At 36.2% G+C, this 72,089-nt stretch overlaps 2 protein-coding genes and 1 non-coding gene across 3 annotated transcripts; 2 read left to right on the forward strand and 1 right to left on the reverse strand.

The window, feature by feature from the left end:
* Positions 1-44,741: 44,741 nt before the first annotated feature.
* LOC111885678 (small nucleolar RNA U3) lies at positions 44,742-44,957 on the reverse strand. The gene has a single exon (XR_002848178.1). It is a non-coding gene; the product is annotated as a small nucleolar RNA U3 (small nucleolar RNA).
* A 158-nt stretch (positions 44,958-45,115) lies between these two features.
* On the forward strand, positions 45,116-53,745 carry LOC111885644 (uncharacterized). The gene is made up of 4 exons (XM_023881879.1): positions 45,116-45,367; positions 45,483-45,493; positions 53,378-53,474; positions 53,725-53,745. Exons 1-4 carry the CDS (start codon positions 45,116-45,118, stop codon positions 53,743-53,745), a joined length of 381 nt encoding a protein of 126 aa, XP_023737647.1.
* A 2,467-nt stretch (positions 53,746-56,212) lies between these two features.
* Positions 56,213-57,313, forward strand: LOC111885639 (ethylene-responsive transcription factor 6). Its single transcript, XM_023881876.3, has one exon. It carries the CDS (start codon positions 56,397-56,399, stop codon positions 57,198-57,200), a length of 804 nt encoding a protein of 267 aa, XP_023737644.1. The 5' UTR covers positions 56,213-56,396; the 3' UTR covers positions 57,201-57,313.
* Positions 57,314-72,089: the final 14,776 nt, after the last annotated feature.

The raw sequence follows: 72,089 nt of genomic DNA on the forward strand, positions 1-72,089 counted from the left end.
AAGTCACAGTCTCGATTGCTAATCTATTCGAGAAATTTATGGAGCTCTTTGACGAACCAGAGAAAGCTACTCTCTCAGAAGCAGGAGCAACAGACAACAAGGTAGACCACTTGAAGCAAATTGTCGAGGAAGTTGCCAGGAGAATGAACGAAGGAGGATCGACTTCTGATGAACCTCCATCCAACAATGCTTCAGTCGAGGGGGAGCCAAGCTCACATGTTGAGGGGGAGCCAAGCTCTACAACTGCAACCGAAAGTGCTTCTCCAACCGAAGGTGCATCAACGCCTGCAAGTCCAACATCACAAGAAACCCCTGAACCTCAAGAGCATGATGATATGACGCTTGACTACGATAGCCAATCCGAGCCAGAAGAAATGATCAATGCTGAACTAGACCCAACCTTTGATCCAAATTATCCTCCTCTCACCAAATGGACCAGAGATCATCCTATCTCTCAAGTGGTTGGTGATGTCTCTGAAAAGGTTCTGACCCGATCCCAACTGAAGGCAAAACAAACATCCTTATTTTCAAAGGTTGAGTTTTGTATGTTTAACTCATTCGTATCAAAAGTTGAACCGAAGACAGTTAACACTGCCCTCGATCACTCTGATTGGGTTCAAGCAATGCAAGACGCACTGAACGAATTTGAAAGGAACAAAGTCTGGCGCCTCATTCCAACTCCTCCAGATGCTTCGGTTGTTGGTCTCAAATGGGTTTTTAGGAACAAAATGGACAAGGAAGGGAATGTTATAAGGAACAAAGCTCGTCTGGTAGTAAAGGGATACTGTCAGGAGGAAGGGATTGATTATGAAGAGACCTTCGCTCCCGTAGCTAGGCTAGAATCTGTTAGAATATTTCTTGCTTACGCTGCCCACAAAACCTTTGAAGTTTTCCAAATGGACGTCAAGTGCGCATTTCTCAATGGAGAACTCGAAGAAACCGTGTATGTGGAGCAACCTCCTGGGTTCGTGAACGAAAAATATCCAAATCATTGCTACATTCTGGATAAAGCTGTGTATGGCCTCAAACAAGCTCCGAGCGCCTGGTATGAAACGCTAACTAAATTTTTAAAGATGTCTAAATTCAAACAAGGTTCGGTTGACCCAACCTTCTTTCGCAAAAAGGAAGGTAACCACCTTATGATAGTTCAAATTTATGTCGATGACATCATCTTTGGCTCAACGAATCCCAGCCTAACAGCTGAATTCAGAAAGCTGATGGAGACTAAATTTGAAATGAGCTGAATGGGTCCTATTAACTTTTTCCTTAGATTAAATACTAGACAGGGACCCGAAGGCATCTTTATCAATCAGGAAGCTTACACGAAGAATCTCCTAGCAAAGTTTGGTATGATGGGAGACTCCAAAGTCAAAGTCCCAATGGCATTCGGCACCAAGCTAACTCCATCCCTAGACAAACCGGCCGTTGATATCACGCTCTATTGTCAAATGATAGGCTCACTTATGTATCTCACTGCTAGCAGGCCTGACATCATGTTCTCTGTATGTTATTGTGCTCGATTTCAGGCAAACCCACGCGAACCACACATGCTTGCAGTGAAGAACATTCTACGCTATCTGAAGCGAATTGCCTCCTTAGGTCTATGGTATCCTTCCAACTCAGGCTTTTTCGTTCAAGCCTATTCAGATGCAGACCTTGGAGGATGTGGACTCGACAGAAAAAGCACCACTGGCGGCTGTCAATTCCTTGACGGGAAGTTGGTTAGCTGGCAATCCAAGAAACAAACATGCGTGTCGTTGTCTACTGCCGAAGCGGAATACATAGCCGCTGCATCATGTACCTCTCAAGTGATTTGGATCCAGAGTCAACTTCGAGACTATGGACTCAATATGAAGAAGATCCCACTATATTGTGACTCTGAAAGTGCAATTAGGATATGTCATAACCCAGTGCAACACTCTAAAACCAAACATATAGCACTGAGGTATCACTTTATCAAAGATCACGTGGAAGATGGAAACGTCGAAGTTCACTTCGTAAGGACCACTGATCAACTGGCTGACGTCTTTACCAAAGCTCTTCCTGAAGCATCATTCAACAGAATATTTCAAGGGCTAGGTATGATGGAATCAGAGTCAGTACCTCAATCTACCTCTCAACCTCACACGTAAGAAGCAAAACCAACCGAATGTTCGGGTTCGGTTAAACCATCTGACTTGCTTATCACTTCAAAGGTAGTTTTTCTTGGTTGTATATTTTTTGTACAAAGTTGTTTATCTTATTGTTAAAAAGTAATTTTTGATTGCATGTCTAAATTCCTTGGTTTCTTAAAATTTTCCAAAACCGAAACCTACCGAAGGTTCAGGTTCGATTTCTTAAAATTTTCCAAAACCGAAACCTACCGAAGGTTCGGGTTCGGTTTTTCAAAATTTTGTTGAACCGAAACCAACCGAACGCTCGGGTTCGGTTTTTCAAAATTTTCTAGAACCGAAACCAACCGAACGCTCGGGTTCGGTTTTTCAAAATTTTCTTCAACCGAAACCAACCGAACGCTCGGGTTCGGTTTTTCAAAATTTTCTGGAACCGAAACCAACCGAACGCTCGGGTTCGGTTTTTCAAAATTTTCTTCAACCGAAACCAACCGAACGCTCGGGTTCGGTTTTCCAAACTTTTTCCAACCAACACCAACCGAACGTTCGGGTTCGGTTACCATATTTTTCCAAAGTTTTTTTTAAGTCTATTTTTTCTTGCTTATTTTTTATTTTTTTTCATTTTTTCTATTTCAAAAACTCCAAAAATAATTTTTTTCTTTCTTTTAATTTTGTTTGTGTGATTGTTCGTTTATGAGGGTATAAATATTTGACTAATTAAGTGTCCCTAGAAGCATGCTGCTGTATGTGTCTCAAGCCTCATAAGATTCTGAATAAAAGCCTTCATGACCTGGTATAAACAAACCTTGTCTTCCCAATAAGGCTACTACATTTATTCTAATCGTGAGCTACCTCACTCTCTTCTCACATGAGTTAAGAGTTTTTCTGCTTGGTCTTTATTTTCACAGCAGAGGTACTTTAATTTCTTACACCATCTCCATTACATTTCTCCATTATATTCGTTTCATCAACGTAACCCTTGAGACTCTCAGACATTACCACTGAGGTTTATGGTTACACAACATCTATGTTTGTGATCTTAGTTTCGTGTCACTACGAGCTGAGTGAAACCCAAAATTCAACACCTAACGAATTGACGGTGAACAATTAATTTGCTCAAGTTTTCACCAACGAATTGACGGATGTATCCTACTAAAATCTCAATTCTTTTTTGTGTGTGATTCCTATGAAATTGTTAAAAACCATAACATTTCTTCCCTTAGGATCCAGTTTTTAACTTTTTTTGAGATTTTATCTTTTCCAAGCTATTTAGAATTAATTCCTACCTACTTGTTCAACAGACTACACCGGTCTCACAAGTACTTTGTTCACTTTCTTTCTTATGTCAAGATTAGAATTGCTGAATCAAAGCGAAAGCCACCTTTACTTAGCCTAATTAAAAGAAGCCTTTCAACATTTCTCAATAAATGTTTGATCGTAATTCAACGGGAATCCACATAAACACTTTAAGGTCTCTCTTGATCTTGAAGGAAGAGATTCGTACCCGGGATCACTTGTTTCGTGTCATTATTGACATCACATTTATTCCTTAAAAGAGTTGCTTTATTCCTTTTTTTTACACTCTTAGCACGAAAATCTTTGATTTTCCAAAATTCCGTTACTAATTATTACAGGCTGTATTGTTGCTTTGGTGGTTAATTATGAAGCTGTGGTTGCAAATCATCCACGTGGGCAGTTTATTCAAAAGATCCGATTTACAAGATAAGACGAAAGGTTGCTGACTCGGCGGGAGTTAAAAGGATTAAATTTCAAACGACGGTAAAAATGGGGCGCGTGTGAATTTGAAACGCCCATACTTTTACTGACATCATGGACGCGTGTGCGAATTTCAAGCGCCATCTCTCTCGCACTTAAAGGCGCGTGAGGATTTGAACCGGTTTTCTTCTGAAACGGCGCTTGTTGGGTGGCGTGATCCTAGGAATCTGACACTCTCTCTCCTACGTGATCATCGCATAGAAGATTTGAAACGATTTTTCGCTCTCCATTCCCTCACTATAAAAGGCAGTCTAAACTCTCATTTACCTTTTTACTGCTTCCGGATTTTCTAGAGAGCAAAAACTCCCAAATGCCTCATTGTTCATCTTCTTCTTCTACTACCTTCAACAATGGCAGAATCATCCTCAGTCCATGCTACCTCACAAATCCTTCCCATTCGTCCTCAACAATGCTTGGTGATTGACCTTACACCGCAGGCGTATGATTCTTACATGTTTCCAATCATCGAGTGCTTGAAGTACTCGCAAATCGCTCCTGCATTATCACGGGTTGAGTCTGTGCCCATGACGATGCTCTCGCAGGTGTATGCGACTGCCTATTACGACAAAGCAGTCGAGCGGGTATTCTTTGAGGTTGCTGATCACAAGACATCGATTTCAAGGCATAGATTCTGCACTCTGCTTGGGTTTGCTGCTAATTCTTCAAGGATCAATCCGGAGACGATTCCGGTGGGGCATATTTACAGTATGTTTTACAATACGGGGTACACGGAGGTGCTCGTCTCCGTCGCCAAGTTCAAAAAGTCCTGCTTGCCGCCGCAGTGGAACGGCATGTTCACAGTCCTCTTCAAGGGCTTGTCGGAACGGAGCTCAGGATCCGACGGTGCCAGTCGACTTTTCTTGTCGATCATGTATGCAGTTTACAACGGAGTCAACTTAGATTTTGGGTTGGTCCTCTGGCAACAGCTCATCCAGAGCCTTTCTTCTTCATCACGACATTCTGAGGTGTCGTATGCCCGGTTCTGGACTCTCATTACAAAGTGGGCAATGGATAAGTTCGACGTCCCCACTCCTGAAGGTGCATCGATGTCTTCAATCGGTACGTTTCATACCAAGAAGATCATCATTTCTGATGCGTCCAGGTTCTCTTTCATTGGCTCTATTCCTGACACAATGTACGGTGCTGTTCCTTCTGACAGCAGGATCATCAGGACGATCAAGGAGTTCAAACAGTCAGGGCCACGGGAACTCACACCGGATATGCTCAAGTCCATCGACGATGCTGACAAACCGGTGAACAGGGGCAAAAAGGAGGAAAAAGGGAAGAATGTGACCAAAGCTCCTGAAGGTCCTTCTCCCAAAAAGAGGAAACAGTCAAAAGCTGCACAGTCCCCACAACCGAAGAGGAGGAAGACTCAACCGAAGCGAAAGCTTGTTATCCCTTCTTCTTCGAGTGACTCTGAAGGCGAGAGTTCGGGTTCAGATGGCTCTCAAGGAGGCGAAACCCCTCAAAGAGGGAACACACCACCCCGCTCTCCTACCCCGGATATGGAAATCCACAACTCACCCATTCCTTCACCTCCTCAAACCATCCCTACTTCCATTCCGACCATAACCCCCACTACCACTATTCCACCAACCTCTTTCCCTATACCACCACCCATTTTCACAACCGCAACCGATACACCACCTGTAACCGAAACCCCACCCGTAACCGAACCACCTCAAACCGAAACCCAGCATACAACCGAACCTACCCATACTCAACCACCACCCGAAACTACCCCACCCCACACTCAACCTGACCCTACCCAAACAACCACACCCCCAGCTTCACCACCCCCACCATCTCCAGATCATGCCTCTGATGGAGATAACCCGTTTCTTGGCGGTGAAAACGTGAACTTCGATTTGGTCTACTATAGTCCGTTTCAGGTTCAAAGTGACGAAGAGGATGATGCTCCAGTGACAAAGAAGCATCTTAAGGAGCTCAACGAGAAGGTTGACCTACTTCTCGCCTCATCTTCCAACCAACAGTCCTCTCTATCTGAAGCTGCACTTCAGAAGATTGTTGATGCCTTCTCCAGGGCTCAGCATGATTCGGTAGCCTCAGCCACTGCCGCCATAGACGCCTCTACCAAAGCCTGTGAGGCAGCGACCGCAAAAGTCGATAAACTATTCTCAGACGCCTCTTCTCTGCTGAAGTCATTACAGGAGAGTGCGGATTCTACCAAGACAACTTTGGAACCAATTGTTCAGCAATTGGCAAAGTTCGTCTCAACGGAGTTGACCTCGTTCGCCAACCTTCGCCAATCAATAAGCGACGACAACTCGGCCCTTCGTGCCTCCATCGATGAGCGCCTCGCTAAGCTTCAGGAGGATCTCGCAGCTGAAAATTCATTGATGGACGTTCTAGCTAGCAAAACCACCGCCCTAAAGGTCAAGAGCACTCAGCTATTAAACTCTCAACAACAACTGGAAACTCTTCGATCCGAAAGGGAGGTCATCAAGACATGTGTTTCGGATGTACACGCTGCCTTATCAAACATCCTAGAAGCACACGATCCGATTCTAAACCATTCGGTGAGGTGTACCCTTGCTAAAAAACTTTCTCCGGCCATGGACCTTCTCAGCAAAATCGAAGGCTTACCCAGTTTCGTGTCCAATCCGAAACAAGGGGGAGAAGAGTTGATGTCCGGATCGAAACCACCTCCTTCCTCCAAAGCTACTCACACAACCGAACCACCTCAGACTGGTCATGCTTCGGGTTCGGGTGTGAAGGATAAAGGGAAAAACATAGCTGAGGAAGAAGATGAAGATGAAGATGATGAAACCATTGCGGACATGTTGAAACGTAAAAACAGTCGCAATGTGGATGATGATGTAAATCGTGTGGCGCGAGAGGCTGAAGAAGCCGAACGCAAGCAGAAGGAAACACACGATCTCCTCGAGAGCAGGAAGACTCTCTTCCCTGCCTGGACTCGGGAGCGCATGATTAAAGAGGCCATAGACACTCCCAGCATCTTATGGCTCGAGCCGGTGATCTCGTTCGACTGCTACAACTCTGTCGATTCGTAGTTCGACATGCCGCTGACTCGAAAGGCATTTATCTTCCATGCCTTCTCTAACATTTTTGAAGTCCCTCATCCGAACCCTGAGGTGGATAGGGAGCTCATCGACTTCTATCTGAAGGCTGCTCGTCCTCAGTATTTAACTTGGAGCGCCCAGAAGATAGTGAACGTTCGGGTACTGAAGCCTTACACCGAAGGAAGATTCATCAATGTTCGGTTCAAGGTGATTCGAGGATCTGCAAGAACTGCACATCATATTTCCCTGGCAGATCTACCGAACTTAAATCCTCATGATTGGATCGTCTTGCATAATATCCTTTTGACTGATGAAGCCGAATATGGTCCCATTATAGACCATATCAAAAGGATGTTAGTCTGCTACATCATGGAGGTTGCCCTTATGGATCAGGAGGTTGCCACTGTCTTCAAGAAGAAACCAAAGATAGCTCCTGTGGGATCGGCCAGTGATCTAAATCAAATGCAAATGGGCAAGATTGATCCGAGACGTAATTCGGTTATGTTCACTAGAGCAGAAGGACATAAATGTCTCTTTGCTTTAGCTGACAAACATCTTTACACCACTGCTTGTCTAGAGCACGTGTTGTCGATCATCAAAAGGTGTAAAGATAATGCAGCGGATGATGTTAAGTACTTCAATGACATGATCCAGTGGTACATCGGGTTTAGGCAGACGATTCTGGCTCTCACCAAGCGTCTGTTCAACACTGTGAAGAAGGTACCTGTTTCCGCTGCTGGCCCAAGTAACAAGTGAAGATCTCGCTCCAATTGACGCAAAGGGGGAGATTGTTGGGTTGAAGACTTGTTTGAAGATTGCGTCTTTGGGCTCGGCTATTTGTTTATTTAATTTGTATTCCGATTTGGGCCTGTCCAACCGAGAGCCCATTATGTTTATTATTTAAGTATATGCTTGCATGCATATTAGGTTAATGATTTTACGATTGATCTAGATGATTACGATAGCATTCCAGATTTCTTTATCGTTCTTGTAATCTTCCAACCCTCTACAGTTGATGTTCTTGATCGAGCTCTTCTGAGGGTTTATTTTATAATCATTCGACTTGTTTGATTCATCGTTGAGTTGTTCTTTACTTCGCATTCGTTCTTACTGTTTAAATATTTATTCACCTGTTTAAGATCTAATCGATCTTCATTGATTAAAGTTTTAATCTCATCATACATAAACTAGCTTATATCCAAAAGATGAGTCGACGAGATTCTATCGGCGACGAGAACTGCTAGCATGAGTTCTCGATCCTGACAGTAGACGTTCAATGTCTCTTATACGCCTGTCCGACCTTTCTTGCTGAGCTCGAAGTTCTCTAACTTCAGCTCGGGTTTCAGCAAGTTCCCTCAGATTTGCATTGCGGACCAGAGTCCTTTCATGAGCAGACTCTAGTTGGCGAATGTGGACAGTGTTAACACCAGAGTTGGCGTCAACTTCCAAGACTTGATTGATAGTCGCCTGAGCCATTATCGTGTTCCGAGAAATCCTACGCACCATGATTGGTAGGACTCTATCAGCAGAACCTTCTTCAGTGAGGTTGTAGAAACTTCGGTCTCCATTGTAGGGAATGGGCTGACCCTGTTCATGACTCCATGTATTCAAGTTAGTGGCCCACAGAGGTGTGGGTCCTTGAAACGCGGGACGGGGGTTCAGGTTTGGGTTTTGAGCAGCTAGGGGTAGGTTGTTGACTTCAGGCTCTGAGTCAGAACTATCGGAAAAACCCTCAGCATGGTGATCATCCAAAGGGATTGGGTGATCATCTTCTGGTTCTGCCTCTAGCCAACCAGCATTGCCTTGGTTTGGGAAGTACGGGTCGCCATGGTGAAATCCAGCCATTTTAATCTATGCGAGAAAAGGGATATAAGAAATAGCTAAAATAGACGAACTAACTAAGATAATTACAGTAAGGCTAAATACCCCTATGGTATTTCTTTATGGTTGTGTTGGTAAGTTTTTAGACTTGTTGCCATATCACAACCATTCTTGGGCATATGCTAATCACTCCTCGGACCAACATAGTTGATCAGGCTATGCCATTCCCAAGACTGACCATATATCCCCAGGCTTACTTGTGATATTCAATAATCATAATTCTTTTGTTCTTGTCATTGTGACACTGATTTTAGTATGAATGCAGGCACGTATACTTTGTTAAATATTTTATTATTTAAAAGTATAACTCTTAGACAGAGTGTTTTAATCCCGATGTATTTATAGTTAGTATATCTTTTATGGGTTGATATACTTTATTCACTATAAACAATGCTCTGATACCAATCTGTCACACCCCAAAACCACGAACGGCGGAAACGTTCAGGGGTGGAGGACGTCATGTACAGTATCACAACAGTGTAATATAATAAACAAGCAACAACATCATCCATTGCATTATAAGTAAAGTTTTAATACATGTGTGATCTTTCATTGTAGTAAGACACCAAAAATATACAATCAAAATAAAAGACGAGACTTGTCTGCTCCGTCTTCTCAAAAGCTGGCCATCGTACCTGTCTACTGTTGACCTGAGAATACAAGTTATTTTGAAAGAGAGTATCAGCTTTAAAGCTGGTGAATTCATAAGTAATTAAGTGTCATTGTCTTGCTTATGAAAATCTGTTATGAAGGCCACGTAAACCTTTAAATGAAAATGTTGATGTAAGTATGAAAAGCCCTAGAAAATCCCTTATTTTCTATCAGTTGGAGATGTAGTCTTCTACCAAGACCCGAATGTTTTGTTATGACTATGTAGTCTTCTACCAAGACCCGAATGTTTTGTTATGACTATGTAGTCTTCTACCAAGACCCGAATGTTTTGTAAGTAAAATGATAGTTTTTCCTTTCTATTGACTAGTACTAAAAGTGCTTAGTCTAACTCATCGTTTATGTGAATATATCACAAAATAAAGTAAAGTAGGAAAAATATAATCATACAAGTGTTATCCCTGGGTGACCAGGATTAACACGACATCGCCGAAGCGAAAGATAGACCCTATGGACATCCGAAGAGTGTCCCCTCATCCTCTGTAGCGGCAGCAGGGTGGAGGGAGGGTTAGTCCCGATATCGATCTCTTAATATAGATCGTTAACCTAATGATCCTCCGAAGATTCACATCTCATCCACTGTTGCAACAGTTGGACAGAGGGATGGTTAGTCCCGTCACTGACTACTAAATAAGTAACAACCTTAGACATCCGTAGACGTTCATCGACCACTGGTGCTAATCAGTGGGGTTCGGAATGGTAAGTCCCACCGAGATATCCCATTGAACCGGGATAGGAAAGATAATTTACACAGTAAGTACTAATAAATCATCCTTGTAGTTCTAAGTACAAGTATCCAGGTAAGTAAATACAGGATAATGCACCTATGTAGAAGTGTTCCTGTATGGTATTCACGTAAATGTGTTCATGTAACAGGTAAGTATATGTAGACATATTCATGTATCATGTAATCCTAAGTAAGTGTACTCATGTATCAGGTAAGGTACTGTATAGACTCATGAATGAACTGACTCTTGTGTGATTCCTTGTAATAGGAATAATGTTTTGTTTCTTCTAACTATCCCTATGATAATTAACTGGAAAGTAAGTGGTTGTTCAAGTAGATTTATGCACCCTCGATACACCAGGGTGTGGGAAACTGAACGAAGGATGAAAACTATAATCTCTAACATATAAATGAACATATGTGCATAAGTATAGTTTGATTCAAGAAGGTAAAATAATGGTTTTGCAAGATATCTAGGAGTTTTGAACAATAATTAAGAAAGACTTGATGTCATTTTAATAAACATTTCAAAACTAATACTTTTGTTATCAAGGTATTTTAAGATAGAAAACCACTTCATGTGTCACCTTTTGAAATATGTGAAATCTACTGAGTGAAAACATAGTTATAAAATACATAAGATTGATTTAATAACATATTGTTTTCTACTAGTATCCCCCCCCCCCCCATTAAAGCATTTCAAATCATTTAAAACATTGATTAAGGGGTATGAACTCACCTATAGATGGTGATTGGGATGAACTGAACGGTATAGGATTGCTAGGTGTCAAGCGAGGACTTGTACACACACTACGATCCTAATGAACATATAATCACACATATATGCACTCAATTAGTCTTAAGTTACTAATTGATAAAGCTAAGACATCCTAGACATTATAAACACTTTATATAAGTGTTTTAAGCCCTAAGGATTTCATCTAAGCTATTGTGGGACAAGGTACTTGTGTTTAGGGTCCCAAAGGACCCCATATATGAGTTTAATCCTCATATACTAACACACATGGAGTTTACGGTTGTAAAATCTTGAGTTTACGACCGTAAACTCCCAACCATGGGGGTATTGTGTGTTTTGAAGTCCCAAATGATTCTTAGAATTATTCCAACTTGGTGGTTAAGTCCTTAGAAGGGTTTAAGGCCTAGAAACACTCCCTAGAGGAGTTTACGGCCCCAAGGCCATTTCCTTTGGAGTTTATGGCCGTAAACTCCCTTGGAATGGTGTTTTTGTTGTTTTCAAGTCTCTTGCATATGAAGGATAGGTTCTAAACATTTGTTTAAAGCTAATGAGGACCCTAGGCACACTTTGGTGCCCTTGCTAGGTGTTTACGGCCTAGGAGCATTACCAGGGCCGTAAACTCACTTCAAGAGGTGATTTTGATGTGTTTTTGTCCTTCAATTAAGTGGGAACAATTCCTAGTAATTGTCCAATGCTTTAGGTGCCTTAAAAGCACCATTTGGAGCTTGAATTTGGAGTTTACGGCCTAAGAAACTCTTGGGCCCTGAACTCCCAAACTTGGGTGGATTTTGCTTGATTTCATGTCCCTAACACACTTATAAATGAGTCTAAGGCAGTAGCATAACATAAGGGTCGGTCTAGGCTTCGTTTCGGGAGTTTACCGCCCAAGAACACCTTGGGGAGTAAACTCCTAAATCTAGTGATTTAGCCTTCTAAATCATGTTATTAACACATATAAAGCTTTCTAACACTACTAGAAAGAGGTACTCACAATTTGGGATAAAAATCCGAAGATCCGTGAGAGAGAAAATGGCTTTTCTCTAGTTGGAAATGCGAATAATGAATGAATTTGGTTCAAAATTCTATTTATAGTCCTGAGATATTTTTGGAAGAAAATATTTTTATTCCTGAAATGATCTCTAATATAATAGAGTGTTGGAATAACAGTGTTGCACAAAACCCTAGTGCACCCACTCTCCTGATATTTCCTGAAGTGTAAACCCTGAATTACTCAAACTTACGCGAAAAAGTCTGAAAATTAACTGTGACTGCTATAACTTCTATTGAAGTGATATAGTTTGTACAGAATGGAAATTTTGGGTTGTCACAAAATCTAATAAGAATATTGACATTCGAGATTCGAATTTTGTGATTTCAAACACCGATGAACGATAGATGAACAATAAACAACAATTGAAACTATTGGGCATTGAAGAAATAGGATGAAAAGTAAAGAATAACTCTTTTGGCTAAATCGAAAGGGATTGATCCACAAAGCAATGTATTAATTTCGGACTAAACAGTTAATAGGATCCAAAAAAAATACGAATCAGATTGAGAAGAAAATACCCAAATGAACAGTTGATTGAACATAATTTTGATTCCAACATGCCAAACACTAAAAGTCTTCAATAACTTGTGCAGAAAATCATCAAATCATGAACCGATACTTTGAAAATCAATAGATCTTCAAAGACCTACTCTGATACCACTTGTTGGGATTAAAACCCTAATTTAGATTTGATGAACAAAATGCGGAAAATAAGAACAAACACAAATACGAAGATTATGTCAAATGATCACTCGATTTATTCAAATATGAGGAATAAATTACACTTTCAGCATAGACTAAAGAATCTAACACTACATAAGAAACCTCATGTGGCGGCTACATTTTGCCTCACTCTTAACCCTAATTATGAATAATACATGACTATTTATAGGGAAAAGATAAGTCTTGGGCTTTTAACCTAGAATTCATCAAAGGGGCCCATTGCCATCATCCATGGAGTGCTTTGAAACCCTACAACATTAATCCAACAGCCTTGTCAGTTGGACTCTTAGGAACCTGGTGGCTGGACTAGGTACAAGACTGGCAGTCTCAACGGTTGCTGCGGATCTTTATATCAAGGTTTAGTAAAGGGTTACTGTGAATCAGAAGATTTCAGATGAAATGCAAGTGTAAATCCTTGGATCTCCGGTTACGAATTATGTACCGAGTTGTCTTTTGGTGGGAACTTGTGATGGGAATTGAAAGTGGTTATGTACAAGGTCCATATTTCTGTAAAATATGAATTAAGGAATCTGTATGCCAAGGGCAACAACTAAAGGGTTCAGGAAAAAGGGATGTTTCGGTTCTGGTGGCAGAAAAAGCCTTTGTGATTGCGTTTTGGAATGATTCTACCTATGTGTGGGTCGAGCAAGTTTTGGGACTTCAGAAATATAGTAGAAGCGTATCGGTTCAGCAGTTAAGGAAGCAATGACTTGTTCAACACTAGAAGGTTTAACTCTCAGATTGTCTCTTGTTGTTCATTATATAATGGAATCTTTAACATCAGGATGAGCCTTTCTTGAAGGAATATCTAATCCCTTTCGTCAAGTGAAAAGTTTCTGGCATCAGCAAATGGTCTATGATTCTATTTTCTAGTGTGATCCTTAGGTAATCAAAAGTTGAGTAGTTAGTTTGGAAGAAAAATGGAATGGAATTAGCAGTAGTTCTGTATGGGCGGTCTGTCGAGGAGTCAGACCAATTCGAGATTTTAGATTTTGTGTAGAGAAGAAGTGGTTATTCTGTAGGGGATTAATCTAGGCTAAGAAAGGATTCGTTCATCATCAAGGTTTGGAGAGATCTGCTAGGGTTGGGTTCAGTTGCCTTTGGGAAGGCTGTTGTATTCTTAGGGTTGTGGTTGTGTTGCTCAGGCTGTCTAGCGTGCCTACGATGGTAAAGAGTGATTTCGAGGACAAAATCTAATTTAAGTGGGGAAGAGTTTTAACACCTTATTGAATGTACTTTTTAGTTTAGACCCTTGGGGTGTAATGTTTTGCAGAATTGGTCCCTAAGGGGTAGAATTTTCAACTTCAGGAAAGATGGAGCACGCTGGGTGTACTCCTTGTATGTTGGGTGTACTAGCATATGGTGTTCGAGAAGCTCATCCACGTATGTTGGGCGTGCGAGGAGTACGCTTAGCATACATGAGCAAGTCAGAAACCCCAATTTTAGGGCTTGCAGCCTATGTAAATTATAAGATAGCCTCTTTTGTCCTTGTTTAACCAGCCTCCATACCCTTAAAAACCCTAGTTCATCCCATTGCCTTTGTGTGGTGCTTTTGAGCTATTGTTTTGATCATTGCTGGGTGTTATGCATCTTGAAGTGGTAGAAGAAGCTTGAAGACTCATTCTTTGGAGGAGATCCTTGAGATCTAGTTTTAGCACCTTCGTTTCGTGGGTTTTGAGGTATAAAGTTCAAATCTTGTCTTCTCATTTCATAGATCTATCCCTTGGCTTGCTTTTGGCTATTTTGGTTCCTTTTTGGTTGGTTTTGTGAGCTAAGGACGTTTATGGAGCTTATCCTTGTAGATCCGGGCATATTAAGGGTATCTTAAGCATAAAGGTGCAAACTTTATGGTGGTTTTGGTCTCATGCATGTGTTAAGTCATTTATTAAGCTCTTTTGAGCTATAGAGCCCCATTAAGCCATGTATGCACATAAAGTTGGCAACTTTACATGATAAACCACCTTAAGAAAGTCAGATCTAATTTTGGGTTGAATTCTTAATCTATTAAGGGTTGAATATGGGAAGTTGGCCAAGTTGGTGGAGTACGTTGGGCGCACAAACAGGTACATTACGCGTACAAGCCTTTAAGTGAGTACGCTAAGCGTATGAGTTGAGTACGCCCCGCGTAGTTAGCAAAGTGGGCTTTGGACTTTTGGGCTCTTTGTTTAGGGCCATGTTGGACTTTAGTTGTCTTGGGCCTTGTTGGTCTATCATAATTCTATGGTTGGGTTGTTGATATTTTATTGGACTCTCATGGATAAAGGCTCATGAAAGGGATTGGGCCCAATTTGGAAAATTGGGCCATATTGGTTTTGGGTGATTATTTTGGAATTTGGGCTTTTGGATAATTGGATTGGAATTTGGCCTTAGGCCAAGTTGGGTAAAGGGTAAAAAGGTCTTTTACCCTTAGTTTGGGCTCTTAGTGTGAGTAGGGATCCAATTATTAATTGGATGTTATTTTATGATTGATAACGCAGGGTTTTTAGTAGGCCAACAACCAGAGATTTATCTGTGGGATTTAGCAGTTTGAGGTGAGTTTCCTCACTATTTTAGCGGGTTGAAGACACCAATTCCGGCCCATGGTATGATATTTTAGTATGCTAAGTTGTCTGCGTGAATCTTGCATGTGTTATGTGTGTATGTTTACCGAGGGGAGCTCTATGTCAGGCGGGGACCGATGCCAGGCGATGCTTGATGACTGACATATATGTATACCGAGCGAGGCTCGATGCCGGGTGGGGCATGATGTTGGGCGGGGCCCGATGATGATTGGGTCCCATTATGTGTTTATTTATGTATGTATGGTATCTGGTATTTTGGGGAACTCATTAAGCTTTGTGATTACGATTTTCAGTTTATGTTTCAGGTACTTCTAGTTTCAAAGGGAAGAACCCGGGATGATTGCAAAGCACACACCACTTGATTCCGCATTTTGTGATTTACTCCGATAATGATGATGTATTGATAAAATTTGATTACCTTGGTTTTATGACAACGATACGGTTTACTGTTTTATTAATTTAAAAATGAAAGATTTTCGAGTCTTATTTTGGGGACATTACACATTATGTGAGAATGGGTGAGAATGACCAAATTTCATAAATCACATAATATTACTTGAGAATATGAAAATTGTAGAAAAATATGTAATGACATTCTAAAAAATAACAGTCATTCTAATAATATTTTCTGAAAATGGAAGAAAAGTACATTCTTAAAGAATAACAATGAAAATTCATAAACAATATTATGTCATATATGATTGAAAGAATCATAAGATAGTAATATTCTTCCAAAATCGAAGGAAAGAATCATGTTTATGCACGTGTCTTCTTCAGAAGGAACAAGCAGATCAAGCCCTCATTTCTCTTCAATCAAACCCAAGGTTCTCGCTTTTAATCTCAATTGCATAACCTCATATTTTTAAACAATATACAAGAACATACTATATTTACTTTTTCTCTTTCTCTTCTTAATTGAACTTAACCCTAATCTTTTTTCCTTGCAATCTGTCACATAGAAGCCATGTTTAAAAATAAAGAACAAAGGTGGACTTAATACATCCATGTCAATATTTTATGACTAAGAATGAAACACGATTTGAATCAAAATGACCGATTTGTCCTAAATAAATTCATCCCTTGGTATCATGAATGATAAAGAACACAGTGAACATAACCATCCAAAATTAGCATAACGAATGGAAAAAATTGACTTCAATTTAGAGAATTATCTTACATGGTCTATGATAAAGAACACCAAAACAATAAGAATAAAAAAAGAATTGAAACATAACATCAAAACAACTAGATTCTTTAATATTGTTAGAATCAATTTACTTGATTCTTATTAGAATCAATTCAACAATTGTTCTCCAGTCACCAAAAATAGAGAATTGTGATGTTCTTCACTTTTACCTATTCTAAATCAAATTGAGAATGATATACACGAAGACTCTATTCATGCCTTATCTTTTTCTCAAAATCACATAAAACCCGCACTCCTTTTTAAATATAAATTGCAAGTGATGCTCGGTGGTGTTCTTGTGCAAGATTATCTTTGATGAGAAGGTGTGTAGAAGGTAGTGACGTAGAGATGGTGGTGTAGGGTTGATCCAGGTTTGATCAATGGTTGATGATAACAGGGGAGGAATATTATGTACGTGGTGGTTTAGAAATATGTTAATAATGGTGGCAAAGATGATGCACACAATGATGGCGAAGGCGGCTTGATTAGGTGTTCATGTGTTAATCTGGAAGAGATTAATCGATTGATCATAGGAAGAAGAAAAGATGATTCTTGATGATGGAGATGGTAGGTGTTGTGGATGACGACGTGATGACGCTAGTACATTAGCAGCTTAAATAAAAGAATCTTAAAACAAATCCATTGTCATTTGGATTGAGGCATAAACGAACCCACCCATAGAAAAGAAAATAATAGGATACTGAGAACTGAAACTATAACGACATTTATCGAATAAGGTGTATACTTCGGATTTAAAGGAAGAATCATCTTGATTTTTTTATTGATGAACTGATCAAGGCTTGGTGAACTAAAGAAGACGGTGTAATGAGCTGAGTTTGGGTGTCGATGGAAGCCTAGATATGACTAGGAAGAAGACTTGATTTAAAAAGAGAGAAAAAGAGATAGGGAGAGATATATTTTCCTAATTTGTAGCCTTCAGTTTAATTTAATTAACTAAATTATATATTGAGTTACCATTATTTACCTATTCAAAGTTTTAAAACGATTGGTTGACATTTAGGTACACATGTATACAATATTTGTGTAATTACATATGATCCTATATATATATATATATATATATATATATATATATATATATATATATATATATATATATATATATATAGGTAGGTTCAAATGTTTCTCACATCTATTGTATGCTAGAATGCACCAATAAGAATTTAGTAAACATTAAATGTATACTAAATGATATCCATACTTATAATTCTTTTTTATGGAAACTAATTAAATTTGTCATTAATATCAACAATAATATTCTTTCAGAATGAATTCGTATGTAGAAGAATAAGAGCGTATTCTAGTAGAATGAGAGTATATTCTACTAGAATACACTCTCATTCTTCATATTCCATACAACTTTTTTGTATTTTAAGTGAGTGAGTCCTCAAAGAACATTATTGCTAACATAAAAACCTATATACGAATTCATTCGGAAAGAATGTTATTGCTGACATTAATAACGAATTTAATTAGCTTCCATAAAAGAAAATTATAATTATGGATATCATTTAATATACATATAATTATGGAAATCATTTAATATGTATCTTTATTTAATTAAATAATTATTTAATATTACAAACAAATTAACCTAGCTATATATATATATATATATATATATATATATATATATATATATATATATATATATATATATATATAGCTTATGTTATTTTATTCGAACTAATTATTGTACATCTATCGTATGCATTGAGAATTACTAAGAGAATAATTTGTTTAGCAATGCGAATACGTTCAACCTTACAAGAATATCGTCATTTTCATGCATTCTTGTTAATTATTATTATTATTATTTTTTTGTTTTCACACATTGTTTTTCACTCATTTTTATTCTGACAGAATACGACCCAATAAAACATTCCGACAATATTCTGACAGAAATGAGAATAATAATAGTAAGTGTATAATAACCTTATAGACGATTTAATTAGTAAAAATGTGTGTTAATGACAATAGTTATGTAAGATTGAACGTATTTATATCATCAAATAACATATTTTTTTATCATTCTCATAGCATACGATAGATGTACAATAATTAGTTAGAATACTTGAACCTAGCTCTCTCTCTCTCTCTCTCTCTTATATATATATATATATATATATATATATATATATATATATATATATATATATATATATATATATGTTCATTTAAGACATATCTAATTTTTTGAGACCGTAAGACTATTTTTTTCTAGTGAAATATTCTAATATTCTATTATTCAAACAAATATAATATATGTAATATTCTGATATTCTAATACAATTTTTTTAACACATTTTATATTTGAATATATATAATGTTAGAATATTATATATATTATATTTTTACGATGATTAGAATATTAGAATATTTCATTAGAAAAAATTAGTTTCACGGTCTCACAAAATTAGACTCGATTCAAATGAACTTAACTCACTCACTCTCTCTCTCTCTCTCTCTCTCTCTCTCTCTCTCTCTATATATATATATATATATATATATATATATATATATATATATATATATATATATATATATATATATATATACCATAACCAAATGATTGGACCACATTTAGTTATACATTCACACAATACTTATAGGTTATATATGATCCTAACATTTAGTTATACATTCACACATTTTGGAAACTTAATCAATTTAAAATGCATAATTTTAGGGTTAATCATTTATCATCGACCATACCCCCGTTTCTTTCTTGTTAACCCTAACAATCATCCGACCATCTCTTCCTACTTCTCAAATATGTCTCGTCATATTCGTCATTGATTTTGCGTACAAAGAGCAAATATCATATTAAACAAGGAGGTCTCCCACTAATTGTCGTCAGTTTGATGTCTCGTGATGTGGGTGCCAAAGGTATTACAAATAAAAGGTTTAAACACAGTTAAAAAATTAACTTTTTGTCATCTGTTTCACTTATGCTTAACAGATAAAAGGTTTTACAAAGAGCATATACATAAACATATTTAAAAATAAAAGGTTTTATTTTGATATATAAGTCTATTCATACATAAGGGATATATAAAAAATTACTTTTTTTTTTCATCTGTTTCATTTATGTTTCACTTATCGAAGAGATGAAGCAAATTAAATTTTGAAGTTTTTTTTTTTTTTTTTTGGTTGTTCTCGGCATATAAAAAAGAAACATTTTTTATGATGTTCCTTTGATTGTTCTTGCACACAGTTTCAAACAGAAAAATTATTTCGTTTTTTTTTTTTTTTTCATTTTCGTATTAAACATTTATATGCAATGGTTTTAAGTATGTAATTTGTGATTTCAATCGTATTATTTTTTGAAATCAAAATGAGACTTACAAATTGGTTGGTCTCCTGTAAATTTATATTCATTTACATGTTTCTAATAGTTATATCTAACCTTTATTTTTTTTTCAAATACTAACATCATGACCAATGAGCATTAGCAGCAACATATTCTTCAAGAATGCATCAATAACATATTCGTGAAATATAAATCAACATAAATATTTTCGAAGAATGAATCAACAACATATTTTTGAAGAATACACCAACATTATATTTTTGAGGATTGAATCAACAACATATTCTTGAAGAATACATCAACAATGTCTTTTTCGACATTACATTACCCATTTAATTTATATCATTCTCATGAAAATTTCATAACTACAGTTGTAATTTATGTATTTATGTATTTTAATTCGTTCATTCTTATGAGAATTTCGATTGTACTTGTATTTTATGGTTATTCTCATAAGAATGACATATTAAGAATGACATATTTGAAATTGTAACTTATTTTCATTATTATAAGAATGTTTGAATTTACACCTATATTTTTTGTATTCTTTCTCTTTCATTATATGATTCTTATGACAATAATGGCCTAACGGTTCCAAAAACAATTGTATCGCATTTTTAAAGAATTAAATCTGATTGCTAAGAAAAAGAAGGATAAAATGAAAAAGAATTATGAGAGAGGATATTACAAAATAATAAGAATAATAATGTTGGATAATAAAATCTCTAGAAAACAATTTTGAATGTGTCAAATGAAGTTATTCGAAAAATATATGACAATAACTACTAAACATATTTGAATGTGTTGAACGTATTCTTAAAAAAAATCTGATTTAATTTAAGAGTTGAATAAAATCATAGATTTTATTTGATTTTATTTTTATTAAATAACTTGAAATAGTTTCCTAAAATATAAGTTATTTCATTTCTTTCTCTCTCTTAATTAAATATTATTTGCACTTATAATTAATTAGATGTGATTATATAGTACATGTTATTCTATATTAATATTATGTATCTTAAGATCACAACATTCTATTCTTTTAATCTAATGAAGAAAATAGTCATACATTCAGATAATACTTGTTATTCATATTTAATCCTATATATATATATATATATATATATATATATATATATATATATATATATATTAAAAAAAAGTCTCAATTATCTATTTTTATAAGATAATATGTAATTTTATGTTGAAAGAAATAATAACTATTTCATTAATTTATCCAAAATATAAAATAATCGAAGTTAAAAACCAAAAACTAAAATTAAACTGTAATCTGAATAAGATACTAAAATTTTATCGAAGATTTCCCATTTAATCTACAATAAAAAAAAATAGAATCTTCATCGAGAGGAAAGGGTGAATGGGTGATATTAAAAATGGTTGATTTATTGAACGCTACCGTCCCCTTCTTTGTCCCTGATAACTTTAGTTTTGTTCTGACAAAAAGTTGAAGGAAGATGTGACTTGCAAGAACAAAACAAAGAATTAAATTAAAGAAAGTAATACATACGAATTGACGCTAAAGTTTTATTGGTTTTTTGTTTTGTATTTTGCAAATATTTCCATTTTTATTCACATGCACAGCCCATGTGGCTCATAAAAATAAAAACTTAAAAAAAATCTCGTCATTTCATACCAAAAGTTAAAGACAAATAAATTCTTAATAAATAAATTTACATCATGCCTATCATAATTAAAAAAATTTATATCAGTATATTATTTTCTTAGAATGTCAAAACTCAAACGGAAGCAACAAACACAATAATAATCAAAAGAAAGAGATTTCACTGATAAATTTGTTGTATTTTGGTTCCTTCATCATAAATTCTAATGCGTCTTCAATTCTTCAATAAGTAATAATGTGGTTATAATATAATGTTCCATGCGATAACATGACCATTAAAATATCAATTATGAAAAAGAGTGTTTTATGTACTTACAGATTACAAGAATATTAAAAACATAAATTACATTTGTGGATGCATAAACTCTAATTGTTTATTCATTTGGAATAAGAAACGGTTCATAACCTATGGGTTTTAGCCCATTAAATATTAATAGCATATGGTCTCCATTAAATATTTCTAATTCCCCCCCCCCCCCCCCCCCCCCCCCCAAAAAAAAAAAAAAAAAAAACATAAATGTCTTAATGTAACAAACATAACAGAACATACAAAGAGGCTTAAAAAGTTGAACTGCAAGATGGATGACAAACCAAACATACATCAAAGTGTTGGCCTATAAGAGTCTTGTTTATTATGAAACTAGACGAATATCCATGCATTGTGCATATTAAATTTATATATTTATTCATATTAACTACGAAATAATAATTCTTACATTAAATTGATATATAAAATTTTTAAGTTTTTTGAACAATATAATTAGATAAACATATATTAGAGTTCAGTTTTGCAATGTCCACTAAATAAGAATTAAATTTAATATAATTCTTGTTTTAGTGTATTATAAAATTACTTGTTTGATTGAGTATTGTTTTTAATTGTTGTTATGGTTAATTAATTTAAAAACTTATTTTTAAAATATATAAAAACACATTTACATAAATTACCTCAAAATCTAAATTGTAAGAGAATATAAAACACAATAATAATAAAATGTTAATTGTTTGAAACATATTGCTACTGAAAACTACTTCATAGGTCTTGTCAAATGTAAAAGTAAATTTTCAAAATTTTCTTAGGTACATTTTGAATGTTAATATAATTTGAAATTAATAGTTATTTTAAAACATATGAAATAAACGCTTATGAATACGTTTGATAAATATTAAATAAAATTAAAAATTTATTTTCATAACATAAGCTTCTTCAAAAACATCTATTAAAGCATCTTCAATGATAGTGTTTTTTTAATGAAATATTAGTATTCTATAACTATTCAATACCATTAGAACATATAACTTATTTTGTTCATATTCATTGACGATTTAATATAAAACGTATTATATTTTATATGTTTACTTTTATTATTTGTTGACTCATTAACCTAATATATTATATACACAAAATAAAATTCAATATATGTAAAAACATATATTTAAAAAGCCTTTTTCATTTTGTTATTGAATCGTAAAACGATAACAAATAAGATAGCTTTCAAATATAAAACTAGGAATCAAGACATATATTTAAAATGACAAACAAAAATAGATGCTCTGTTAATAGAAACAATATGAAAAATAAAAAAGAGGTTTAGAATAAAAAAACAAATTAAAACTAAAACCATATCATAATTAATTTCAAAAAAATTATTTATCAAAAAACTAAATTAGTGTACATACCTCAACCATCTCTAAATAGATTTTTGTGTCTTTTTAAATCTTTTTTTCTCTATCTTATTCTCAAATTGATACATTAGCCCTTAATTTTTTTTACTATCATATATATATATATATATATATATATATATATATATATATTATATATATATATATATATATTAATTGATTGATTACATGATTCTATTAGTTTTATTATATATATATATATATATATATATATATATATATATATATATATATATATATATATATATATATATATATATATATAAAAGGAAGTAAAGCGGATAATAAACAAAATTAAAAGCACACAAGACAGAGTATTTACGTGGTTCAGTCAAGATGACCTATGTCCATGGGCATGAGGGAATTAATCTTTATTTCAGAGCTCTCAAACAGAGGTTACAAGTATAATTCACTAGAGATTCGTCTAACACTCTAGAATTCAGGATACAAAATGACTTAGCATGCATCCATATTTATAATTGAGGGATCATACCTAAAACCCTAATGGGTCAAGCCCATTGGTCCATTCGCCGATGAAAGGTCTCAAGCAATCACAATCCACTATGCAACATCTTCTGGAACATTCATACTTACATGAACATCAACAACACACATGATGGAGCATCATGATCCGTAGTGGCATATCATGATGCAAGAGTGACATATCAGGATCACAATGACATATCAACCATCATGGTGGCACATCAAGCAATAATCCTTGAGCATCTTCAACTGTTGAGCTTCCTTGAACAATCTTGAGCATGATAGGGGACGTTATAGCATACAACTCATCAAGGGATACTTTGGCATATCAAGGAACCAAGTGGCGCATCCTTGCATCATGATGGCGCATCAAGTATGGGAATGACACATCTTGATCAAAGGATGTCACATCCTCTCCAAGGTTGCCATATCTAGACATCCACTCCACAATGGCTCATCCACCTCATGAATGGCATATCCAGTCACTTGGTGGCATATCCTATCTCTTGATGGCATATCATGTCACTTGGTGGCATATTAAGTCGCTTCATGACATATCAAGTCACTACGTGACATATAAAGTTACTTCGCGACATATCAAGTTCCAATAGTGGTGCACCTTGACTTCTAAGTGGCACATTCCAGGTGTTCCATACCTCCTTTTAGAAGATCTATTCCTTTGTCACTTGATCTATTCCTTTTTTAGGAGATTCATCCCTTTCTCAAATGAAAGCTCCAAATGCTCGAGTCACATTTAAAAATCTCCACCTTGACTTGAGCATCCTATGAACTCCACCTCAAACAAGAACTTCCTCTCCCATCCTGCCATTCGTCCCCAAAGGGACCTACCTCATGCGAACATCAACCAAGTCCAAGCAAAGCTTAAACTTCTCTTAGGGTAATGACCTTGTCAGCATGTCTTCCGGATTCTCCTTGACATTTGACTTTTGAATGCATAAACTGTCATAGAGCATGATAGGTTTCTGCACCTTCAAAATAAGACTTTGAACAAGACCAACCACCAATGATCTTCTTATTTTCAAATCACTTTCATGGTCCTAGTCTATCAATCCAACCTAGTCAGTATGTCGTACATTAGCACCATACACCAAAAAACATCAAGCGTTCCCTTTAAGTGTTGTAAAATCCACTTGACGACTTCCCAATGAGCTTTTCCCCGATTACCTCGAACCATCAAAGAAGTACCAACAAGTTTGGACCGATCACAATAGAACGTCCGTAAGACTTTCTAAAAGTAATGAGAAATGTATAACCATCCTGCTATTCTATAACTCCGAATCTCCATCCTTGCTATCTTCTTTTCAGCTCCTAAATGGTTAATCACAAACTCATTGTCCAAAAGCTTTTTCAAGTTGTCTTTCCCGGTATCAGCTTCACCATACACTTCATCCCTAGGTTGAACAAGGGATTCCTCACGTATTTGTTGTTCCATGCCACCTTGTTGTTCCTCATTTATCACAAATCTGTGTGGGGTTTCTGTTTCAAACTCCACCTTCTTGATAGCATCTTGATCGTTCCCCACAACACTTGTATAATCTCCTATCTAGTTACACATAACATATAAAAAGGTCACATCTCTGTTAGTAATGAATTTTTGAGTTTGATCTTCTGTGCATTACAGACGATGACCTTTCCCTCCAGATGCATATCCTAGAAATATGCACTTCATGTCCCTGCGCTCCAGTTTACCATCATTCACACGAGCATAAACAAAGCATCCAAACATTCGTAAACCAGTGTTCTCATAGGGTTTCCCACACACCACCTCTTGAGGAGTCTTATAATCAATTGCAGTTGATGGAGATCTATTCACCAGATAGCAAACAATGTTGACTTTTTCTGCCCTGAATTGCTCTAATAAATCAACAGATAATCACATGCATTGAGCATGTTCCACCAGTGTTTGGTTCATCTGTTCCGCCACTCCGCTTTGTTATGGTGTTCTCCGTACAGTGTGATGCCTCAATGTACCTTCTATTTTGCAGAAGTTTTCAAATGAAGTCTTGCAGAACTCCAACCCATTTTCTGTTCTGAGTAACATGGCATGGTTCCCATTTATTTTTCAACCATCGTCTTCCACTCCATGAACCGTCCAAACACTTCATCTTGATCCTTTGTCTCCAGAAAGTAAACCCATGTATTCCTTGAGTAATCATCGATAAAAGTCACAAAACATTGACATCAACTATGAGACTTTACATGAGAGGGACCCTATAGATCTGAGTGAACACACTCGATAATATCATTGCTTGAGTGTTGACCCAAACTGAACTTCACCCTTCTTTGTATCTCTTGATCACAAACTTCACCAGGTTCAAATTTTCTAGTTGCATCTCCACCAAACAACCCTTTTTTGCTCATATGTCTCAACTTATGATGCCACAAATTTTTTAAATCGTCATACTGATCAAAGGATTGGGATACAGTCATCGTTCCCCCAATCGTACCACCATTCATAATATAAATTTTAAGAGGATTCATCATTCCCTTCATAACTACAAGAGCACCCTTGGGGAATCTTAACCAATCACCCTCTCCAGAATATTTCAATCCATCATTCCCTAAAGTGCCAAGAAAAATCAAATTCTATAGAAGTTTCTGGGAGGAACCAACAATCTAGTTTCCCAACCAAACCATTATGCATCTTGATCTGCACCGAGCCACTGCCCTTGATAATGCTCACCCAATCATCACCCATCTTGACTTAGCTATTCCACTCTATGAAGGAAACCAGTCGTGATTTCATGCCATATGATAGGATGCTCCAGAGTCCAAGACCCAAGCATCAACATAACTAGATGTAAAAACTATCAAAACTTCACCATCATCCCCTTCATCAGAATTTCCTTGAACCACAACAACATTGTTGTTGCTTGGTCCAACACCATTATTCCTTTTCTTTCGCAATGGGCAATATCTTATGAAGTGCCCTTTTCCCCTGAAGTTATAACATTTGATGTTGGATTTAGATTCAAAACTTGACTTCCTTTTGTTACTGTGACAAGCCGAATCTTTTTCCGTTACCGTTAGCTAACTGCCGTTAATATAAATTGAATTTTATTGAGTCCCGTCAAATTCCTTTGGTTTGGAAAATCATTTAGTTATATAACTGAACTTTATATATATATATATATATATATATATATATATATATATATATATATATATATATATATATATAACCATGCGAAATTCCGAAGTTTCCTTCGAACAAAACAACAGTTCATGGCCTGACTGGAGTTCACGGCCGTAAACCTGTTTACGGTCAGTGCCAGGTGGCCCCCATCACCGACCATGAAAAACCCCTATAAATACGAGCCCCTACCCCTCATTTACACTTTTCTGGCCGAAAAACTCTCTCATTCACTCTCTAAACTCTTGACCGTAAACACCAAAAACACCGAGAATCATCGAGAATCATCATTAGGAGTTGATTTGGAGCATCTAGAACACGTTTTTCATAGAATCCAATATACTTGTTCTTGAGTTCACGGTCGTACACACTTCAAACCTTCAAAGGTCGTAAACCCTTCAAGAGGCAGTTCACCGCTGTAAACAGTTCACGGCCGGAAACCCTCCTCACGGCCGCAAACCCTCTTCACGGCCGCAAACCCACTTCACGACCTTAAACCGTCACTAAGTGGTGAATTAGACTGAAAACCCGTTTTCCTCGGTTCAATCAAGTCCCAGTAGCATTCCTTAACCGAAAGCAAGTGTTTTTCTAACACTTTATCAAACGAAATCGCTAATTTAGATACATGTATGTATTAATTATTAATAGGATCCCATTGAGTGCCGCATACATCAACTCGAGGGTCTTCATTCCTAATTTCATTGTCCAACACTTTCACGCAACTAACAATGAGTTCATACCCCTATGCTTCTAATTTTTTTTTAATGTTTTCAGGGGGGATACAGGCCAAACACAAAAGATATTTGTGAACTTATACAAAAGAATTTCAACAGGATTAAAACTTATGTAATTGATACAACCAAAAGATTTCTATGTTTTATAAAATATTTAGATATTTTATCCATTTTGTAACATGCCGAGCATAAGGGACGTTTTCAACGTACAACCATAATTGCATAGTTTTCAAATCAATATACGAACCAAGTACACGACATACATGCAAATAGTACACGACATACATGCAACTATAATAGGTATAGTTTGGGGTTTTCAATACACAGGTTTTACGAATTCAGAGTTATACATTGCCAAACATATAAACTATGACAGATTTAGTTTATGATTTACATTACTACGAGAGTACAACTTTTAATAATTATTTTAGTATAATTGTTACCTTATACAGTATATATACGGATTCAAATACAAAAGAACCATACAGAACTACACGTAAACTTGTTAATACAGGATTGTGAGACAACACTTCAATTATACCTTTCGGGGTACAGGTTAAATCCTATCATAGTATAACCAGAGTCTCCTGGAGGGAGAGCGTGAGATTTGTGAATAGATCTATTCGGGAATGACAATCCCACACCTGAACTGCTAGCTATAGTTAGGCAGGCATGCCTGGGGTGACAAATGTCATTTATCTGACACTTGAAGAATATCGTAAAGGTCACTAGGTCATATCAAGCATGGTTATACGACTCACAATAGTATAAACGAACCTTTTTTTACGGGATTTAATTCTTTATTAGTTTTATTTTAATGAATAGAACTACTATACCTTACACTGGAGGATTCCAGGGATACAATACTAGGTTTTATTTTAAATAATAAGACTATTATACATACAAGTGGTAGTCAAGTTTTTCGAACAAGAAAACAGTAACTAATATACATGTTAAAAAATATTTGATTTTCTTGGGAAACATGCATACATTTTTTTACAGAATTTAACGACTGGTTTTCACTACAAAAACATTCTTATGAACTCACCAGCTTTATGCTCATACTCTTTTCAAAACTTCTTGTATTATCAGGAAATCAGTAGACAAATACATTACACAGATTTTGAGAAGACGGAGCGTATATAGTCACGTCTTTTACTTTTGGGTTATACTTTTGATGTATAAAAACATGAATCAAACAGATGTAAATACTTATTATATATTCAATGTAATGGTTGTGTTTACTTTGATTACTATGATGCAGTTTTTGTGATACTACATATGACATCATCCACCCCCGAACGTTTCCGCCGTTTTGGTTTGGGGGTGTGACAGTTACCTCCACCTTTCTCTAATGTTCTTCTTCCGCTTGTGAACAAACCGGAACTAGAAACTTCTTCTCCAACTAAAACTTTTCTTTTCAGTTCCTTGGACAAAGAATCCTTCACATCATTCACAATGATTTTTGTCCTACCATACAACATGTTATCAACGAAATTCTCATACGAATTCGACAGTGAACATAAGAGGATACATGTTTGATCTTCATCTTCAATTTTTACATTCACACCTTGTAAGTCGAAGATGATCCTATTGAAGTTGTCCGGATGATCCTTCACTTGGGTGATTTCCGACTTCCTAAGAGTATACAAAAGTTACTTCTGATATAGCCTGTTCGTAAGAGAATTGTTCGGATACTTGTCACATAAATTCTTCAAAACCCAGATGTACTTGTTTGATCCAAGAACACTCTCAATACTTCATCTATTAAACTCAATAGAATAGCGCTATGCGCTCTTTCAAGAATTTCCACCTTGCTTTCAGCCACCATGTATTTAGGCAGTTGAGCTTCTTCTTCCAGTTCCGCTGCACATCCTTGATGAACCAGAAGAGCCTTCATCTTCACCTTCCACAAGGTGAAATTATTTGAACCATTGAACTTCTCCAATTTATGAGATGCCATCTTCAATCAATAGAACACTAACTACAACTCTAATACCACTTGTTAGGAGTAAAGCAGATAGAAAGCAAAACTAAAAACACATAAGACACAATATTTATGTGGTTTGGTCAAGGTGACCTACTTCCACGAGAAGGCGGGGAGTATTCTTTATTTTAGAGCTCTCAAACTGAGGTTACAAGTACAATTCACTAGTGATTCACCTAACACTCTAGAATTAAAGATACAAAATGACTTAGCATACATCCCTATTTATAATTGAGGGATCAGACCTAAAACCCTAATGGGCCAAGCCTATTGGCCCATAGGCCCATGAAAGGTGCCAACCAATCATAATCTGCCATGTAACATCTTTTGGAAAATTCATCCTTGCATGAGCATCAACAACACATATGATGGAAGATCATGATCCATAGTGGCATATCATGATGCAAGAGTAGCATATTAGGATTACCATGCCATATTAACCATCATGGTGGCACATCAAACAATAATCCTTGAGCATCTTCAACTTATTAGCTTCCTTGAACAATCTTGAGCATCATAAGGGACTTCATAGAATATGGCTGATCAAGGGATACCCTGGCATATCAAGGAACCAAGTGACACATCCTTACATCAAGATAGCACATCTGGCATGAGGATGGCACATCTTGATCAAGGGATGACACATCATCTCAAAGGATGGCATATCTAGACATCCACTCCATAATGGTACATCTACCTCATGAATGGTATATCCAGTCACTTGGTGGCATATCTTGTCCCTTGATTACATATCATGTCACTTGGTGGCATATCCTGTTACTTGATGGGATATCATGTCACTTGGTGGCATATCAAGTCACTTGGTGGCATATTAAGTCTCTTCATGGCATATCAAGTCACTACGTGGCATATAAAGTTACTTTGTAGCATATCAAGTTCCAATAGTGGCACACCTTAACTTCTATGTGGTACATCCAAGCATATGAGGCTCGATTCCACTTCCAGGTGTTCCATACCTCCTTTTAGAAGATCCGTTCATTTGTCACTTGATCTATTCCTTTTTCAGGAGATTCATCCCTTTCTCAAATGATTCGTTCCTTTGTTACATGCTTCATGAACCCCAAGTGCTCCTATGAGTTTCAAGTGCTCCATTGAACTCAAATGCTATAAATTCTCGAGTCACACACACACACACACAAACACACACACACACACAACCAATCAATAGATTATTGAATGTAACATTTAATAGTCCGTTTTGAAAGTAATATTTAGTAGTTTTATTTCTTTTTATTTTTTGAAATTCATAGAAAAAACTTAACAAGATTTTTATATAATTTTTTTAACATAATTTACATTTGAAATGAGTTTGTAATGGATTAAAATGTATAACATTTTCATTTGAAATGAGATTAGAATTGATTACAAATGTATACCATTTTTTTTTGTTTAAGAGAAGGATGTGGGCTACTTTTACGTATTTAAAAATTATATAATTTTAGCATATTTCATTTTTTTGGGTAATTAGATTTGGGTTTGATGAATTTGTTTTATATATTTTTATATAGAAATTTTATTGTTCATAAGATACATGATCAAATAATGAAACTTGTATTTTTAAGTTGTGGTAAAATTGAATTATTTAGAATTTTTATTTATTAGTTTCAATTGTTTATATTCATAGAAGTTTATTTCTAAACTTCTAATATTCATTATGGCATTCTTAATTTTAATGGTCCGAAAAGACTTTTTCATTTATCTTTATTTTAAATTAGATTGATCTTTATAAAATGCGACATTTATCCCAAAAAAAGTATTTCTGAAGAAAATGTTTTTTCCATTGATTATTAAAACTTAGGATGTCATAACTGATAATAAACATAAGCATAAATATAATCATTACATACCTTACATTAACTTATTGTACTAATGGCCTAAACTCGTTGAATCTCTTAGTGGATTGTACATTCATAACGTTATTTGTGATACAAAGAAACTGAGTGGGTCAGGCTTGGGAGCCTGGTGAACACATAAGGTTTTCAATCTACAATATTGAAATTTTATGGTTTTCACCATAAAAAAGAAATGCCGATTACACATTCCTGTTATTCTTACTCTCTAATCCCAAATAATCTCAAAAGGCCTACCCTAAAGGATCTCTATGAGTAGACAATACTGCTTCGTAGAATCCATCGTAATATGTGTCAACAAGGCAACCCTGAGTGGGATAGATTACCCAAACGAACAACTTTCTTTTTTCCCTGAAAAGTGTGACCGTTAACACCTATAGTTGGCGAACCTGCTAGTGTTCCACCAGACTACCTATAATAGTCAGTGATCGTCACCTATACTCTGTTAGATGACTGGTCCCAGTCATACAATGCGTGACTTCTTACTATTATTTTATTTTTTAAACAACCTTTAACCACCCAACCCATTATTTTATTTTTCCCAAAACCCTTCACTACTCAATGCGAACATGATAAAGTAATTTATATAAGTAAAATCATATCAGATTATACTACAAATATCAAGTACACATATAGCAAGCACATATAACATTTAATAGATACTTAATATCTATGTGTATGTTGAAAGTAACTATACACTCACTAGTTAAAAATGGATACCTTAGAATCTGGGTAGCGCTTCGCCTTAGAACCTTGATATATCCCTTGTCGTGACCTAAGTATGATTATTACTAAGTCTTAGTCTGATATTCCTTATTACTAATGGTTGTGTAGATTTCTCAACAATCCCAATGTCTACATCAAGTTATATCAAGTAAGGAAGAACAAGTTAGGATCATATCTGAGGTAGGATCTGTTTGGTATATATACTATACTGTTTGGAAATCTCACTTTAAACACCTCACTAAATCCAGCATAAACATTATCCTGATAAGTAGATCAATCAGTATAATGAATTAGAATTATTGGTAAATCTTATTTATAGGTTCATAATAACAAATACAAACATAAATATAAGTTAAACTTGAAATAAAATAAGTGTACCTTAACTTACATACATTTTAAAGAAAATCAGGAAATTGAATGGTCAGAATCTGGACCCTATAGTTTCTAATTGCCAGGCTATTAGAGGCCCAGAACTTTGCTAAAGATCTTCTAGAACTCCTAAGAAAAACCATCAAAATTTGGGTTTTATTACTATAGAAATCTCAAAGGAAAGTTGAAAGGATTTGGTGTGAGTAAAATGAGCCAAAATATAGCCTATTTATAGATCTAAGAAAGCGCCACACACTGACCATAGGCGCACCATGCCCTCGAGGTGACGTGCCTCCTGTTGTTGATTGTCCCATGTTGCTGCCTTATTGCCCCACATCCCTTGCTTTTAGAACATGTCGCACGTAAGAAATTATTGGTGCCATGTGTCTTGTCCAAATCGTTCCACGTCGTCTTGTCTCTTGGAGGAGTGGGCAGCCGACGATGCCATGTGGTGCACTTCGGTGTTCCCATATCATGAGCATAGTCTATTTCTCATGGATACTCAGATGGCCATAAATTTTGCATACGATCTCTATTTTCGACATTCTTTATGTCCCCAGAATCCTCTCGACGAGTTCTACAACTTCATTCAGGTCCCATCAACTAATTCCCAATCTAACTAAAATTCATATTTAGACCGGTTTAGACAGTAAAAGTCCATGTATAATTCATAACTCCTTCATACGGAATCCGTTCTCGATTGTCTTTATATCGAGGGGTTAAAATTTACGAGATCTCTAATTCTTGTTTAGATTGTTTCGACTAGCTATAAACCAATTTGAATTTCAATTTCTGTGCCCACGTGTTGTGCTGAAACTTCGAAAAATCATAACTTCCTCTAATGAAGTCAGATATGGATGTTCTCTATATGCAAGCTCTCGATTTTACGACTACTATGAATTTCATTTAGATCACTTAGGCTAATAAGTAATCTATCAAAAATCCATTTTTTACGAACTTTATATGTACAGAATCCTTATCATATATATACTATAACTTTTGTTAATATTATTTATCCTAAATAATCTTCTATAAAAATGTCAATTTATTTCTTATTCGTTTTTTATTGACTTGCCTAAATCTGTGGATGTTACAGTTATCCTCCCCTTAGGATGATTATGTCCCAGAATCATTAACAAAACTTGGTTTCTATACTCACTCCGTACGTTACATTTTCACCCTAGGTTTATAACTGTAACTCTTATGTCTTTTCAAATGAGTTTCTAACTCTTGGAATATTTTCTACTGGCGGTTCTCAACCCTGCACTCGCTGTTCATTTTTCTATTGGACCTTCAGTCCTAAACTTCGAGTTTCTAGCTTGATCTTTATCGGAGACTTCTGCCTAATTCAAATGGAATAGATTTGTGAATAGGTCTTTTACTTTGACTACCATAATAAACCAATGGGTCATGCCCTAATGACCTTACATCGCATGATGAAATGGCTACAAGTCTCTTTGAGTCAGACTCTTGCATGGAGGATACCTTCCTTTATTTTCTAATGTGGTTTAACCATATTCTTGTTTGTAGAATTTCTTGCTACTGGTTGCTTAGTCTTACGGGGATTGAGATGCTTTTGTCGATCGATTCGATTATGCTTCCCTTCAAACTATTGAATAAAGTTGAATACTACAAAGAACTTGGTTTTTTGAACCGAGTAACTCACTTTGTAGCTTTTATCATAGTCGGACTCGATTTGCTAATGACCACTAGGGTTGGAATAACATTCATCTCCTTTGCCATTACTGAAATTACTACTACAAGCTTAGTAACCTTGTGACTCACCCTAATTCAAGTACGAGTCCTATGCTTATGGTAGTATAGGCCCATACTACATTCCATACCTATTCATACCCATCCTAGGAATTGTCTCGTTGTTTTTAAGTCACCACTCCAAGAAAAAAAACTCGAAAGAAACTTAACACATATGGATGTATCCAAGCATCATATACAACAAATTTCCTTGACTCCACTAGGATTTATTCCATGTGTATCTTCAACCGCAATTACACTTCCCAATCCTTGGTATAAATTCTTTCATGTGTAGTGCCTGTCTACAAGGCACACTCTACTAGAATTTGTTCTTAACCAACCCATTATGTTGAAATCATAACTTCTTATTGTCACACAATGAACAATGTAACATAACTAGAAATTTTTATAAATTATAAAAATGATTACAACATTTATTCATACATCATGCCTCTTATTAGGCTACACATCCTATTACTATCTATATAGGGTGACCATTTTCGTCTTGAACTTTGGAGAAGTGGCTTCCTTCTCCTGCCTTCCTTAGGCATCACCTATTTTTACATCTAAGATCATCAGGAATGCCCTTAGCTTTGGCGTATTTGGTTTTGCAACTCTTTTCTTCTTTGGGCAATCATCCTTGATATGCTCAGCTTCTCTACACTCGAAGCATAACTTATGGTAGGCTATACATTTGCTAGCATAGTGACCAGTCTTGTGTAACGACGTAAAAATTTAACCAAATTTTTAAATTTCAAAACATATTGATTTTAATAGATAACCATAAAATTCCACAATGTCAATTCACCAAAACTCATGTTCAAAAGTAATCAATATATCAAACTCCAGGATCCCCTAAATCATAAAACAATCTACGGTGTGTGTGTACAATCAAGTTGACGCCTTCCTGTGATCCTGAGAAGTACCTGAAACACATAATACATACACGGTAAGCATAAAGCTTAGTGAGTTCCCTAAAATACCATACACAGCTCATTAGCCATTCTAGGCCATAACTCAATAAGAACCTCTGGTCAATGTATCTCAGTTGAACCCTCCGATCCCAACTCTATAAACTCATAGCAACAATATTCAACAATAATCACAAAGACATAAAACAGAATATCACAATACATAGATAAACACACAAGAAAACTCAATCACATAAGGATACCACTCTTGGTAAGTATAGTGAGAAGACTAACCTCGTAAGTAAGCTATGTGAATGAATACTCTCGCACACGAATCACCAAGTCTAGCCTCCTCCTAATCACAGAAGATAATTATATCTAATTAACTCTTTAAATTACAATTTTTACTAAGTTATCTCCCTCTCTTTCATGAACTGGGAAAAACACCATTTTGCCCTTCCATGGTTTCCCAAAGACAAGGTTGACCAGACCCTAAGTCAAAAAAATTCAAACTCGAGTCAACAGTCCATGTTGACCCTACTCGACAAGTGCACTTACAGGACTCGGCGAGTCTTCTCCTCATCCACAGAATCACTCAAAAGTCTGGCTCGACTCGCCGAGTTAACCCGTCAACTCGCCGAGTTGACGCATGATCAAGACCATCGAGACAACCCAATCCGACTCGTCGAGTTGGGTTATTGATTCAGCGAGTCCATTCAAACTCATTTCTCATTCAATCAATTTAAAGGTAGAGAACCTCCCCAAACTCTGGATCTACACTCCTAAGGCTCATCAATCACGTAAAGTTACAGGCTTTACGTTCATGCATGGCATTTTGAGCTTAAAATGCCAAAACACACCCCAAAAAGGGTTTTTCACTCAAGATCACTATTATGGTTGAATAAAGCAGGGACTTTTGGACTCTAGGGACCTCACATGGTACAGATATGAAGTTCAACCCTCTCAATGAGCATGAAACACTCAAGGTCCTCATATTTGGGTGGAAAAACCCTAGATTCACAAAATCATGAGATCTATACAAAATAATGAGAAAGGTGCAAGCTTTATACCTTTCCCAGAAGCTTTGAAGTGAAACAACCTCAGATCTAGCAGCACCCTCTTATCCCTTGGCTTTGAAATCTTCTCTTCTCTTCACAAGATGCACCAAACACTCACAATTAGCAAAGCACTCTCTTTCTAAGGTCAAAGGTCATTTAGGGTTTGCTCTTAAGGAAGGATTGACACAAACGAGGCTATAAGTTCCTTTAAATATGCCCTAAACTCGGGGATTTAGGGTATCTAATCCCAGCGCCTACTCGGCGAGTCAGCTCCTCGGACTCGTCGAGTAGGTCATTAAATCCACATAGAACAACGCAACTCTACTCGATGAGTTGGGGCACCGACTCGTCGAGTAGCTCAAGAAATAAATAAATTGATAAAAAATAATATACCTAGATGTCCGAATGTTACATCTTGCCACATTTATAACAGGTCACAACTTATGTGTATTGTCCAATATGTTTCACCTTTCACATTTCACACCACCTTGTTTCACCTTTATCCCTAAACTTTCTATTGTTGGTGTCAGAATTCAAGAATTTGCCCATCTTGTTGGAGTTTGGGAGTCCTTCATCTTCATTTTCTCGCCAACTTCAGTCTTGTTGGCAGTTTTTTGTTGATCATGTCTTCCACATATCTTGTAGTCCAAATGGCTGCTTCAAAAATATGTTTTTGCTTAACCGGCACAATGTACTTCCATGGAAGTCCCTTGGCATACCTATCGATCGTTTCTAGTTCGTCCAAAACTACATGTAGTGTGAAATTCATTTTCTTAGTGAAAGCATTTGTATACTTCATTAGACATGATTCCTTTCTTTAATGTTAGGAGTTGATTGTCTAACTCCAACTTATTTTCTGCTGAGCAGAACTTGCGCTTGAGGTGTGTCAAAAATTCTTCCCATGTTAGTTGCAGAGGGTTGTTAGGTATTAAAGTTTTTCCTAACATACTCCACCAACGGATCGCTGCACCATTGAATTGTCCTACAACGTAGGTGGTTTGTATCTTTCCCGTGCAACCGCAAGTTATGAAGGCTAGATCCAAGCTGAAATCCAGTCCATGATTCCTACCGGATCCTCTTTTCCACTAAACAATGATGACTTTAAAGGCGTGGAGGCCTTATACTTGCAGTAACATCTAGGATCATCATTCCTTTGGATCTCTGAGTCTTCTGAAGGAGGGAATGGTTCTTGATTACTTTCCAAGTCATTGTTCCCTTCCTGAACCATTGTTGGAAGAGAGAGAATGGGCATATTTGGACTCGTTAAACAACTATCAATTCGTTAATCACTGGTGCTTCATCTTTAGCATTTGCTAGCCCTGAGTTAAGAGACCCACAAACTCTCGCCTTTACTGATCTAGCATGTTCTGCTTCATCGATCGAACTCCATCTATCGGGAACTGTGTAACACTTGCTCTGGTGTTTTGAGGTGTTGGACCTCCTTTGTTATTAATGACTCTATCGCTTCTCGTCATCGTCATGTTGTTCTACACCCGTAGGTTAATATAGTAATAATTTACTCTGTGTGTGTGTGTGTGTTTGTTCTAGCACGTATTAGCATCTCCTTATAGTATGCTAGTGCTCATGACTATAGCAATTTAGGCATCTATCCTAAAACATGCTATCATATAAGTCATTTAGCATATAATAACAACTAACACACATTCCCTAAAGTATTCTAGTGCTCGTCTTTATTTTTATTCTACCTAAAATAAAATAGACACACATCACATAATCATTGCTTATCATTCTAATGTTTATTTCTATAAATCCTCACAATTCCTAGTTCACTTAAAGTAATGCTCTGATACCAACTATCACATCCCTATTTTTCACGGTTCGAAAAGACCTTTTTATTTATGCTTATTTTAAATCAGAGTGATCTTTATAAAATGCGAAATTTATCACATAAAAAGTATTTCCAAGAAAATGTTTTTCATTATTTACTAAAACTTGGGATGTCATAACTGATACAAAACATTATCATAAACGTAATCATTACAGACCTTACATTAACTTATTGTACTAATAGCCTAAACTCCTCGAATCTCTTAATGGATTGTACCTTCGTAACGCTACCTATGATACAAAGAAACTGAGTGGGTCAGGTTTGGGAGCCTGGTGAGCACATAGGGTTTTCAACCCACAATATTGTAATGTTATGGTTTTCATTATAGAGAAATAATCCAGATTATCCATCCCCGTTATTCTTACTCTCTAGTCCTGAATGCTAATTCCAAGAGACCTATCCTAAAGGATCTTTTTAGTAGAAAATAGTGCTTCGGGGAATCCGTAGTAAATTGTGTCAACAAGGCAACCCTAAGGGGGATAGAGTACCCAAACCAAAACTTTCCTTTTTCCCTGAACAGTATGATCGTTAACACCTACAGGTGGCGAACCAGCTAGTATTCTAACGGAATACTTAAAATAGTTAATGGTCATCACTTATACTCTGTTAGATGACTGGTCCTGGTAATACAATGCATGACCTCTCACCAATATTTAATTTTCCCCAAAACCCCTTCCTACCGAACCCATTATTTTATTTTTCCCAAAACCCTTCACCACCCAATGCAAACATGATAAAGTAATTTATACAAGTAAAATCATATCATATTATAGCACAAATATCATGTACACATATAGAAAGCACATATAACATTTAATAGATACTTCATATCTATGTGTAAGCTAAAAGTAACAATACACTCACTAGTTAAAAGGGGATGCCTCAAAATGTGGGCATGACTTCGCCTTAGCACCTTGACATTTACCTTGTCGTGACCTATGTATGATTATTACCAAGTCTTAGTATGATATTCCTTATGACTAATGATAGTCTAGATTCCTCAACAATTCTAATGTCTACATCAAGATCTATCAAGTAAGGAATAACCAGGTAGGATCATATTGGAGGTAGGGTCCGCTTTGTATATAAAGTATACTGTTTGGAAATCCCACTTTAAACAACTCACTAAATCCATCCTTGAAATTATTCCCATAAGTAGATCAATCAGTATAATGACTTGGAATTACAAATAAATCTTATTTATAGGTACATAATAACGACTATGAACATAAATATAAGTTACACTTGAAATAAAATAACCGTAGCTTTACTTACATAGATTTTAGCAAAATCCAGGAAATTGCACAACCAGATTCCAGACTCAAGAGTTTCTAATTTCCCGGCTATCAGAAGCCCAAAGCCTTGCTAAAGATCTTCTAGAAGTCCAAAGAAAAACCCTAAAAATTTTGGGTTTTATCACTAGATAAATCTCTCAGAAAAGTGGAAAGGATTTGGTTTGAGTAAAATAAGTAAAAATGCAGCCTATTTATATATCCAGGAAGGCGCGTCGTGCATTGATCGTAGACGTGATGTGCCTTCCAGGCGATGTGCCTTCTATGGTCGATTGCCACGGGTCAATGCCTCATTGCCCCCGCGTCCTTTTCTTGTTGAATGTGCCACATGTAAGAAATTCATGGTGCCACATGTCATGTCCAAATCGTGCCACACCGCCTTGTCTCTTGGAGGAGTGGGGAGCCGATCATGCCACGTTGTGCACTTCGGTGCTGCCACATCATCAACACATTGTATTTCACGTAGATCTTTGTACGGACATAACATTTGCATACGAGCTACATTTTCAACATTTGTTATATCTCCGGAATCCTTTCGATGAGCTCTACAACTTTCATTAAGGTCATATCAACTAATTCCCACTCTTACTACAATTCATATTTACATCGGTTTACACTTTCCAAGTCCGTGCAAAATTCATAACTCCTTCGTCTGAACTCCATTCTCGTCTGTCTTTATAATGACGAGTTCATATCTACGAGATCTTTAATTCTCGTTTAGATTATTTTCAGATAACAAACAACCGATTTGAATTTTGATTTCTGTGCCCGTACTACAACACTGAAACTTAGAAAAGTCTTAACTTCCTGTCACGAAGTCCCATTTGGATGTTCTGTATATGCATGCTCTTGGTTTTATGGCTACTATGAATTTTGTTTAGATCACTTAGGCAAATAAGTACTCTATCAAAAAAATCACTTTTTACGATATGTAGAGCCATGTCGGTTTAATTGCGTAATTTCAAAGATGCATAACTTATTCATACGAAGTCGGATTTTAGAGTTCTTTATATGTACAAAATCATTGTCACATATACTATAACTTTGATTAAGATTATTTATCTTAAATATTGTTCTATAAAAATGTCATTTTATCGCTTTTTCTATTTTAATTGATTAGCCTGAATCTACGGGCATTACATTCATCCATGAGCATATGTTTACAAGTGAGCATATGAATATACATATATTTTATATTCTTATTGAACATAATTTTCATACATGTTTAGTTATGAACTCGATCAATTTTCGCTACTGTAAAAATATTCATTTATGAACATTGCCAATTTTTCAATATTCATTCATATATGATCGTAATATTCGTAAATGTTTAGTTATGCAAATTTATTCATATATGATCATAAGAACTCATTCATGTTCAATTATGAACATCATAGATTTATCATTTTTTCATATATGATCATAATTTTCATACATGTCCGATTGTGAACAATTATTTATACCTGATCAAAATATTCATACATGTTTAGCGATGAAAATTTATGAATATTAATATATTTTTCAATGTTCATCTGTGAATATTAACCGTAATCAGAGTTTTTTGATGTTCCATTCTTGATTTTTTTGTTGATTTCAATGCAATTTTTTTAGTTATGATTGATGCTTGGATTTTTACTTCTATTTTGATGGGATTAATTTCTAATAAATGCTATAAGTTAACAACATCATTAGTATGCTATTTTTTTTTAAATAAGGTTGTTATTTTACCATCATACCCTTTTGTTTCTGAATTGATGTAACTGTCAAAAATATGGTTTTATAAAAACGGGGGTTCAATGGAAAACACATAAACCTTAGAAACCCTAGAAACCGTAGAGAATTAATAGAAATACATAGAAATAAAATACTTTAAGATATCTAATATCTTTTTTGTTTGACTTTAGAAACATAAAAATCCCATATGTATAAAAATTTTCAACGCATATATACATACATATGCGATTTTTATATTTAAAGAGTCAAAAGAAGATTAAATATTTCAAAGTATTTTTCCTATGTATTTCTACTGATTTTCTAGGATTTATAGGATTTATGCATTTTCCATTAAACCCTTCATATATATATATATATATATATATATATATATATATATATATATATATATATATATATATATATATATATATATATATATATATATATATATATATATATATATATATATATATATATATAAAGAGAGAGAGAGAGAAGAGGAAAATATAGAGAAAAGGTTGTGAAACGTGAATGAATCTGGGCCGCATATTTCTTAATCTGCCGCTTAATCCTTCAATATATTATGATGAAAGAAAATATAATAGGGATAATGACTTGAAACGATAACGAATTTTCAACTCTGTTTACGTTTACTCACCAAACGTTTTTTTTTTTGTGCTTGACTTATGATATGTGCATATTTAATCATATAGTTGGTGCAATATCTTAATATTTTTAGCTAGAATTGTGATCATTATTGGACAAAAGATGCTTAATTTGTTTAAATTCTTATTAGTAGTAGCAAAGACATGCTTGAGATGTAAAGGAAGCAATTGCGGAGCTGGAAGTAGGAATATTTGACCAAGTAAATCAAATTCAAAGAAATTAAGAAATTTGAAGCCCACGACGTGGGAGGTGATTTTTGGCAACTATATTAATCGCTTTAGCTCTTAACCTTAACTTATGATAGAAGCTATTGACGACTTTTAAAGACTAGAGACATCACTTGGAGGATTTGAAGTGAAAAGTTCATTTGAGAGCTTGATTTTGAAGAGATCAACATTACTTCTAATTACTCTATTGCTTTGTTTTGATCATGTCTGTCAAAGTGATTTTTGTTTTTACTTATTTGTTTGAAGTAGTTATGGTCTAAAAACCATAACTTTCGTTTACAGTAGACGATCTTGCATACTATGTGTTGATTGAGTGGATTTGGATTATTGCTAATTGTTTATTTACTATGGTTGCTTGTGAAAAGAACCTTTTATGTTAATGACAACTTCTTTTCTGTTTATTGGTGAGTTTATTTAAGATTTGATGAACTATCTTTCTTAGTTCGCTTGAATCTTATGATTTTGTGAGTAACAAGGTTATAGGACTAGTGTTTTGACAAAAAAACTAGGGTTAAATAGAAAATTTGGTAAATTGATATAAGAGATAATAAATGAAGAACAATCATGTATTGAATTGATATTTATAAACACACTAGCTTGCTTATTTATTTATCCACTTGATCACTTAATGAATGAATTAGTTTAGCTAATGGATTAGTCTTTTGATCATAATTCTAATCAATCAAGGAATCAGTAAACAATAACACTATAATCCATTGCACTTTCCACGAAATCGACCATAGGAGTAAGTGCATTATATCTAAACAAAATCCTCTTTAATATCTTGATTTAAAAACTATTTTCTTGTTTTTTCTTTAGTTTAAAGTATTTATTTTCTTATTGCTTTTAAATTTATAGACTTGCAAAACTAGAAAAAAAACCCATTTTTATTTGCTTAATTAACTCATATAACTTTGGTATGTAATTTTAGCTGTTATTTCCGTTCCCTGTGTTCGATACCCGACTTGCCTGAACTATCCTATTAATTGTTTAGACACATTGCCTATCACGTATTAGTTAGTCTAAAATAGTTTCTTTTAAAACTAGTACTTAAAATACATATAAACTTACTCATGAATTATTTGAAATTGTTGACATTTTACTCTTATGATCGGTTACAACCGGTCATATGGGTAAAATATGAACAATTTCAAATAAATCAGGGTAAATCAAGCAAAAAAAAGTTCAATGACTAAATGTGAATAAAATTGAAAGTTCGTTATCCTTTCCTGTCATTATCCCATAAATAAATATTTTTACCTTGGTAAATGACACTATTATTATGTTCTCAGGAGTTCTTAATAAATTTCATTATATTATTTTATATGGGTGTAGGGTATAATTTTTAAGATTTAAATAATATATTTCCTTCACGACAAGATTTAATGGCATAACGGGCGACATATGTCACCACCAAACATATCAAGAGTTATCGCAATTACCTTTAGTGGTGATATGTCGCAACTAATATGCCATTGATAATGCTACGTTGGAACTCTCTCATTATTATATCTATTGATATAGCTTGAAACAAATGTTTTGTATATAGTGCACTCAAGTAGTATCGTGTTCACAACATTTCGTTGTAAATAATATAAAAGTTTGTAATATATTTGAAGTACAAGAATTATTATAATATGTGGTGTTCACAACATTTCGTTGTAAATAGCATAAAAGTTTGTAATATATATGAAGTACAAGAATTATTATAATATGTGGTTGGATAAAGGATGTCCCATTATAACCTATAAAATTGTAATTATAAATAAAAGAATAAAACATGTACCGAATCAAGAGAATCTAGTTAAAAGTTCATCTCATAGACTAGGATTAATACCATGAACTACACAATTGTTATGTGGTACATATTCTATTCTATAATACTCCTTCAAAACACAACACAAAACAAACGTAGTGATCGAAATGAAAATTATTAATCTAAGTAATTGGTACTGATAGGTAAAATAAACTAACGGATGACTACAAAAAGAGATAACAACTTGAAAGGTTAACGAATTTTCAATTTTGTTCACATTTAGTTACTGAACTTTTTTTTTCATGCTTGATTTAACCATAAATTATTTGAAATTGTTTATATTTTACCCTTATAACTGTTTGTAACCGGTCATAAGGATAAAATTTAAACAATTTTAAATAATTTTGGGGTAAATAAAGCATGAAAAAGGTTTAGTGACTATTTTTTTTTTAAATCAAATCAATTCATATAATGACTAATAAATCTTAGTTATCATCATACAATGAACAAGAAGGAAAACGGGCAACAAGTTGCGTCGCTAAGCCTTTTTGTATGGTAAAGCCAATTCTTTTGAAGACTACATCTATAGCTCTAGGGGATATAACATTGCTATACATGATCCGTTGTACTCTATTAAGAAGCTCCACTACATCTGGTGTAATGAAACGAAACATATCAAATGTAAATGGTATGAATACGTGTTGATTATCCATGCATGATTTCACATGTTAGGTGACCTTGCATGTAGCAACATTTAATGTAGCCTGTCCCGCTATGAAACCCCCAACCCTCAAGCCCATGAGAGGGAATACCCATGTAAGGTCTACACATGCGTGTTTCCCTCCAATCTATCCAAAAATCAAAACGTCAGCCGGTCTAAAGGTTGACATTACTTTTGTCGGGTCAGTCAAGAAATTCATAGGTGCCTCTTTCTTGGTGGAAACCCCGACAAGCTTAAATATTTCAAAAAAAACATCCCTAACCATATCATGCATGTATTTGAATCCCGAGAGTTCTTTACATGAACTGCATGCACTCCAGTCTGCCAGACAACCATGTAGCCATGCCAAGACACATCAAAATGGGTAGGTAACGATCATCTATCGATCCATGGTCGGAACCATGAGAAAAACTCTATTAATCATGCTCTGGTAACATGGTCGTGGTTCATCAAACACACATGGGTTTTTGTCTTCTTAAGAATCAAGAATACAGAGGCACGGGCCTATAGAATAGATCTTGTTCAGCTAAATGTGAACAAAGTTTAAAAGTCATTATCCTTTCAAGTCATTATCTCACCATAATATTCATATATGAATAAGCATATTCATATATAAATATTACGTAGTGTATTCACATATCGTTACTCACATATGATTACGACGGTTGGTGGAGGCGGTGATAGGGGTAACAATGACGATCACAGTGATGGTAGTGGTGGAAGTTGTGGTGGCAGTGGTGCTAGAAGTAACAATGGTAGTGGTGGCAGCGATGGCAGAGGTGGTGACAGCTGGTAACGATAGCAAAAGCAGAGACAATGGTGATGGTAGGGGTAGTGGTGGCGATGGAAGTGGTGGCGGTGGTGGTGGCAGCGGTAGTAGAGGTGACAAAGTTGGTGGTGGTGACGGTGACGGTGACAGAGGTGGTAGTGGTGGTAGAGGTTGTGTAAGTGACAACGGGGAGGTGAAGAGTGAGAGGGGAGGTGGTAGATTCATATATGAATATACCTAAACTTATATTCACATATAAATATTAACCCCCCATTGTGATGGGACAACAGAGCAATTTAAGGTAAAAAATAAATATATGGCTATTTATAATTTCCTGAATCTCAACCTTTTTTTTCTCAATTGAATTTACCTTCTCTCTCTCTCTCTCTCTCTCTCTCTATATATATATATATATATATATATATGTGTGTGTGTGTGTGTATATATATATATATATATATATATATATATATATATATATGACATAAATCCGGTATGTAATTTTTTTTTCAGGATCGATATTGTTTTAGCGAACAAAACAAAGAATGACTAGAATAATAAAATTAACATGATTTACAAAACAATTCTCAAAAAAACATCTCGATAATTTATTTTTATGATGCTTTTGTTGATATATATATATATATATATAACATGATTTACAAAGCAATTCTAAAAAATACAACTCGATAATTTATTTTTATGATGCTTTTGTTGATATATATATATATATATATATATATATATATATATATATATATATATATATATATATATATATATATATATATATATGCGGGTTCAATATATAACCAAAAAACATTGTCTAACCACATAACCACTTGTATCACCGTTAGATTAAATTGAGGAAAAAGGGTATGATGGTGAAAAAACTTATGTTAATTATGAATATATGTTCATAGATGAATATTTGTTCATATTTACACTAAGATCAAATTTTCAATAAGCTCAAATTTACAGAAAACTGGAAAATAAGATTCATTTATGAACATATAGACAAAAATGTATGATTGTGAAAAAAGCTTATGTTTGTTTATGAAAGTATGTTCATATATTTTCATATGTTCATAAATGAACATAATTTCATATTTAAAATAATGTCAAATTTACAAAACATTGGACAAGAAGATTGATATATGAACATATCTTCATAACCAGAAGTTGCCTGCTCCAATAGCTTCATCAAACACCACCCAAAGAAAACTAATTCTCATTATAGTTCACCTTTGTTGCATGACTAACTTTATCTTTTCTGTTCTAAGAGACACAGAGTGAAAACTGAAAAAATTCATAAATACATATGTTATTACATGGAAGACAGAGCAAATTCATATTAATATGAACATATGTTCACACTTGTAGGAAATAATGCAAAGAATGAAAAAATTGAACACCAATGCAAGCTTTTCAACATTAGTAACGACATCTCCTAATAAATAACTTATTAAAGGAAGTAGATTACCTGTAGACAATTGCTTCAAAAATATCTACATGTGGAAATAATTGAACAACTTGTGTGTATCACTCGGTTTCCAATTTTTACAAATTTTCTTTTTAGCTTCTTTAGGTCTATAAAACCATTGTCATGTGACCATTACACCCCCATCTTTTGTCTTAGTAAGATCCAGTGCATAATATGTAATTTAAGGATCAATTTTCCAGGTAAGTTTTGATTTAGAAAAAATAGACCAAATTGAAATTCCTTGATTATAGCCACATATGCTTGTATCGTACTTCAGGATTAGGAACTAACAACATAGTATCATCCTGCACATCCACAAAGACAAAATACGGTTACATGAAAAATTTATTCATGATGCAAAAATTTAACATCAAACAAATCTATAAAACTACTATCTAACATAATCACTTGGGTTGTGGTGACTTGGTAAGACATGTGGAAGATATGGTGAATAAAATATTGACCCATGTTCAAATCCTGGAACTACTCAGCCCATGTGGCTATGGAGGTTTGCTTGCAGTGACTCCAGGGCATGAGACATAGTCTCATGTTCACAACGGGGGATTTGTTGGTGTGCGAAAGCTAGTCTGGAAACCCTCGTTAGGGAAGTTTCTTTCCAAAAAGAATTAGTATATGACAGAATAACTTAACATATAAGTAGATCATAGTGTGTAGATATCAACTAAAGCTAGCGAATACTCACTAAAGAAAATCAAAGTCCTAGAAAGACAAAAAATGTTACACATAGCCTATCTCTAGTTTGCATAATATATTGTTATGAAAGAGTGAGAAACGGTATGATTTAAAACAATTAAATCTATATTAATTAATAAAATTAATCAAGTAAATTAGTAAAAGGCAGTGATGGAAGGTAAATCGTAAGAAATTTTTGTAATCCTTGTCTACATTTTGGGGTGCCTGAGTCAAGTGAACTCATTTAGTAATTTTATCAAACAGTTGGCAGTCATGGACAAAATATAGTCATCTATTGAATAAGTATATCAATTGGATCGAATAACCAAATAAAATCAAACATACCTTTGTTTAAGTATAAAGACAGTCGAAAACGGACATCGGATGACAAAGTTATGAATTTTTAACGTACTTTGACTGTTTAAGCTTGTTAAAATATAACTTTAAAAATAAAGTCAAAATTAACCGAAACAGTCTAAACAAAAGTTGTAGATCCCGTCAATACCTATGCGTGGATATAAAAAATGTCAAAAACAGAGCTTGTATGCGCATGTTACCGATTTTAGAAGATAGTTACTTTTTGGATTAACCAACGAGTGACACGTGGCACAATCTGGGCCGCACCTTCTTCCCCACAACTTGCCACCAGATTGCGCCACGTGACACATTACACCTAGAGTAATTTTTGAGTATGCCCAACGTAATCTATAAAAACCCATTCTGACCAACATAATTCTTTAGTACGCACCGCGTACTTGGGCGCTGGCAGCCTATAATTAGAGCTCTAAAATCATTTTTTTCCTCACATCTTTCTATCCAATTCTCTCCTAAACACCCCCAAAGCCTCAAGGCTTTTCTGTAGCACTTCCTAGGTGTTAGTAGCAAGTCCCCAGAGAGCCGAAAATCCCCGAGAAGAAGAGTTTCCGGCTTAGAATTTCTGCCAGCGCAGAGTCTGGTTTCTCGCTAAATCACGTGTAAGTTAAGTTCTGCTTACCGTACTTTAAGTATAACTTACGTTTAAGTTCATTATCGTTATTATGAACCTATAAAAAAGATTTATCAGTTATTCCAAGTCATTATACTGATTGATATAGTTACGTGGATGATGTCTAGGCTCGATTTAGTGAGGTGTTTAAAGTGGGATTTCCAAACAGTATACTTCGTATACCAAATAGACCCTACCTCCAATATGACCCCACCTGATTGTTTCTTACTTGATAGATATTGAAGTAAAATTTGAGTTAATGATGAATCTAGACTCGTAATTAGTCGCAATAAATATTAGACTAAAACTTAGTGATAATGATACTATGTTTTGTCAAAGGAAAAGACAGTTGCTAGAAGCAAAGCGCTGCCCGAATTTCGAGTCATCACTTTACCAAGTGAGTGCATAGTTACTTTCATCTTACACATAGATATGAAATAATAATACATGCTATATGTGCTTATTATCTGTGTTCCTGATATCTATGCTAGATGAATGATTTATACATGTTTTATTTGATTTAAAATGTATATGTATCTTTATACCTATAAATATATTGGGTAAAAATGGGTAGATGAAGATGATGAGAGATGAAGGATGATATAGATGTTGAGAGGTGATAGATGATGAGAAGCCTTGATTTTAAAGCTGATCCAGTCATCTAGCAGAGTATAGATGACAACCACAGACTATTCAACATGGTCCAATGGAATGCTAGCAAACTCGTAACCTATAGGTGTTTTTGAAGTACGTGTTCACCAAATGTACTCTAAAGATCCTGACATCTATGCCTAATGGATAATATTGGCATCTGTGCCTAATAGATAACATTGACAACTGTGCCTGATAGTTAGCATCGATAACTATGGACTTAGTGCCTGTTAGATAAACCATGGTAGCAATGGATTTCGTGCCTATTCCTTAGGACAATCCTTAGGAATGAATAAACGAAGAAATAAATGATTCTTAGGGAAGATCCTTAAGAATAAAGAAGATAATGGGGATGAGAAATTGAGTTAATTGTTTGATGGTTAGACATAATAATTATATTATCGTGGGTTGAAACCCCTATCTACTCACCAGGTTTCCCAACCTGACCCAATTAGTTTGTTGTATCACATGTGGCTATATGAAAGATATATTATGCTGATAGATTCAAGGAGTATTAGGCCACTAGTTTAATTACTGTAAGGCTTGTAATATTTCGTTATGCTTATGTTTCTGAATTGACGATGACATCCCAATGTCTTAATATAAATAAAAGTACATTTTTTTTGGAATGATTTGCTAATATCATTATCATGTTTTTGGGAACAAACTCCGCATTATTATTCTTCAAAAATGATATTCTGATTTTTAAATAATCATAAACTGATTGGTCTTTTCTAGCTATGAAAATAGGGATGTCACAGTTATAGTTATCAGATGAGACGATGGTCGTCGACTTCAATAGTGGTGGTTATTAGTATCTATGGTTGACTGCGAAAAGAAGGATCGTGAATCACAGTTATAGCAATGACATCATTTTTGAATTAAGCAAGTGCTATTCCATGCTATTCCCATCCCAATATATGGTTCTTTGTTTTTCAAGTATAATTTTACTATGGAGACGTTTTAATCTACGTCACTGAAAGATTTATCTAAAGGTTAAAAAAAATTATGTGGTTAGACAATATTATTTCTTTATAGTTTGAACCTCCACACACACACACACACACACATATATATATATACACACACACACATACAAGTTGATAACCCGTGAGAACCACGGTTATAAAATTAATTAAACTTTCATATTAAAAAATTAAAATTATTAATCAATTGTCTTAAATAAATGATTACTTAAGAGATATTTTTTTTAGTTATATAAAATTATAATCGTTCATTTAAATAAATACGTGAAATTATAACACCTTATAATCTACATTAATTTTATTTTATTTTTCAATCTCATGGTATTAATTTAATATAATTAAAGTGAAAAACTTAAAATTTGAAATTTAAAATTTATAAATTATTAATTTAATGTAACTAGAGTGGGAAATTTAAAATTGATAATTAATAGGCTGACAAGTGGTATGATAGGTGACATATAATATTAAAGAGAAGTTCTAATAGGATGACACGTTTCAATAGGAGAATAAACCTATTCATTTATTACAATAAGTATATATATATATATATATATATATATATATATATATATATATATATATGGCTAGGTTAAAGTGTTTTTTACATTTATTGTGTGCTACAATGCACCAATAAGAATTTAGTAAAATTATATTATTATTTAATTAAATAATGATAGATATTAAATGGTTTCCATAATTGTATGTATATTAAATGATATCCATAATTATAATTTTCTCTTTATGGAAATTAATTAAATTCATCATTAATGTCTGCAATAACATTCTTTCAGAATGAATTCGTATCTAGGTTTTTATGTCAGCAATAACATTATTTCAGGACTCACTCACTTAAAATACAATAAAGTTGTATGAAATATAAAGAATGATGGTGTATTCTAGTAGAATATACTCTCGTTCTCCTATAATACACTCTTATTATTTTATACTAGTTTAAAACCCGTGGAAACCACGGTTATAAAATTAATTAAACTTTAATAGTGAGAACTCAAAATTATTAATCAATTATTTTAAATAAATTATTAATTAACTGATATTTTTTTAGTTATATAAAATTTAATCGTAAATTTAAATAAATATATGAAATTCTATCACCTTATAATTTATATTAATTTTATTTTAATTTTTATTCTAATGTTATTAATTTAATGTAATTAGAGTGGGAAATTTAAATTTTAAAATTTGAAATTAAGAATTAGTAAGTTGACAAGTGACATACATTAATTAGAAGATATAATATGATGACACATGACATAAGAAGAATAAGATGTACATTAATTATGAGGCTTAATATGATGACACATGTCAAAAGGAGATTAAAACTATTATTTTATTAAAATAGGGATATGAATTCATTCTGAAAGAATATTATTATTGACATTAATGACGAATTAAATTATATATATATATATATATATATATATATATATATATATATATATATATGATGGTTTACTTGAGATTAAAAAAAGAATAGAGATCTTGAGATTCAACCTTAGCCACATATTTATCATTTGCCGCTCTAACGCTCCAACGTAACGGCAACAACAAAGTATGCTTAATCATAAATGATTATATCGCAGATGGGTATAATCATATATGATTATACATGTCTATACATGTATGTATAATCATAAATGATTATACATATATGCTTGTTTAGAGATTAAGTAATCTTATATGATTATGGTGGTTGGTGGAAGATGAGGTATTGGAGGCAGAGGTGGCGGTGGTATAGGTGATTGATGTGACAGTGGTGAGATCGGTGGAATTGGCGGCGGTAATGATGGTGGCGGTGGCGGTTGTGGTGGTGGGGAAGGTAGAAGGGGAAAATAAAAGGGTGATGCTGAATAATCATTTATGATTATAACTCTTCCGTCGCCCTGGTATGCCGAAACTCTAAAGCAACAAATGAGAAATATGTGTCTCATGTTAAATCTTAAGATATCTTTATATTTCGGAATCTCAACGAAACTTAATAAATAAATATATATATATATATATATATATATATATATATATATATATATATATATATATATATTATACCTTAAAATGCATCTTTGGTCAAATGCTAAAATTTAAGATGTACAAATCCTTACTACATATTTACAATCGTTTTATGCACTAAGAAATATCCGGTCAAATGTTTGGCAAAGTCAAGAAAGCTCTTATCGACCACTTTATTGTTTTAACTTGGTTGATATCGCATGGTATCTCTTATCCGTATCAAGACCACCTTAACTCTCGCATAATGTTTCTGCATCTCCTCTCATTTTATCTTGACCTGGTCTTTCATTTACATTTGAATTCCCTAAATCATATTTAGTCAACAAATTCGTATCACAAGAACGATTTATAAGGAATATAGTTACATTCAACTTGAATCCCAAAATTTCAAAATTTCTCAGCCCCCATCTCTTTATATGGTGATTAACTTTGTCCATCTTTACAATTTCTCTCTAGAAACCCTAAATCCCAACAACTCAATGCTAGCATCGCCATCCCTCTCTACAAATTTTCTATTCCCTCTCTCTGTCAATTACCACAAGATACTAGAAATAGAAATAGATGGAGGCGCTTCAATCAAAACCCACCGGCAAAAGGTGTAGACGAGGGCCACCATTGCGAAACCATCATTAACCATCTCTCTCTTTCTCTCTCTCTCTCTCTCTCTCTCTCTATATATATATATATATATATATATATATATATATATATATATATATATATATATATATATATATATATATGCTCAAACATAGACCACCATCACTCTGCTCTCTCTTATGTTTTGATCGATTGTAGTTTAGGTTGATGTTATGATTATTTTTCTGAACAAAAGAAACATGCATAAGTATGTCCTGACAAGGATGAGGAACAACGATTAATACAATAAAAACAATTAAAATTATTATTTTATTTTGTTTTAGACAAGGTTTTAAAAATCGCTCGACGTTAGCTAGTCGCTGGACTGGGTCAAGAGATTAATCGGCTAGGCGGAGATTAACCGGGGGATTAATCGGGGACCATTAGTTGGTAATTTGTTAGATTTAAAAAAATTAAATATGACTAATATCATATAAAATTTCATAAATACGACTAATATCATAACAAAATAGGTTAATATGATAAATACAACACTAATCATACCTCAAATAGTTTCTATTGAGATATAACTTCTTCAAAGTGTTAAAATTTCATAGGGTTCTACTGTTTCAGTCATTTTATATGCATGGATTAATCGCTAGGCGCTCTCTAATCGGTCAAGTAGCGCCTAGGGATTAATTGGAGATTAATCGGGATTTTTACAACACTGGTTTTAGATATTCTCTGTTTTCAAAGAGTGTTTTTTTTGTGAGTGTGAAGAGTTGAAAAAGTATTGGAAGTTGTTCACATTGCAACCAATAAAAACACTGATCGTGTGACATGTCAGTCTTGTGGCGTCACAATGGGTTTGGGACAGGTAAGTTGTTAAACTATATTTCATTAGTTATGGGAACTGATAACGTGAAAGTGCTAACATTGAGTTCTAGATTGAATAATCATTGCCGTTTTTATGATAGTGGTGCACAACAAGCTGTAGGAATACAATTTAGGCGTTAAAACCTATTATGGCTCATTTTTTTTTCTTCTGCTAAAACTTAGATCCAGAAGGTCAGTCTTTGTTATTAATGATAAAATGTGACTTCTCTTTGTTACTTTTTGATTTTCAGGTTTTTATTGCTGTAGGATAAAATCGTGAATAGCATTAGGAAATGAATATCTCGATTCTATTTGTTCTTACATAAACCCCTCTGAATCAGGTAATCCCAAAAGTTATTTTTTATTTATTTTTTATTTTTTTGTCAACATTTTATATGGATTTTTGTTTTGTTTCACTCTCAATCTTGATATTTTTTAGACATGAGAGAGGAGAAAGACTATGATTTCAAGCCCTAAATTTCAACTTAAAGGTACATCTTTCTTTCAGATCATATTATCAAAAGATATAAAATGGAAGCATGATCTTTTTGGTCATTCTTTTGCTAATTATCTGTTTTGTTTTAAGATGGAAGGGTATTAATGTCAAAACACTAACTTATTTTTCTTTTTCTTTTTGTAAATTTATGTTTAAGGTATTGGTTAGTAATGAAGTGATGATTAGATTTCTTAATGTGAAGCTTTAGATAGATTGATTTGTAAAAAAAAAAAATTTGGGATCTCTACAGAAGTACAACAACAAGTAAATTCTTTACCTTTAAAATCTTTATACTTTGATGATTTTATCATTCATGCGGTAAAATTTGTGATGAACAACTAAAAATTGATTAAGATCTTTTCAAAAGGCAAAATGGTCATTTTTTTGGTTATTATGAAAGATACAGGTTTATTCTTGGTTTTATTGTTATAGATTGATACAAAGGGAAAAAGAAAAACAAAAGGAGAAGATATCAGGGGATTTTTAAAGGAGGTTGGATGTTTTGGTACAAAAAATGGATAGAGGGTAAAATGGTCTTTTTTGGAGTTTGTCAAAAATAACAGGGCCATTTTTGTTAGAAGTATCCATCAAGATTATGGATAGCTCATGGGTAGAGTGGAATGGTTTAAAATTTTAAAAAAAAATGGTGCAATAAAAACAACAAATTGTATTTTGATGATTATAGGATTTGGCATATTGGTCTTCTATTGACATTTGTGATTGGTAATAAAAGAAGGGATAATGCATTTTTAAATTTTATGGTCTTTTGGATATGGATAGTAGCAAAAATTTGGTTTTTATTAATGTAAGAGGCTTAAGGGGGTGTACTATTTGCATCTCCAATTTTTTTGATGTCTTGTACTAGAGGTATTTGAAGTGGAAAAATTCGAAATTTGATTGACATTCTCCTTTACTCTTGCAAAGATACTGTGATGATTATTGGAGGACATAGAAGTTTCAATTTAACATTTACAAGAAGGAACTCTTGAACAAAATTGTCATTTCCATGAATTTTAATTAATTTCGAATTGAAGGAATTTCTTTTTCCGGTTCAATCCCGAACATTTTAGTTCTTTGAGTTTTTTCCCAAAAAAAAGAAATCTTTTTTTGTTTCAATCCCAAACATTTTCATTCGTTGGCTTTCAGTCCCCCCCCCCCCCCCCCCCCCCCCCCCCCCCCAAAAAAAAAAAAAAAAAAAAGAACAAAAAAACAAACGCAAAATGATCATTTGGTATCCTTTAAGCACACCAACATAAGCACACTTATATTTTTAGTTAATTCTTATTTTAGCTACATATTTAAATTTAATGGTTAATAAGTTAATATGAGAATAAGAAATAATGTATCCAAAATGAATAAAAATATGACAATTGACAACCGATAAGTAAATTAGTTATACATGAAATATACACATATATATTAAATATATTTTAATGATTCATGATATTTTTTTGATATATTTACGACATGCATATAAAAATAAAAATAAAAATATTGGCGGGAAACTAACACCCCCTCCTTAAAAATACTATATTTGTCCCATATTTGTCAACTTTTGACTTTTAAAGTCTTAATTGTTCAACTTTAATCTTAAATATGTTTGTTTTTTTTTTATATATAATATTTGATGTAAAATATATGAATAGATTGTGTTTTAAATGTCTTTTCATTATTATAAGTTTCATCAAATAATATATAACACAAATAAAAATATTTAAGGTCAAAATTGAAAAATAAAGACTTGAAAAGTCAAAATAAATTGTAAATTTGGAACATAAAGAGTAACAATTAATAGTTTATATTTGAGTTAATTAAGATTTTAAAATTTTTATTTACGACCATCTTATTACCCAATACGTCTTCTTCTTTTATTACAAATTTGTAAACTATCTGAACTTTTCATTTTTATTCTTATTAATTTCGTATAATGTTGGCATAATTTTTATTGATCATTATTTAGATTTGGTAAATTATTTGCACATAAAAACTAATTTTCTTCTACAAACTAATTTTTGAAAAACTATTTATACCCATCGCCTGGCGTGGGTAAATGGCTAGTATATATATATATATATATATATATATATATATATATATATATATATATATATATATATATATATATATATATATATATATATATATATATATAATTTAAACGTGTTTAGTCTCAATCTTTACCCTCGGGTCAGATCGCATTGTTTATATATAAGGCTTGCCATGTTCTAGGCGATGAATCTAACATAAACGTTTCTTTTCTTTTTCTTCCATATTTTCTTTACGATTCTTTCTTCATTAAGAACACCGTGCGTTAACTAAAAATTCACGTTTTGGATACAGTATCCCTTCACCTGTTGAAAAAGACTTCAACAAATTCACCTTTTCCATACTGTATACCTTCATCAGTTGAAAAAGACTTCAACAAATATGGGACTGCAATATGTTAATAAAAGGAAAGAACCGGTGGTCTCCGGAGGTGGAGAGCCGCAGCGTCCAACAGAGTGGAGGCGGTACAAAGGGGTGAGGAGGCGGCCTTGGGGCAAGTTTGCCGCAGAGGTAAGGGATCCGGAGAAGAAACGAAAGAGAATATGGTTGGGAACGTTTGATACACCAGAGGAAGCAGCATTGGCTTATGATAACGCAGCTTTCAAGCTACTAGGTTCACGAGCTAAGGTGAATTTCCCTCTCTTGATTGGCGTGAATGATTCACCAGTTGTTCTAGCGTCTAGGTGGCTAGCTCTATTCCCCCAAGAGACAAGAAGGAAAGGTGTGGTGGAGCCACCAATCACCACCTCAAGGGCCGAGGAAGAATCGGAAATTACAGTTTACACCACCACTGTCCGCACCAATGATGCTGCAACAATGGAGGTGGGAAGTAGTCAAGACGCCGGACAACTGTTCCAAACAGATAAATGGTTCATACCCCCACTAATACAACCTCCAGAATCACCAATAACAGTCCTTACCACCACTGACAACACCACCAACACCACCACCAGTACCACCGATGGTAATCTCACTAGATTGGAGATGGGAGTTGACCATGACACACATTTGGATTTTCAAATGTTTAGCTTGAAACCTGAAGAACATTCACCAAGTATGGTGCAACCATCAGCTACCTCCGACGAAGCTTCACAGGAGGAGGTGGGTACCGATCTTGATCTGTTGTGGAACTTTGATGCAACGACACCGGATGATTTTCGTTTCCTTGAATACTTTAGAGAGTAATAAAACAAATTATTTTTCTTTATTAACTGGCATTATTTGGTTTATTTACTTTATTATGTACTTTTCAATACTATTTGTAGAATTTGAAAATAAGAAAACAGATTTGAAGAACAGAGATATCTAGGTGGAGTGGTGTCCGGTGCTGCTCATCGCCTTACCATCCTCATTAATTCATATATTTTTTTCTTTCTAAAATTTATTCTATAAATACCCAACTATGGAACTTTTAACCAGATATATATCCCAAAACCAACAGAATCGGAATACTTGGCAAATTTTATTTTATTTATTTATTATTAATTTTTTAAATTATTCAAGAATTGAACATTTGCTAGACTTAAGCCAAGTAATATATTTGCTTATTTAAATAATTAGTGTCTCGATCCTTAATTCAATTTTAGAGGATTACCTTTCCTTTTTCATCTTGATCTATCATTTTCTTCTTGACAAAAACATGTGCCCCTAGTGCGCATGAAGAAGCCGCGCCAGAGAATGCCCCAAGGCATGCTGCACCCGGCAGGCTAAGCCTGACTGAAGAGCAGGTCGCTCATGGAGAAAAGCTCGGCCCCGCCAGGGGTGCCTTCCACTCTGGGACAAATGTAACGGTCTCAGGAGACAAGGCAAATGCTTAGAGCATTACCATCGCATTACCATCTGAATAAATCGTTGGCTCTGACAGATTAAGGAACACGATCGCCTAATCAACATCCCCAATCCTATTGGGTGTAACACCCTTGTCCAGTACGGACTAGAAGAAGGACTCAGTATAAAAGGTCACCCCAAGTGACTTCGGAAGTAAGTAGTCATCTCTCAATTTACTCACAATACAATCTCAAGTCTATCCACTGACTTGACCGTCGAAGCGTTTTCCTGGGAGCCTCCTCCCGGAGAATGGCTGACGATCCTTTCTCGCTGTGACTTTGCAGGTTCACCGAATGCATATAGCACCGTCGTAGTGGAACTAGGTCACATCATTTGGCGCCATCCATGAGACTCGAACCCATGATGCTTGAGACTCCAAGCACATAAGATAGAAGTGCTAACAAATTGTCCGATCAAACAAATACTGCTCAAGCCAGAAACATTCGGGCGACTAGCGAAATAGTCAATCGAGCTAGGGGAGCATGATATCAGCTACAGCATGCGTACCAGTATCAAAGGACAAGCATTAGCAGAATTTCTCCTCGAAATCCCAGGCGATGCAAAGACGGTAGTTCAGACAAAAGAGTTATTGGGGATAGGCCAGTCCAAGGACATCCTGAAATGGACCCTATTCACCGACGAGGCATCAAGTAAAGAAGGGTTGGGAGCTGGCTTGATCTTAACAAGGCCGGAGGGGGAAGAGATCACCTATGCTCCCAGCTTTGATTTTCACACTCCTAACAATGAAGGTGAGTACGAGGCCCTACTAGCCGACCTACGATTAGCAAAGCAGATGGGCGCAGAAGCAATAGTAGCCTTGACGGATTCAAGATTACCAGCTAATCAAATCAATGAAGAATTTGAAACGAAAGACAAACAAATGGAGAAATATGTGAAGGTCGTTCAACGGCTTGTCGACCCCTCAAAGAGTTCACCATTAATCAGATCCCAAAAGGAGAAAAAAGAGGAGACGCTCTTAGCAAGTTAGCATCAACATGTTTCGATCACTTTTCTAAATAGGTCCAAGTGGAACTTCTCAAAGAAAGAAGTATAGAAGAACGATGGGTGCACACCCTAGTACCGGCCCGACACACATGGATGTCATCGATAGTGGAATACCTGCAGCACAACATTTTGCCAGATGGCCACGAAGAAGCTAGAAGAATATGGATCAAAGCACCGCTATACGCAATTATGGATAGAGTATGGTACTGAAAGGGATTCATGATACCAATGGGTTACACTAACAACAACTTGATATAATTGATTATTTATTAGATATTGATTTTAATAAATATTCAGTAAACTCTTATAATTAAATTGGAAATTATTTATTTCATGGAAATAATAATTTTCATTAGCAAGTAACATTACATAATTCATATGGTATGAATTAATAAGTCATGTACAACATTTTGGACTAGGTAAGCCTTTTGACTTTCAGCAAATGACAAAGTTTATATTTTATAAAATTTGAGTTTATAAAATATAAACTTCTTATTCTCTTTTTCTCCATGATGGCCGAAAATGAGAGTGACATAAAGAGGGATGACTATCTTCTTAGTTTAATCAAAAGAAATAAAGCATGGAGCATACATGGGGACAAGCTTGTCTAAAGTGCTTATTGGTTAAAGACCTTTAGATCAAGTGTATGCTTTAAATAGCTAAAGTCTTGCATTCTTTTGGTTGTTCCATGCTTGCAATTGCTGAGAGCACCTTAAGGCTATCTCTATCTCTTCTTTGCTTTGAATATTGAAGAACTATTACTTGAATTTTGCTCTCTTTGAACCATACTTGGGTTTCGTACAAAGCTTAAGAGTTTTATTCAAAGAACTAGCCTTTTACATCAAGTTGAGTCATTGTTGGTGTCTATGGTTGGTGTTTAAATCTTTCTATAACTCGCAAGAACATCATTGGTGGGTATAAAATGTTTATGTAATGTTCTAAATTTAAAGTCTTCCGTATGCATCTTTTCTAGTTTACGAAACTACTTTTGAATTAAAACCCAACAATCGCTATTAAAGCACCACCTTGCAAGTTTGGTTAGATTTTTTTTGATTTTTGGAAATCTTAGTTTTTGGAGAATATGGATAACTTGTTTTTGTAAAAATATAAGTTCATACATATTGTAACGACCGTCACTTGAGGTATTAATTATTAAATATTTCTTAAATTATTGTTGGGCTAAATATGGAAAATAAAGGACTATTGGAGTGGACTTAAGCAAGTGAGCGAAGGATTTGGGCCACCCATAAGACGTACGTTGGGCGTAGCCTTGGTGTACATGGGGCGTAGAGGCACATTAGATGCGGGGGACGCATGCATGTACGCGTAACGTACCGGGAGTACGCGCAGCGTACGTGAGCATATTCCAAAACCCTAATTTTTAGGGTTTAAGACATATAAATACCCCATTATAGCTCAACCCTGGCCTCCTTACCAACCCCTTACCCTCAGAAACCCTAAATACCCTCTCTTACTCCATTCTTGTGTGTGTTTGGCATTTTGAAGCTGAGTTTGGTGAAGAAGAGCTTGGAAGAAGAGAAGAGAAGTTAGAGAAGAAGAAAATGAGTATCTTAAGCTCAAGGATCTGGGATTATCTCATCTTTTGGCACTCAAAGGAGGTATAAAGCTGCCAACTTTCTTCATGCATGCTTAGATCTAAAGTAGAGATGTTTTGGATCTTTTTAGTCCCAACAACGAAACTTTATGACTCAAACCCTTTTCTAAGTCTAGGGTTACCACCCTTAGTGACATATGAGTACCCTAAGCAGTAAAGTTTCAATCTTTAATTTCTATTTGTGACCATGCATGATATCTAGCCATTTCCATGGAAGTTTATTGCTATTTTCCAAGTGGGGTTCATTTGGTGGGTTGCAAGCCACCAAATAACCAACTTTATGGATTTAGATGTTGAAGAGGACTTGGATCTGTGATTGTAGCCTCTAGAGGAGAGTATTAAGTGCTTAATGGGAAAAGTGTCTTAACAAGGTAGTACGCTGGGCGTACCAGCTAGTATGCGTAGCGTACATGCCACACAGCAGGTACACACTACGTACAGAGGAGTACGCCCCGCGTACTCATCAACATTGGGCTTTTCATCTTTTGGGTCTCAGTTTGGGTCAACTATTGGACTTATAAGCTATTAGGCCTTAGTGGACCATCAGAAGTCAGATTTTGGACTAAGGACATGGGTGGGCTTAGGGAAGGCCCATTTAAGAAGTTGGGCCCAATTTAGAAAATTGGGGCATTAGTGGGCCTTTAATGGGCTGTTAGTGGACTTAGAATGATTAGATGGAATTGGGTCTCAGTTATGGTCTTAATTAGAGCAGGCGTAAAATTGTCACTTTACCCTTAGAAGGATTCCCAGTTTGTTTGACTAAGTATTGTTGTATAGAGTTAGTCGGGGAGTCGTAGGAGCAACCAACAGAGATTCCTCACGCACGAGTTCAACATCCAGTTTGAGAAGTGAGTTCTCTTCCAGTAGGAACAGGTCTAAGGACACAATGCTGGCTCGTTTAGATGTTAGTAGTTCCGGATTACGATACGATGCCAGAATGGTCCCGAGAAGAGTACACGTATGCTTGATGTCTTTGTGATTCATGGATGTTATGTGTTATGTGTTTCGGGGGCAAGACCGATGTATAATAGTGTATCTATTACGTGCTATGTGTTCCGGGGTAAGCCCGACGTCGGGGCAAGCCCGATGTATGTTAGTTTATATGTTATCTGTTATGTGTCCCGGGCTTCGGTACGATGCCAGGGTAAGCCTGATAAATGTTATATGCTTATGTTATGTGTTTATGATATATGATATGTTATGTGTGTATCGGGATAAGCCCGATATCGGGGTGAGCCCGATGCCGGGTAAGCCGATGCCAAGTTCGTCCCAATGCAGCTGGGTGGTGTCCCAAAGTTTATGTTACATGTTATATGTTATATGTATGGTATGGGGTAGTTTGGGGAGACTCACTAAGCTTCATGCTTACAGTTTTCAGTTTTCATTTCAGGTACTTCCACTAGCAAAGGGAAGGGCTCGGGATGATCGCATGACACACACCATAGTTTCAGCCTGGGATTGTTTTAGACTCTGATAATTACTCATATGATTTTGATACAATATTTGACATGATGTTTTGGAGATACATGGTTCTTGATTTTTATTATGATGATGGATGATTTATGGTTTTACTATTAGTTTTAAAACGAAATTTTTGGGCTGTATTTTTGGGATGTTTCAAGTTGGTATCAGATCCTTGGTTTGAGGGATTCGGGCATACTCTCAGTTGTGTCTGAACTCAAACTAAGGACATGGTATGAAAATTCAAAAGAAAATCATTTTTACAAAAAGAATTGTAAAAGTAAAAAGAAGTTTGAAAAGTAGAAAAGGGTGTGGTGCATGCAATCAGCCGAGCTCAAGTAAGTACTCCCAAATTACCCATACAAGTTTATGTTATGATATGCTTATCAGCTTTTTGAGAACAGCATACTAGATTATGGGAAGATAGTAGGGACTTATTGTGTAGCTGATGGCGGAGAGTGGGATGGTGATTACCCTAGGGTAATCCTAGGAAGAGAGTAGCGCGTGAAAGAGTAGTAGTAAAAGGGACTTGGTGGAGTCAAGGCAGTTCTTGCGGAAAGTACGGATAGATGTGGAAGGTAGTATGTGCCCGTACTACTGAAAGCAGTGGATCCGTACTCGAATCAAGGCTGAGATGAGTCCAGGGAACTTGTAGTGTATGAGATCCCTCGAGTTATGTTTAATATTCTAATGTTTGTTATGATATGTTGTTCAGAATGGTGGTTTTACGCCCTAGACCAGAAGTAGGCAGTTTAGGTGCTGGTGAGGGATGAAGCTCAGGCTCTGGAGCTGAGCAGCTAGACGAGCAGACTAGGGAGTTCATCTCCTTAGAGATCACGTGCAACATTGTTGAGCAGACTATTGTGATCTTCCGTTTAATCAAGGAGGGTATCCTGGAGCTTACGGATGAGAGATTTAGTTCTTTCCACACTGAGGTGGCGCCCATGATGGGGTTACGCACACTCACTTTCCAGGAGTTCAGATCATGTGGAGGTCCCGACTATCATGGGGCTCGGGACCCCATTACGAGTACTAGATGGTTAGCTGATGTCGCCAACGCATTCCGCACCAGCAGATGGTTGGCTAGATGGTTCAGAGCCGAGTTTGCACCTATGATAGAGGTGCAATAGCTTGCCAAAGAGTTTTAGGACCTCCAGCAGACTACAAAGACAGTGGCGGAGATCACCACCATGTTCAGAGAGAGAGAGAGAGAGCTCTTCTTATTCCTTAATATGTGGCGGACAATGAGATGAAGAAGGCTCGGTACCATGAGATGTCGAGGATTGATATTAGACAGTTTTTGAGCCGCTCTAGCTATAAGACACTTAAGGACATGATTATTAGGGATCAAGAGAGAGAGAGAGAGTTGGATTTAGAGATGGAGAGGAAGAAGAGAGCAGAGAGGGGCCAGTCAGGGAGTTCGGGGAAGAAGCCCAAGATATCAGATCACATATATCGGAGCCAGAAGAGCCACGACCGTTGTGGAAAATGCGAGAGGATGCACGAGGGAACATGCTAGACGGGGAGTTCGGGCTGCTACAAGTGCGGCCGAACTGGTCATGTGAGCCGAGATTACACAACCACTACCACCACCACGAAAACATCATATTTGATTTGCTTTCAGTGCAATCAGAGGGGCATAAGCGGTTTCAGTGCCTGAGTTTAGCAGTAGCAGGGAAGGTGGTAGCACCTTTTCCTGCCATATTGGGGATTATAGATGGCTGACAGTACCGGGCTGAGGCGCCGACGGCGCGGAGTAAGGCTTTTCAGCTTACTGCAGAGGAGGCACGAGCAGCTCCTGTCATGGTGATGGGTATGTATCTTTCTCTTATCTCTTTATTGATATTGTTTGTTACTTATGTTTATATGTTCTGTTATAGGAACCTTCTTAGTGAATGTTATATCAGCTTTGGTACTGTTTGATTCGGGTGCCACCCGATCTTTTGTGTCGCTCGCACTTAGCAAGCGATTTGGTAGAGCTCCAGGGGAGCTGGATTGCCCACTTGGTGCAGAGATAGCAAATGATAGGATCGTTAGGTCCATGAGAGTTCACATAGTATGTACGCTTCAGTTGTTCGAAGAGCAGTTCTTAGTGGATCTAGTTCCTATTCCCCAGCGAGGGAATAGGGTTATAGTGGGTATGGATTGGCTGAGCCCTAATGGGGCAGTGATTGATTGTGAACAGCAGTTAGTGAGGGTTCGTACTCCTAGTGGGGGAGGGTTAGTGATCCACGGAGAGAGGCCACAACGTGGACCGGTTCTCCGCTCAGCAGCGAGAGCGAGGCGCCACCTTCAGCATAGTTGCGCATGACACGTCGCCTATGTCATCGATACCCGAGATAAGGGTAAGGCTACAGTTGATGATGTACCGGTAGTGCGAGAGTACCCAGACGTATTTCTAGAGGATTTACCTGGGATACCTCCGGAGAGGAAGGTTGAGTTTAGGATTGACCTAGTCCCTGGTGCGGCTCCGATAGCCAAGGCACTGTATCAGTTGGATCCTCCTGAGATGCATGAGTAGTCTATGCAGCTGCAGGAGTAGTCTGCACAGCTGCAAGAGCTGTTAAACAAAGGATTCATCGGACCGAGCAGTTCACCATGGGGAGCCCCAATCCTGTTTATGAAGAAGAAGGAAGGGTCACATCACATGCGTATAGACTACCGGTAGCTGAATAAGGGAACAGTGAAGAACCGTTACCCACTTTCAAGGATACATGATTTGTTTGATCAACTTCAGGGAGCGTCTTGGTTCTCCAAGATTGATCTATGGTCAGGTTATCACCAGATGCGATTCAAGGATGAGGATGTACTGAAGACAACTTTTAGGACTCGCTATGGGCACTATGAGTTCGTGGTGATGTTGTTCGGGCTCACCAATGCTCTAGCTGTGTTCATGGACCTCATGAACCGGGTGTGCAGACCGATGCTGGACCGGTCTGTGATAGTTTTTATTGATGATATCTTGGTCTATTCCAAGACACATGAGCAACATGAGGAGCACCTGAGGGAGGTGCTACAGATACTGAGGAGGGAGAGACTTTTTGCGAAGTTCTCCAAGTGTGAGTTCTGGTTGCGCAAGGTGTAGTTCCTTGGGCATCTTGTCAACTAGAAGGGTGTTCTGGTCAATTCGGCCAAGATAGAGGCCTTGATGCAGTGGGAGATTCCGAGGTCTCCATCTGAGTTATGGAGTTTTCTTGGTCTAGCCGGTTACTACAAGATATTTATCCAGGACTTCTCCAAGATTGCAGCTCCTTTGACAACTATTGACCAAGAAGTCGGTGGTACTCCACTTGGGGCCTGAGCAGGCAGCCTTCTGACCTTGCTAGAGGGAGTTGATCACTTCGTAGTTTACTGTGATTCCTCGATCACAGACATGGGTGCAGTTCTGATGCAAAGGGTTCATGTGATAGCTTATGTGTTGGGGCATGTAAATGCTCCACAAATAATGAGTGATAGTTAGGTGATATTTTCCCTTTATTGTATTTATGGTGTAAATACTCTCCCTCCTATATAAAGGGAGAGTTGATCATTTATTTCCTTAATCTAGCTCATTTCTTCTTCTTAGTTAGAGTTACACTTTTATTATAATGTAATTCTAGAGAGAGAAAGTGGTGGGTTCTCCCCACCTAAGGAGAGTTTCTCTCCCACCATGTTCTTCATGAAATATATTATTATTCTCTCTTGTTCTAAGTCTTGTTTATGAACTCATATTATGTTCTTTGTGTTCATACTTCCAAAAACACAATTAATCTCGAGATATCTTTCTTCCGCATTCACCGTTCGTTAGAAAAACGGGTTCCTACAATTGGTATCAGAGCCGTACCTTGAAGATCTCACGATTAATTCAAGGGAACGAATCCCGTTAGGTGATTATCTTGTGATTTTTCCGTGTTTCTGCAAGAAAAAATTTCGGGTTTCTTACCGGAATTTTTTTTATGAAGTTCTTTCTTATTTCTATCTTATGGGTGATTCTACTCTCTTAAATAAATGTTGCTGCTGCTGCTCGTTCTATTTATTACTGGAAGAAGATGTTCTTAAAAGCTTATTACTTTTGTTGTTGAAGAAATGAAGAAAATGGGAAGAGGAATTAATTTTGTGGTCTCTAAAATGTTGAAGATATTCTCCAGGAAGTTCTCTTTTTCTTGGATGTGAAGACACAAAGATTAATGGGCTTATTATTTTCTTGAAGAAAGTGGAGAAAAACATTTCTTTTTGAAGATTTTTCTTTCCAACAACTTTCATTAATATGAAGTATGAAGCTCTTGATTCTCATATTTTAGTTGCTGTAGATCCTCTAATTGAATTGTTTGGACGTAAGTTGTTTTTTGCATAAAGCACTTTGTCCTTTTTACTCTTTTGGGAAAAGAGTATTCCACTTATATTTGCCTTCCCAAGAGTCCCCTGAGAAGCCTCCCCGGAGCCCTTCTCAGCCCCTGATCCGAAGTCATCTTAGCCTCTATCCACAGCCTTGGTTAGCAGCCATAGAACCGCAGCCAAAAAGCCTCTCTTGACCGCAGCCTCAGATCCTTCCCTGATCGCGACCTCAGACCGAAGCTCAGATCCGCAGGCTCTCGCCCACTTCACCTCAGACTGCTCTCTCACCCTACCGCAGTTCGGATTGTAACATCCGAATATCCAGGTATGGGAATTTGAGTATTTTATATTGGGGAATGAGGAGACTCGGCGAGTTGACGCCTCAACTCGTCGAGTAGGATTGCGTTTTGGGGACCAGTTTAATGAAGGGACTCGATGAGTCGGGTATTTGGACTCGCCGAGTCGGCGCTGTCAAGGAAAACCCTAATTGTATGGGTTTGGGACCTATTTAAAGGCCCTTATGGCCTTCAGTGGCGACCACCTACACCTTTGAGAGACTCCTATCGAACCAGAGAGCTGAGAGAGTGAAGGAGAGCCATTTTGGAGCATTCTTGAGGTGGTTGTGCAATGGAGTAGTCATTTCCAGCAAAGGGAGGTCAAAGGGGGTGTCGATTCAGAGCTTCTTAGCTTGCATCTTCACCATAGAGGTATCAAATCATTCTGCCTTTTCTGTTTTGGGTAAGATTGGTGATTTTAGGGTTTTCTAGCTTCTTTTATGGCTTGATTTGTGGAGTATAGTGTCCCATTGAGTGTGAAGCCATAGATCTGGACCCAAAGAGGTCCAGAGAGTCTCTTCCATCCTGCTTTATGCATTCTATATGGAGTTTTGAGCTAGGGTTGTTATGTAATGAAGGGTTTCACCCAAATGAGCTTGTAGAACCTTGCATGAGTGCCCAAGGTTCGACCTTTTCGTGGTTATTGGCTTTGAGGGAGTTAGATCTATGGTTTGGTGAAGTAGATCTAACCTCAGAAGGTTAGATGAGGGTTGTCATGGGAGCAACTCGCCGAGTCCATAGGTAGACTCGACGAGTCGAGTCGGGGTTGCCTCGCGATTCGTTGCCGCGTAACTCGACGAGTGGAGAGGGAACTCGTCGTGTCTAAGAGGTTTAAAAAAAGGGATTTAGAGAACCCGCATGGACTCGCCGAGTCACTCTTGTGTACTCGCCGAGTCTGGTCAGTGTTGACCGTTGACTTGAGTTGTCTTATGTTGACTTTGGGAGTTTTGGTCAACAGAGGTAATAGAGGTCAGGGAGGGGTAAAATGGTCTTTTACCCATTACCTGACTAGAGAGGGAAAGAGTAATCTCCGGTTAATTAGAGTTGGGACTTCGAGTATTAATTAGAGGTATTTTCCTTATGTGTTAGGCGGTGGCGAGTCCGAGGTTCGCGTGTGCAGATAATTGCTTTCTGATTGCCAGGTGAGTCTTCTCACTATACTTTACCTTGAGTAGGTAATCAGAGTTACATGACAGAGTATTTCTATGCTATGTATGTTATGTGTTGTACTGCATTATTTCTATGTGATTTATGTTGTGCATGTTTACAGAGTTAGAACCGGAAGGTTCCCAGAGTTAGAACCGGAAGGTTCACAGAGTTAGAACTAGGAGGTTCATAGAGTAGGGTCCACAGACCCACAGAGTTATAGCCTTGAGTGGCTAATATGTGTTATGTGTGGTCTTTTGGGGAACTCACTAAGCTTCGTGCTTACAGTGTTTTGTGTTATGTGTTTCAGGTTTCTCTCAGGATCACGGGATGACACCGGCTCGATTGTACACACTAGAGAAAGAGTCATGTTTTGAGGATCGTAGTTTATTATGCAAGTGAAAATGGAGTTATGTTTTGTAATTAGATTATGAATGAGATTTTAAGAAAAGTGTTTTTAGAATTAAACGATTATTTTTAAATGAAAAATTGTTTTGAAATCTATGGTGTTACAAGTTGGTATCAGAGCCTTGGTTTGAGGGATTCGGATGCACCTTCGGGTAAATCTGGACTCAAACTGAGGATTTAAGACAATTTTTCAAAAAGAAATGTGTTTTTATAAAGAGAATAAGAGTTTCAAAGAGAAAGCAAAAAGAGCACTGTGTACAATCAGCCAGAGCCCGAACGGTGATTTCCCAAAACACCCTTATTTTGTGTTATGAGATATTTGTGATACATTTTATGAGATATTATGCATGTTAGAGACAGGCTAGGTAATTCATATTTTAGGACTAGAGTGGCCTGATTTGTGAAGCCTTAGCCTAGGGTTGCTGTTATATGTGATGTGCTTTCGAGTATGTGCTGAGTGAGAGTGTCCAACAGGAAATTTTTTTAGGGGATTCGAGTAGGAGAGTAATATGGAAGAGGTATCTTTATGAGCATATGAGGAGCTTGCCGAGAGGGTAGCCAGATGCCCACGTGGGGTGGAGTTGTTAGAGTTCAGTGATATCCATCACGTTTGAGGAAATCGAGTGGATCATAACCTAAGGAGGTTTTTCGTGCTGAAGGGGACGCTTCAATGCCCGAATGCTGCTTGCTTCATGCTTTGTGGAGCTCTCAATGATGGGAGTCAGCTACTAAGTGAATATGACGATATTCAGGAGGTAGATGGCTGACATCATTAGGAGCTCTTCAGCAGCTGATGGCAGAGAAGTGTGGGAATCTAGGAAGAGCCTAGGGAGTAACCTTAGCCAGATGAGTGCACTGGCAGAGTAGAGAATTTCACTGGGGGAGCGAGCACACGCGACGGGATTGGTGAACGAGAAGGTCAAGCAGCTACTTAGGAGCTCCGGGATAGTCCGTGTGGAAAGTATGGGTAGATGTGGCAGGTAGTATGGGCCCGTACTACTGAAAGCAGAGGACCCATACTTGATACAGGGAGTATTCTGAAGGTTCTAATGAGCGGATTGAGGAGTGATGTTATGGTTCGAGTACCATACATCGGAGTGGATCGAGGACTGATGTTATGGTTTGAGTACCATACATCGGATTGGATTGTGGAGTGATGTTATGGTTCGAGTACCATACATCGGAGCGGATTGAGGAGTGATGTTATGGTTCGAGTACCATACATCGGAGCGGATTGAGGAGTGATGTTATGGTTCGAGTACCATACATCGGAGCGGATTGAGGAGTTATGTTATGGTTTGAGTACCATACATCAGATCGGATGGAGGAGTGATCTTATGGTTCGAGTACCATACATCGGAGCAGATGGAGGAGTGATGCTATGGTTCGGGTACCATACACCGGAGCATATTGAGAAGAGATGTCATGGGATGAGTACCATGGTTCATAGTGAATGATGCTTGTGGTTCTCCGATTATCCGGTCATGATTGATGAGGTAGAGATTGGATGCTATGGGTTTTAGGCCTATGGGCCATGATTGAGTTCGAAGAGGCGTCCCTTGAGAGGGAGGTCGAGAGCCTTTCAGAGTATTTGGTAAGGAGTCAGATGGAGGGGAGAATTTCGGTCTGAGTTGAGCAATCAGTCGATAGAGGAGATGTCACCTTCTATGACCTGGGTGGTGCTATTAATGTTCGTGTGCGAAACATGTGTGCCGCGAGGCAGTGATTTATCATGAGTAGATAGTCAGTTGGGACTGAGATAGTCGAGGACCACATTACACCTATTTGAGTATAGTAGGGCGTATTGTAGTGGTATCAGTGGGGAGTCCAGTCGAGTTTATTAGTGCATCGGTTTTCTATCTATGTTGGGTATTGAATATGGGAGTGGGTCCCTGTTCTTGGGATGATACATGTGTTGGAACGTTGGTTGATGAGTCGAGGTGGGGAAGTATGATGATTTCGTGGTTCAGTCTATGAGTCAGTGATGTTATTGGACAGTTGAGTTGTTTGGTATTGGATTGGTACGAGACTTGGAACGACTAGAGGCAGTCATGACGAGAATTTCTTGAGGATTTCATCTGAGGGTCAGAGTATATGAGATCGATTGATTTCCTTAAAGGGGATTATCGGGCGTTGCGTAGCACTTTCCAGGGGCAGGTGCGATTTTGCTGGTGAAAATAGTTTGTGGGATGGTTGTGTGCCTATTGGTGATGGTTCGAACCTTGAGTAGGGGAGAACCGGGTGCCGTATGGAAGAAAGCAGAGATTTGTCAAGAGCGGTTATAAGTGGGTTATAGAGATTTGCGCTAAGAATTCATGAGACCAGAGTTATTGGTGATCGAGGAAAGGGTCAGAGTGAGCTAATGCAGGAAGTACTTGTTTGAGAAGGATGAATGTCTCCACGACAGGTGGTCAATGGTCTGGAACCTGGTAGTGGTCAGGGTCGTTGCAAGTAGGTAGAGAATGATTGAGCAGCCAACTCCCGGGTCGGTATGCATATTCTTGCTTGGATTTTGAGTGGTAGGAAAAAGGGTTTCGGAGAATTATTAGCGTATTCTGTAGCGTTAGCGTTTTCTCGTGTTTCAATTGAGTATTTGGATACACCGAAGTTGCGCATTGGGAAAAATGAAGATCTAATTATGGGGTTCAGAGGAAATGTATTATTGTATCTATATGATGCTTGGGGCAGGAGATCAGTGGTTGTGATAGGATCTTGTGATGTTCTATTGGGGTGTTCCGGGGTATCCGGGTATGATATCTTGATTTTGGAGTTATTCGAGAATGTGGAGTTGAGACGACTTGTGGTGTATCAAGTATCTATGGTTCCAGTGGGAGCCTTGGGAGTTGTCATCAGGAAGGATTATTTAAGAATGTGGATTTTCTGAAGAAAGAGGTATTTTATTATGACGATTGTCGTCATAATTTATGATGCATAATTGGGGCAAGTATGTGTAGATACCTATGATAGTCCGCGGAGCATGAGCTAGTAGACATAGTGTGGTGTGGTATGAGAATTCTATTATGGGGTAATGGGAGCGAGTGTTGTGATGCTACGGGGAGCCATAATATTCACTAGTCAGAGAGTGTTGTGATGCTACGGGGAGCCGTAGTATTCACTAGTCAGAGAGTGTTGTGATGCTACGGGGAGCTGTAGTATTCACTAGTCAGAGAGTGTTGTGATGCTACGGGGAGCTGTAGTATTCACTAGTCAGAGGATGTTGTGATACTACGGGGAGCTTTAGTATTCACTGGTTAGAGGGTGTTGTGATGCTATGGTGAGCCGTAGTACTCACTGGTCAGAAGCTTTTGGTGATGTTGAGGAGTCGTAGTATTGTAGGCGGCAAGAGAGTGTGTTGATGAAGTGTTCTCCGATCAGAGTATGATGCAGAGGAGTTTTAGGCCTGAGTATCCTGGTATCGAGTTGTTGGAGCTTGGTGGTTAGGCGAGGGGCGAGACGGGGGTCTCCTTCTCTCTCGGGAATTATTATATCTTGAGTTGAGTTGAGTTGTGTTTGTCGCAACATGAGGAAATTGGGAAATGGTATTCCCGCGGGGCTTAGAGTGAGTCATGAGACCAATGTTTTATTGGGACACGAGATTTCAACTTTGGGTCGGACCTAAAATCTCGAGTTGATTTTGGCTTTGATAGTGGGAGGATAACGAGATGGGATTGTAGACTTCTGAGGTAAATTCTCGGATGGGAGGTATTGTTATCGTCGGATTTTTTTTTACCTGTATAGGTTAGTGCTCGGGTGCAAGAGATATCGCGAGATGCATAGGAGATGTGCGCAGCTAACATCCGAGGTCGGGGTTGAGTTGATCTTCGGTTGGGTTGCAGTCCTTGTATGAGTTAATGAGAATTTCGTGACTGGTGTGCCATTGGGCTGAGATAGTGATGCGAGGAGGAATTCAGTGAGACATTTTGGATCATGTTTATGGGTAACCGTGAAGGTTTAATTTTTTTA

The sequence above is a fragment of the Lactuca sativa genome, chromosome 4 (assembly GCF_002870075.4).
Source record: "Lactuca sativa cultivar Salinas chromosome 4, Lsat_Salinas_v11, whole genome shotgun sequence".
Lineage (NCBI taxonomy): Eukaryota > Viridiplantae > Streptophyta > Magnoliopsida > Asterales > Asteraceae > Lactuca > Lactuca sativa.

Excerpts from the sequence above, each read along its gene's own strand:
- LOC111885639 (XM_023881876.3), top strand. The coding sequence starts at position 56,397 with ATGGGACTGCAATATGTTAATAAAAGGAAAGAACCGGTGGTCTCCGGA.
- LOC111885644 (XM_023881879.1), top strand. The coding sequence starts at position 45,116 with ATGACGATCACAGTGATGGTAGTGGTGGAAGTTGTGGTGGCAGTGGTG. Across the intron at positions 53,475-53,724 it reads TCACAATGGGTTTGGGACAG|GTTTTTATTGCTGTAGGATA; the intron begins GTAAGTTGTTAA and ends TTTGATTTTCAG.